This window comes from Pyrus communis, chromosome 7 (genome assembly GCF_041283825.1).
Source record: "Pyrus communis isolate YQ-2024b chromosome 7, ASM4128382v1, whole genome shotgun sequence".
NCBI lineage: Eukaryota > Viridiplantae > Streptophyta > Magnoliopsida > Rosales > Rosaceae > Pyrus > Pyrus communis.
The window spans coordinates 18,303,841-18,364,788 of record NC_142571.1 but is presented as its reverse complement, the minus strand read 5'-3'; the positions used below and the strand labels follow the sequence as shown (position 1 = coordinate 18,364,788).

The window sequence follows — 60,948 nt, the reverse complement described above, 5'->3', positions numbered from 1 at the left end:
GGTATTAATGGGTTTGCTTATCTGGCGTCAATGGCGAAGGTCTGCGATCAAGGAGTTTGGACTAGGTGCACTATGATTAGAGTGACTACTGTGCGTTTCAGAAGCTAATGATTTTTGTAAATTTTTTTTTTTTTTTTTTGGTTTATAATTTTAGATTTGGATCTGATTTTGAAAATGGAAATACTGCATAATTTTTTGTCTTTTTTGTTTTGAATTTCGCAAGATCTGGGTTTGGAAGTGGTAGATGAGAAGGGCGAAGCAGGGCATAGTTTGTATATAGGACTTGGTTTCTGAATCTTGTGAGGAAAAAATAGATGGGAGGGGCGAAGCAAGGAGGGACGAAGCAGGGAGGAGTTGGCTTAGCAATCCGGCCGATTTCGAGTGGTCTCGCTAAAACCCTTTAGCGAAGTGCTTAGTCTCGTTTAGTCGGGGCGAGTCTTATTAAAACTTGTCCCGGTTTGTATCAAACACGGGACTAGACTGCCACTTAGTCCAATATAGTTTAGCGAATGCTAGTGAGTGCAAACAAACGCACCCTGAGTATATTCAATCGGAATTTTAAATGATTCTTTGAAATTCAAAGGGTATTCAATCAGGATTTTAACATAGTTTATTAAAATCCTTATAAATCCAAATGTATTTAATTAGGATTTTAAATAAGTTTATAACATTTCAGGTCTATCCAATTAAAATTTGATTTAAAGAATTTAAACTCTTTATTGTAATTTAAGCATTCACAAATCTCATATCTCCCTTTGAGATTTCAAGACAATTAAATCAAAATTTTATATGAAATCTTTACAAACCAATCAAAAGGTGTAGTTAAATTAGGATTTGATAGTATTTTAATATTTAAAATCAGAGTGTAGTAAATTATGATTTTAAAGAGGATTTCAAACTCCTTTGAAATTAGGGGTGGACACAGTTTGGTTCTGTAAGGTTTTAAGTGAAACCGAAATCCAAACTTTTTGCGATGCGATTCGGTGTGGTTTCGAAGCCAAAATCAAAATGAAATCAAACTGTTTGGTTCAGTTCGGTGTGATTTCAAACAGTTTCGGTTCGGTTTTTAAGAAAAAATGTACGCAATTTAAAATATACACCTATCTACGTATAAGACGGTCTCATTTTTCCACATAATACATTATAATTAACCAACCCACATGAGAATTCTTTTCTTTATTGCTTTCCCCACTCTCTCATGTACATTTGATCACATCAACAAAATGGTACAGGAGAATGAGATATAATCAACTAGCTTAGCCTAGCTAGCTAATTGCACAAATGATAGACTTCGTGAGCAGGAAGAAGCATCCAAATGGAGTGATATGGCTTATTATTTTATCAGAGGTTCATTTGCATTTTGATCACGGCAAGAATTCTCAGATGAGCTTGAGAGAGAGAAAGAGACGGATGAGGATTGAGAGATAATTTGACAGTATGTCAAATAAGGGTGGAAGGGGATAACATTTTAGTGTGGTTGAGGCCATACTAAATGTATGGACTCTAACAGACAACTTAAACATGACATGGTGTGGTTTTTAGTTTCGGTGTGGTTTTCAAAAATCAAAACCGAAACCAAACTGTTTTATATACTGCGGTTCGGTTTCAAAACCACAACCGTTTCAGAATTGCAAAACCGAATCGTTCAGTGCGGTCCAATTTGGCTCATGTTTCAGTTTCGGTTTTCGATTACAAGTGTCCACCCCTATTTGAAATCAGAGAGTAGTCAAATTAGGATTTTAATAAAGGTAATGCTAGGGAGACTAAACTTTTAAACTAAATTTGCAAAAAAAATAATGTGGTATAGAAGGAAAGCATACTAATCAACTTAAGTAATTTTAAATTTAGTCTCCTTAACATTATTTTTTCTTTTTTTTTCTCTTTCGGGTTTCGGTAAGGAATATCATGCAGGATTTTCTCCGTTCACATTGGCTTCATGTTGTACGGGCGTGTCCGAATGGGACAGTCACGGAAGGGGTTATGATGCTTCCGACTACTCGAAGTTGCGATAAGGTTTTGGGGTTACAGATTGCAACGTGGCAGCCATGGAAAATATACCTGCCGGGTGTGACAAGAAATTGTACTTCTTCTTTCTCTCTTTTTTTTTTTACTTTTTATTTCAGGTGGAACTGAAATTTCAAAAAGTAAAATAAAATTTCAAAGTTAGTTGTGGAAATAGATTCATTGAATTCATCAAAATCATTCAAAATAAAATTAGATACATAATCATTGAGTGAATGAGCAAGTGCTAATAAATTTTTAGAGAAATGTTCAAAGAATCTCTCAAAAATGAGTTTTTTCTATGAACGCTATGTTATGTCGTATTTTTAGGATAATATTTTTTAATATTAGTATGAAAATTAACGTTAAGTTACGACGTAGCAGAAAATCTATATAGAGTCCTAGTTTAAGAGAGTCTCCTTAACATTTCTCTAAAAACAAATTTGAACAAACGATATTATCTACACTGAAGGGTGGGAGAGTGGACTAAGTCTCACAATAGGTTAGCAATAATGTGATTCAATTTTTTTTGACGAAAAACGAATCTAAGACATATCACTTATCAATAAAGAAGAATATTACTTCACCGTTGTACTAAGGAATTGCATTTCTCTAAATTTTAATCATCCATCAGAAACTTGACAGTATTGGCTTACGGGTCAAAACAAATTTGATTGGCTTGATCATAGCAGCCGTATCAACTTTGCAAAATTATTTTTGCACGTTCGAAAACTTGGGAAATGATCATGACATGACACCTAACGAAAGTTGGAGACAATTTGTCAATTACATAATACTAGGTTTGATTAAGTACAATAGTTATCAAATTCACTATATTAATTAATCATTTTGCTTAAATCACGTCATTTCACGTGTGAAAAAGGAGAAGTAATTTGGCTTTTTGATGTAGCACAATTTTTCACATCTTTACAATCCCTATTATATGTAAGCTGATTTTTCTAACTTAACATATGGACAATACATATTAGGTGACGTAAAACACGGATGACGTGAAACACAGCTTTACAAGCCCTATTATATTAATTAACATGCTATAATACTATGAAAGAAATTAAAATTTCATCCTAACAACATATATAAGAAGTTGCCAACTCGTTGTAAGCCTCCAATAAAGTTGCCTAAAATTTTCGTATGGGGCAACCTTTTACATCCTCAAATCCAATTCAAAACCAATTGATAATGCATGAATAGGTCAAATATCATTTAAGCTATTAGGAATCACACTCGACATGTTTTCTCTCATGTGTAGGGTTATTTAAGTTCAACACGTAAAACACATTGGTTGTGGAAGTACATGGATAGCATCAACAAATAACATATTATAACGTAAGCATCTAACTTGCTACTAAATCAGAAAGAAAAAGAGAAATAAATTTTAATTATCAATGTGAGAGATTCACACTCTTAACAGAACATGTCCATTTTTTTTACCTCAACCTCCAAAAACAAAACAAACATTTCTCTTTGCTTAGTTTTATTTTTCTTTTTCTTTTTTTTATTTTAACGATGAAATTAATAGTTCATGAAAATGATAAGAACTAATTCAAATGTGAGCAAAAAATATTTGGTAAATACCTAAAAAAATCCTTTTTGAATGTTGATGTAGCTTTATAAGTTATAACATGCTTTGTTCTTCTGCCCAATGCACATATAATTGCTTGTCCAACCAAAGTCACTTTTATATACATTATACAAAGCACTATCACACCACATGCGAAATAGCATCTTAAAAACAATGACTCATCGGCAATTCGGCATTTAAACTCAGTAGCCACAGAAGAGAGAGAAGAAGACAAAGGCAGTTTGCCACATACTGGCTCCATTTGTTGGGAAGAGCCATTTCCTTTTGGCTCCTCAAATCTTCAAGAGTGCTTTTAGGTTTACGTGTTTGAATTGTGGTGCATTGCATTTGTAGTAGGTCGCTTTAAAGTCCAAAGGTTTTTTTTTTCTTTTTTTTTTCTTTTTTTTGTGAGAGAACTGGAAATATCATTACCATGGCTGAAGTTAAAGGGGAACAAAGAGCCACAAGGGTCTAACAACAACGGACCAAATTACAGAGGAAAAGGAAAGCAAACAAGACGCAGAGCACACCTCCGCGTTCCCCTCTACAACCTCCTAAAACTACCTATTAGTTTGGAGGACAACGAAGTCCATCCTTGTTCAAAACACCAACAAACAAAGATGGGGGCGTTGAACCCAAACTAAATCGCACATCTCCGTATCCGTGTGCGACACTATGAAATTCACCGTTCCACTAGTTGACCTTAGACCCGAAAGACCAGTCACAGGCAAGGAAGGAAGTTCGTTTGGTATGTCGATTGCAAATGAAAAGAAAGCTATTTTTAGTTGAAAGAATGAAAAGAAAGGTTAAAGAAAAAGGATAGTCAAACTGTATTTGACCTGTTAGACCATCTTCAAAAGAAATGTTAAATTATAATTGATGGTTGATGTGACAATTTGAAGTCTTATGTCATATTTTGTACTTCTCTAACCGAATAGTCAAATTTATTGTCTTATTAAAATAGAGCTTTAAATGGTTGTAATTATTAAAAGAAATGTTGCAACAAAATTTTTATTGGTTGAAATGTTAGTGAAATAAGAGACCCACCATTAAAATAAATTAAAAGTAAATTTGACATTGATGTCAAATTTGACTCCTAATCACAAAACCTTAAAATCTAGTCAACAAATAACACTTTAGTTGAAATTATTTTTATGTCAAATATACACAATGACATTCCACCTAGGATTTTGATATTTCCTTTAGAGATGTTTTTAAAAAAGTCATTTTACAATGGTAGACAATGTTGTCACTTTGATTTTGAGCACCAAAAACAAAATATAACAAATAAAAAAAATTGAAATGAAATGGTTATCAAAATAATTATAAATAAAAGGGGAAACTTTTCTATAAGTCCATTTTTTTTAAATTAATATGAGGAATAGTCCAGCTCCTTAAAATAAGTCCAATCCCTTAAATTGAGGATTATTTTATTATATAAGATTTATTATAAAAATGAATTTCTTTATAATTATTTCTTTTTTTTTTGTTGTTATTTTTCGTTCTTCTATTCCAAACCATATTTATAAATCTTTTTATAATCAACTTATATCATAGGTTAATTGTATTTACTTACCTATATGAAAGATTCATATTTATAGTTAACATGTATCACTGCTTAATGTATCTTACTTGTAGGTATAATATTTTTGTATTTTGTAGTTAGGTTTCATATCTCGCTTATAGGTAAAATATAAAAATGCTAAGTAGTCACACGAGAACTTCCTGGGCTCGACTCCGCTGTAGCACGATATTGTCCGCTTTGAGCCCCGACCACGCCCTCGTGGTTTTGTTTCTGAGAACTTACACGAGAACTTCCCAGTGGGTCACCTATCCTGGTATTGCTCTTACGCGAACTCGCTTAACTTCAGGGTTCCAATAGAACCCGAAACCAGTGAGTTCCCAAAAAGTCTCATGCTAGATAGAGATGGGAATATACATATAAGGCTTACAGGATCCACTCCCCTGGGCGATGTTGAAGGAATATTTGTGAAAAACAAGTTCATTTGAGCAACATCAACAACATGCAATTAACAATTAAAAGGCGGAATCATGTTTATATGCACTCAAAAACAAAACTTAACCCATGAACTTCAAAGCCTAGTAGATAGGTGAACCAAGACTCATCTCAAAACAAAGTGAGTTGAGAAATCAATACCTTTGTAGATTCCTCTTTGCATAAGCAAAGGCTAATCACCCAAAGAGAGGGCCTTCATTCCTTGCATCTTAGATCCATGGATTTGGATGGATGAAAAGGTTTCTCCAAGTTCCCAAAATTGAAAACCTCTAAGTCTCCACACCAAGGCATATTGTAGAAGAAATGAGTGACCTTGGAGGAGTTTGATTGCTAGATGATCCCTCCAAGGTGGCTGAAATTTTAGAGAGAAATGAGAGCTTGTGTTCTCATCCTTTCCCCAAAAATTACCCTTAATGAATTTTGGCTATAAAGTCATACTTATTCCTTAATTCATTTGAGTGGCAAACTTGTAAATAAGTTCAAAACCACTCCTTCTTTAACATGGGATTTATTGGGCTAGTTGGGCCTTTGTGAATCATTATTCATTAAGTTGTCACACAACTTAAGTCAATGGACTTGACGTTCGAAGCCCATTGGGCCTTAAGGTCCAAAACTATCCCGTGGTCTTTTAACGAACTTATTCGTTTGATTAATAATCATATTAATTAATCCTTGCCATAAATAATTAAACCATTTAATTATTCTTACTCATCTCCGTTGAATCTTCAATCTCTACCTTACACGGTGTACGATCCATTAGGTTCCTTTTAGCGAGGCAGTGGGCGATTCAAACTCTTTCAAATCGATTGTGAATTGAAACTTACTTTCAATTCTCCCGTTAGTGATAATACACTTTTAGGGCTTCCACAAACCATGGTTGACGCCTAGCAGCATGTCATGGTTACCCAAGCTAATCAGAAGAGGTGGAGAACCTATTCAGTTTTAGGATTACAAATGCAATACGGTCTTTCTCTAATACAATACTCTTGACCACATTGTTTGGTTTGATAGTTTATTCATGTCTACTATCCAATGTGAGTCTTGTGCTTATATGATTACCTTGAATGTGATTTGGAACGCATTCCAACATCTCATTCATACTCTGGCCAGAGATTCTAAATCATATCATAGAGTATTTTCCCTCAAACAGTTTGAAGGTTAGAGATCCCTTGTTGCGCATTCACTTGCCTCCATGGCTAAGTGGCTTAACCCCGACGATGCCGTGGACACCCTCCTGATGGAGTGACTTTGACATAATCAAAGATTAAGGACCTAACCACAAGACAGCTGTGATGCCTCAGGTCAAAGGACTACTTTGCATTATCCCAACCATGAGTTCTCATGTGACATGAATATGAGAACCCCTCGTTGATCGTGTTCAGTGAACTCATTCTCTATTGAGCACCTACATGCTTGTCTTGATGTCACACACACCAATGACTCGAGACTAGTCACTCTCCCTGAGAGAAGACATAGCACGTACTGATCTTAATGGACTGTCAATGCCCAATTGACAATCCTATGATCAGGAACGTTTAGGATGTGTCAACGAAAGAATGGTCTCATGAATCTAACTTCTTTAGATCGCATTCTTCCAATCACATATTCCTTGGACTTATCGTTTAAGCATATAACATTTATACGAGACGGCTCAAACAATAATGTTTGCCCTTAATATTAAACTAGATTAGTTTAACATGTGAAATGTCCATAAAGTATCATCATATGATTGGTTTTAGGGCACATTTCCAACAGATGTGGGATGTTATAATCTACCCCGCTTAGGGGCCCAACATCCTCGTCGACACACATCCGATCAGCATATTGGCTCTGATACCAAATTGACACATCCTGGCCCGGGCCTCCACCACATCCTAGGCTCGACTCCACTATAGCACGATATTGTCCGCTTTGGGCCCCGATCATGCCCTCACGGTTTTGTTTCTAGGAACTCACACGAGAACTTCCCAGTGGGTCACTCATCTTGGGATTGCTCTTGCGCGAATTTGCTTAACTTCGGGTTCCGATGGAACCTGAAACCAATGAGTTCCCAAAAGGCCTCGTGCTAGGTAGAGATGAGAATATACATATAAAGCTTACAGGATCCACTCCCCTGAGCGATGTGGGATGTTACAAACCACCCCCCTTAGGAGCCCAATGTCATCGTCGGCACACTTCCAGTCAGCATATTGGCTCTGATACCGAATTAACACATCCCAGCCCTGGCCCCTACCACATCCAGGGCTCGACTCCACCATAGCACGATATTGTCCGCTTTGAGCCCCGATCATGCCCTCACGGTTTTGTTTCTGGGAACTCAAAATAGAACTTCCCAGTGGGTCACCCATCCTGGGATTGCTCTTGTGCGAACTTTCTTAACTTCGAAGTTCCGATGGAACCCGAAGCCAGTGAGTTCCCAAAAGGCCTTGTGCTAAATAGAGATGGGAATATATATATAAGGCTTACAAGATCCACTTCGCGGGACGATGTGGAATGTTACAAGTACCATATGGTATCAATTGATGACAAATAATGTGTATATATCATGCCAATTAATGAATTTATCTCATTAGATATTAGTTGTATGCATCACTTACCGCATTAAATTGAGCATCGTGATATGCTACTTGATTCGACTCCTTATTCTACATTATGTGGTATATTTCAAAATATTAAAAATAAAGAAAATGCTAGCTACCTTTTTTATTTGTCTTCTTTTTTAACCTTTCTCATTCATTGTTTGCAATGTATACTTTTCAACAATTTAAACCAAAGCCCTTAATATCTTGAAAACTTATATTTGCTTTTTCCCCGTTGCCCTTAGTAAATGTGATAACTAAACTAACAGTTAACATATATTTTTCAAAAATAAAATAAAATAATTCTCTCCCACACCGCGTGAATCACTATCCATTTTCTCACCGGTCACCACTGGTGGCAAACTGGCAATCAGCCATGAAACCTATGCTCAACCTATTCGCCTTCTTCACCAAATACATCTCCAATGCTATTTGGGGGTGTTTATCATGCTTGACCAAACCTGCGGAAGCACTCGCAAATGACAAAATGTAGGGGTGGACACTTAGAACCGAAAACATAGATCAAATCGAACTTCACCAAACGGTTCAAATTTTGTGATTTTAAAACAGTTTCGTTTTTGCAACTGAACTGTAGTCTGCATAAACAGTTTGGTTTCGGTTTTGAACATCTGAAACCAAACTGCAATGCAAAAATTAAAATATGTTTAATTTAATACCAGTAATAGGTGTTTCATCAATATTAGGCACATCAAATTCAATTTACTTAACAAATTATACAAATACGATCTTCTACTGAACTATTTTTGAACCTGTGAACTGCACTTCACCTCATTGTTCATGACCAATAATAGAAGCTACATTATTCATGGCCAACGTAGCTTCATATGCTTGTAAGCCATTGTGAACTGCTTCAAAAATGTGCAAATGTGGATAAAGCAGAAATAAAGCTACATTGTTCATGGCCAGTGAACTGTAAAGATAATTGTTAACATTCAAATTTGGGAGGTTAATAAAGACTAGTGCGGTCAGCACTTGGTAGGCTCGGGTTAGAAACAATAAAATCTTTGACAACAAAGTTCAAGTGGTCCACTCCTAAAAACTGGGATACATTCATTGAGATGCTCAAATATATTGAATAAAGGTTACAAGAAGTGCCCAATATAGTCAAAGCTTCCATTTTTCTCTTGTGTTTGACCCGTTATAAAAGGTATTATTCCCTCTTTTATAGGCCATCAATGAGCCTCAAAATTCTTTTGGCTCGAATTGCTCCATAGCTCTCACATTTAACTAATCAAGTACGTTGCATGACTTGCTAATTACTCTTGCATTCTTTTATTCTCTTTACGCCTTCTCCGTCTGCTAGCCCATCGGGGCCATCGAACAAGGCCTTGTCTTTCATTTTTCTGCTTGTCATAATACTTGGAGGAGTGTGTATGACAACTTAGCATAGGATATACTTAGGCTTGCTTGGTAGGAAACACAACAAATTGTATGTGTTTCCCACAGAAGGCACCAAACTACTAATGCTCAAATTTGGGAGGTTAACAAAGAAGTGTGGTCGGCCCTTGGTGGGCTCGGAGTAGAAATAATCACTTTGACAATAAGGTTTAAGTGATTAACCCCTAAAATTGTGCTACATTCACTGAGGTGCTCAAATATATTGAACAGAGGTTAAAAGAAGTGTTTGGTATAGTCTAATCTTCATTTTTTTTGTTGTGCCCCACTCATTATAAGAGGTACTCATCCCTCTTATATAGGCCTTCAATGAGCCCAAAAGTCTTTAGGCTTAAGTAACTTCACCGGTTTCGCATTTAATGAACCAAGTAAATAGACATGACTTGCTAGCTACTCATCCATCCTCTAGTTGACATATGGTAGTGAAGTGACGTTTGTTCAATCTAAATGCATGTTTTTTGGGCCAACGTGTATCGAGCGCCTTGCTCGACCCTGAGGTTTGAGGAACCCCATGCCCGAGTGCCTGATCTAATAGCCTTTAGGCTTCTGCTCACGTTGATGGCAACACGTGGCCTGAGGTTGCTGTTTGAGTAAGTCTGCTTCTGGAACTTGGTGCTATAAATTTGTCAGTATGGCAACTTGTCGCCAACGGTCAGGAAGTGCTCGGCTTTTTTGCTACCAAGCAAACCAGAACGTTGAGCAGTCATCCGTAATGCTCATAGTGGCTCTTTTTAATACTGTTGGGTCTTGGTTTTTCTTTCTCTTTTGTTAGGCCTGAGTCTTCCTTTCTTCCTTTGAGCCTTAGTCTTCATTTCTTCCTTTGTGCCTTTACTGGACCTCTCATGCCTGTACGATTTATAGGAGTCAAAAAGGACTCTGCATTAATAGAATTTTAACTTCATACATTCATATTTTGAAGAAATGAAATAATTTAAAGAATTCAACTAATCTTAAAATCATACACATAAATAATTTAATGCAAAAACAACTTAATTAGAAGCGTTATTAAATCTATATAAAAAAAAGTGATTAAGTTATATTAATTATTCGCGTTGGTGCCATAAATCTAGAAGGAGAAACTATTTCTGTCCCTGAGCCTATGACTTTGAGGGTGTTTGAAGTACGTAAGACAAAAAGGATTTTCACATATTATGGTGAAAGGTGATTATAGGTTGGTCATTCAATCGGTGCAAGGTGATTATGTTTCCTAGAGCTTGAAATGAATCATTGAAGATATCCAGTGGCTTGATACCAAGTTTACTATTAGCTGGAACTATGTTTGTTGGGAAGCGAAATTTTTTGTTGTGCTATAGCACGCTAAGGTCTCTCCTTAATTTGTTTTTCCATTTAGGAGCATTGTATTCCGACTCAATGATTTAATGTTAATTGTATTAGAAACAGTTGTATTAGAGGTTTCTATTTCTTGTTTAATGGAGGTGGATTGTCTACCCTCCCATTTTCATGCTCTCCCTATGCCCTCTTGTTTGTGTTGTCACGGTTAAGTTACGTCAACATTTTATATTCCTATTACTTTTTGTTTTATTATTTCTATAAAAAATTAATATAAAATGTTGACGTTGCTTAGCCGTGATCACACATCACAAGAAGACATGAAGAAAGTATGGAAATGGGAGGAGAGGCAATCCACCTCCCTTGTTTAATACCCTTTTTTGAAGAAAAATGTACTAAACCATAAACAAACACTACAAAGTACAAGTGCCGCATGAAAAAGAGAAATGATATTATTACCACAATTTTATATCATATTTCTTTACCATATTAAGTGGCAGATAAGACTGATAAGTTAGATAAACTACATCATTTAATTTCAATCTTTTTATTAATTAAAACACTTAAATAATCTTAGGTGGCACAATAAGACTCCTTGTATACCACAATCATAATTTAATTAACAATCTTTTTATTAATTATTGATTAACATTTTGAAATTAAATGCTAATTAATTTAGATGATGTGGTTGTCCACATCATATACTATCTAAGGTGGTATACAATTGTGATACAAAAATATGGTAAAAAGAACATTATTGCATGAAAACTGAAAATTGCGATTTTCATGAGGTAACCAAAATGGAGTAGGATTTTCTCCCCTCTTTGTTTCCCTCCCCTTTCATTCATTCCTATTTGAATGATCATGGTTAAGCCACATCAACATCTTATATTAATTTTTTATAGAAAGAGAAATATAAAATAGAAAATGTGAGATAAGGGGATGAAAGGAGATGGAAAGATGAAGGCAGAGAATCATAGTCCAATCAAAACCAAACCAATTAAAGCCAACAATCATGTGGGCGCCACTCTCCACTTCACTCCTAGAGATTCGTGTTATTTTATATCTATATAATGTCATCGTCTTCATTCAATTATTCAAAAGAAAACTAAAGAAAATATTTTGAAAATTTTAAGTTTTAACAATAGAAACAAAATAAATGATAAAATAAATAACACTATATTTGATATTTTAATGTAAAACTATAATTTTTTTTGTTAGAATGACAGAACCGCGACCTTTTTTTTTAAAACTCCTGTTATCCAACCATCGTCCCTTCCTCCCAAAAACTTTATAAAACAGCTCCTCTCTCTCTTCATTACCGCGCCTACCCTCACCAACCCACCTTCCCCCCCCCCCCCCCCAAAACAAAAACAAAAACTTAATTTCCACTTGAGTTTATATCTATACACATATACATATACACATATATACATATATATCCATCGGTACTGGCAGCACAGTAGTACTAGCTACCATCAATGGCGGCTTTAAGGAGCTTTCTGAAGAAAAGGTCCTCTGTGCTTTGCAATGGAGCCATGAGACGGAAACTGTTCTCCACCGAGGTGTCGCAACCCCTCACTGATTCTCCATCTTTTGCTCAGAGAATCAGAAATCTCCCCAAGGATCTTCCTGGCACCCAAATCAAAACCCAAGTTTCCCAAGTACCTCTCTCTCTAGAAATTTCATTAATTTTTTGTTAGACTGGAAATGTTTAATTGCATGATTTGTTAATATTTTCAGATTCCGTTTTTGGTAGTATTTGGTTATAATCAATCCAGTTCATTATTTATATGTTTACGTAGAAATGTTCTTTTGGTCACCAGGTGACTTAAATCATCAAGTGTAATGGTGAGTAACTATGAATATTTCATCATCGGGTGCTCTTTCAAAAAGCTTTGATTTTATCAAAAAATTCGATGTTCTTTTAATAAAAATGTTTCTTGTAAAAGTGCTTTTTTTTAGGCAAAACTTTTTTCTGTATTTTAAATGAAAAGATCGAAACATATACGTAAGTGAGAGATCTTAGGTTTAATTCTTATCAAATGCAAATTTGAACCATATTATTGCTAGTCTTGCAACTTAGCCCACTACCCCACCCCTCGAAGATAATATCCTTTGTTCAAAAAACCAATGTATTGTTTCTTTTTCCAATGAAAGAGACTTGACTGTATAGATCTGTGTAACTGATTTGTGTTTAATTTAAATGATTTGGGGTGTGGAAGTTACTAGCTGAGGTAAAATGATCACGTAGTTTATACATCAGTATGTACTTATGCAGATAGCCATGAATTTAGGCACTGTAATCAGTGGAAAAGAAATCAAAGAAGAGGTGTCCTATCCCAGGACATTCGTCAACTCCCATTAATTTCTTGTACAAAATTGTCACTTGCGTGACACGCTGGACTGTGAAAGGTAAATTTGATGTATTAAGTACAAGAAGTTAACAGAAGTTGATGAATGTTCTTGGATTGGATAAATCTGCAAACTATATGGACCAAATTCCATGCAGCTGAAAATATAGCAACAGAAATGGAACTTTAAAAACTATAGGGACTAAAAACTTGTCTTAGCCTGTGTTCGTTCTTCTTCTTGCCTTTTCATTGATAATCTTTTTGCCATATTTCAGCTCATTGGTAGAACTCCCATTGTTTATCTTAACAAAGTCACTGAGGGATGTGGAGCTTATATTGCCGTCAAGCAAGAGATGTTCCAACCCACCTCTAGCATCAAGGACAGGTAAATTGTTACTTCAGAGAATCACCAGCGCGAGAAATATAAATCCTTACTGCTTAATGCTGTTTTTTGTATATACACATTAATTGCCGAGTACAGATCAATGGAAATTTGTTTGCTTAATTTTGGTGCAGACCAGCACTTTCCATGATCAACGATGCAGAAGAGAAGGGCTTGATAACTCCTGGGGAGGTTAGCTGAAGATTTCTCTTTGCTATCATTTTCCGGTTAACAGCATATGTTTGTCTTGCATTACAGTTTCAGAGTTTCCTAATTACTATTGTGTAAATTTTGCATCAGACAATACTGATTGAGCCAACATCAGGAAACATGGGAATCAGCATGGCGTTTATGGCGGCCATGAGAGGGTATAAAATGGTTTTAACTATGCCATCTTACACAAGCTTGGAGAGAAGGGTGTGTATGAGATGCTTTGGAGCTGATTTGATTCTCACTGATCCAACCAAGGGGATGGGAGGAACTGTTAAGAAGGCGTATGATCTTCTGGAATCCACACCCAATGCCTATATGCTGCAACAATTCTCAAATCCCGCCAATACTAAGGTATCAATCTTTTTTTAGTTCTGGATTTATTTTATTTGTTTTGACTTTCAAGTTTGTCTTGCATTTGCTTATGCTGTGTGCTTTGACTTAACTTGATCAAAAGTTGCACCAGTCTATCATTATGCTATGTATGATCACAAAATTGATGGTGGATATAAGACTAAAATCGGAAAAAAACAGGTACATTTTGAAACTACAGGCCCTGAGATATGGGAGGATACCAACGGACAAGTTGACATCTTCGTAATGGGAATCGGTAGCGGAGGCACTGTCTCTGGGGTCGGGCAGTATCTCAAATCTAAAAATCCTAATGTTCAGGTAATGACATATAAGCTATTATCTTGCCAATATGTTCATGCATTTTGTGACATGCCGTTATATTTTGTGTTTATTCCCATAGTAATGTTGAATCTCTTGCAATCATGGTAGATATATGGAGTGGAGCCTGCTGAAAGTAATGTGCTGAATGGTGGTAAACCAGGTATAGTATCGCTCAACCTTTATGGTTCCGAAGTTAACCTTGATGATTACCAGCCTAGACATCTCGTGAAGAAAATCACGTCCGTCATTGTATTTTTGGAAGTTTATAAAACAGTCCTTGGTAATAGGTCCTCATTCAATCATGGGCAATGGGGTTGGGTTCAAACCAGATATATTGGACTTGGATATGTTGGAAAGAGTTATTGAGGCAAGTACCAAATTTGACGATTTTTTGTTATGAGGAATCGAACTTGTTAAAAAAGACGGAAGTTTTTGTGTTTGTATTTTGAGTCGTCGTTTTTACCAAGTTTCATTTCTTATTTTGTAGGTTACTAGTGAAGATGCAGTAAACATGGCAAGACAATTGGCATTGAAAGAAGGGCTTATGGTAAATATTCAATGACTAAAAATCACGTTGTACAGATTGAAACATATTCACTTATGTCATCCTTCCGATTCATGCAGGTCGGAATATCGTCTGGAGCCAACACTGTGGCAGCAATGGAGCTTGCTAAAAAGCCAGAAAACAAAGGCAAACTCATTGTGGTAAGAGCGACTTATCTTTCGGTTTTTCCTTCATGTAAGATCAAAGTTAATAAAATATCCTGCTAACATTTTAAGAGATGGATTGATCACGAAATAAATAGCAAGGATTAGCCCTTCTATGTTGTCATGGTTCCTCACGTACATTTTGAATTCTTGACATGCTATCTGATATGCGAAACATCTTGGCTCTTTGTGATCATTTGCTTATGTTTGTTTTCCAGACTGTTCACCCGAGCTTTGGGGAGCGATACTTGTCATCCGTTCTATTTCAAGAGCTGAGGCAGGAAGCCGAAAACATGCAACCAGTTGCCGTCGACTATCCTTAAGTACTCCAAGGCTCTCTGTGACATGCAAAACCATCAATGGACGCGTTGACGTCTGTTGCAGTGATATGAGGCCGTGTACCTTAAAATAAGTTTTTGTGCTTAGAACATTGTCTGCAATAAGGAATTTACATTTCTTGTGAAACTTTTGTTTTGAATCTGTGATAGTGTAATGTAATGCAGTTCATTTTTGGTTCTGCAGAGCGTATATGTACACAGATAACCTTTGGAATTTATCTTCTTCTTTTTTATTTTTTTTATTTTTTATTTTTTTAACAAACGATATTATCTACATTAAGAGAGAGCAGGTGGGCTTAACCTCATAATAGGTTAGTAATAATGTGGTTCAACTTTGCCTTTGGCCAAAATCGAACATAAGACCTCTTACTTATAAGTGTAGAGGAATATCACTGGACCGTAATACTAATATCTCTCACTTACCGTTTGGTTCGGGTTTGACCCCTTTTTGGGTCCATCTTTAGGTTTCTCAGTTCATCAGCTATTACATCCGCACCTACTTCTAATTACCATGACTTAAATATGAATTTTGTCAACTTTGCGCAGTCTAAGACACAAAATTAGTCTACAAACTAGTTATTAGTCTAATAGTATTTCTTTTCCCGTAACTAATTATAAGTTTAATAGTATTTATTTTCTTGACGTTGAAAGAGATTTCAAGTTTAAATCTCAATTTACGAATGGAAAAAAAAAAAAAAAAAAAAAAACACAAATTCAAGACAAATCCATGCAATTGTAACGCATCGAGGATGAACAACATTGCAGACAACAAACTTTGCTCAAACGCAATGTGCACAAATATCATTCGAATTAAAACTAGCTAATTTACCACACATTTTACCTTTTGTCATTCTCTTTTAAAATTCATCAAAATGCATTATGTATTGCGCACACGTACACTTTTTCATGTTTATTATCGACATTCCGCCCATAAACGACTTGGGGGTAAAAAAAATGTGTTGCTTACACCTTGTCTTCAACAAAGTGGAACATATGTCTTATGAGCTTTAATCAACTAAATTATGAATCTAAATCGTCTAGGAGGTCTATTAAGTTACAAATTTGCTCTTGAGTATTTGTTTGAGTGGTATTTACGCAAAGAGTAATGTTAGGGAGATTAAATTTTTTAAACCAAATTTAAACAATTTTAGCAAATTTAAATATTAATGTCAGCTCAGCTATTTGGAAAAAGACAGCGACAACCTAGGACTAGGACGTGTGAAAAGCAAAGTGAAATGATTAATTTATTATAGAGAAGAAAAGATTATATAAATTAAATTGGCCACATGCCATCATCCGACCTTAGCTCAGTTGGTAGAGCGGAGGACTGTAGTTGCAAGTAGCAGATAATCCTTAGGTCGCTGGTTCGAATCCGGCAGGTCGGATTCTTTTTTATTTTAATATTTTGGGAATTTTGGATTTTACCACGACACCCTATCCCGATCCGTCCCTCTCTCTACCGTTGCTATACAAATTTTCCTTCAACATTTTTATCCGGGCAAAGGTAGTTCATCTCAAATTTGAAGTAATGTAGGGGAATTAAATGCGTTCAAGATGTTGTTGAATCAAATTTTCTCTTTGCAAGTAAAGGTCACAACACAAATCTCTTCAACTCTATTCGGCCCTCGGGTGTCCCTCTTCCTAGGGGACAGTTCAAAAATTAGTGCTTGCATTCTCGATGCAAGTATTAAAAAAAGAAAGTCACTTAGGCTTAATATTATTCCACCGTTTAGCATCCTTACAATAAATAATAAGATGTTATTCGTTTAGTTGTCAGTATATCGTTTGATTACAACAACAAGGTGTATACAAAAACATCAAAATCCTCAAAATGTGCAACTATACTTTGCACATCATGAAACAACCCACTATTTTTACTTAAAGTGAAATAAAGGAATAGGAAGATATGGCACTGTAAATACTTAATTTTAACCGAAGAAAACTTTGTCATCCACATGCGTGCTAACCGAAGGTGTTACAATGTTGGGGTACGTGGCGGATCGAGAAAGGTTGTCAAGGACTCAGGAACATAGTTTAATTTGTTACAACATTTGTTATGGTTATTTTTTATTTAAAGAAAATAAATCATAAAATAAAATTTTATATAAACTGCCAAATCATATGGACTCATGAAGTTCATTGGCTTAAATTCTTTTACATTTTTTTTCTTTAGTGATTGGAGGTTTGTCTTTTTGCTACGATCGAATTTCGGGTGCACAAAATAGAATACCTTTCTTGCCCTTGAATATAGCAATGCTTTGTTCTAAAATTATTATGAAATTTGCAACATTTCGACTTTTTTTCTTTTTTTTTTCTAAACTTTGTAAATAATAAAATCCACATATGTGTGTGTAAATATATATTAGTTTGACATGAAATTTCACAAAATAAAAATATGTAGTATATATGTAACAATCCGTCCCTAATTTTACAACTTCATTAATTTTAGAAGTGTGAATTGACCAAAATGCCTATTGAAGTCAGATTGTTGACTTTTTACGGAATTTGCTCAAAATCCTTCTTACTGTATTTCAACGCCCTGATTCCAAATTTGTAGTCCCTTTCCCAAATTTAATCATTTTAGTTAAGTTCTACTAATGGGTCCCAATATTATGCTTAGGTGCGATTACCATCGAAGACTCCAACTTTCCTAGTTCGAACGGCTGCGACCTCACAAGAATATATGAGTGGCTCTTTTCTTTTATATAGTATTTATAGTTGTTTAGTTTCCACATATATATATATATATATATATTTAATAATGAATTTTCTACGTGATTGCCATAATTAAATTAGCGTTTATAAGAAAGGTCGAAATGTTGAGAATTATGAAATTGTTCTGAATCATGCGGGATAAACATGTATGTGTACTATTATGGGATGTCTTAATTATATTTGCAGCCATCAATAGTGTTATGTTGACTAGAATTATCAATTTACCGTTACATGATCATAATTATGTTATTCGCTCATCATGTGCTACATTGGTGTTAGTACTCGCCTGGGTCACGGCCAGCCTTCACGTGTATGTTCACATCGCACCGTACACTCACTTTGGATTTATTGTAGGTAACAATCCTGTCCTAGATTGCAATAGGCAATTAGGACTCGTATGTTATGCACATAGCGCTAGTTTTCATGTGATTGTAGTACTAGAGTGTTTCATGTCAGAATACCTCTGCATGAACTCGTGTGTCAGTATATGTTGATGAGCATTCAATATGATATGTTTGTTTATATAATATATTGTGACTACCAGACGTTATGTGTTTATTTACGAATTATTGTAAAATATTGCATTCTTGGGATATTGATGGCTACGGTAAGTAATTTCATACTATACGTAATATGTTATATTTAGAAACTACACTTATTTTATGACGTTGGGTTATTACGTTTTTGAAAAGGTTTTATAAAGCTTTATTTTTAGGCTCACTGACCCTTGTTTTTCGCCCCTCTAGGTTTTGGTGGCTGAGTTTTCGTGTCGACAATGATTCTTGGCAAATGTTGTTATATGAGAGTACCTTTGATGGTATAATTCTTATCCTATTTTTACTGTACTTATGCTCTGACATTATGTGTGAATTGAGTTTAATCCTGCTCACTTGCGTACTCTTGCATTTAGACACTTTTAAGTTTAAATTTACTCACATTTTCCATATAACTACACTTTATGGCTTCGTCACGCTCATGATGTCGGCTAGCACTGCTCGATTCAGATTCCAAATGAACATTCTGGATTAGGGTGTGTCAATATAAAAATTTGAGATTTTTTTTTCTAGATTAATACGAAACTAGTTTTCTTGTTCTTTACTCAAATTATGTAAATGCTCATGTTTTTTTGAGACACTTTGATAGGGGAATTTTGCTATAATAATATTAGGACACTATCTCGTCTTTTGAATGTTATTTTGTCTTGTATAGGCTTTTGTTGTAAAGGGTTTCTCCTAGACCTGGCATTCGTGTCGTGTTTCTCGTATTCGTGTCATTTTCGTGTCATACCCGATAGCTTAACGGGTTATGTCGTGTAATACCTGTTAAAGTAAACAGGTAATATGACCCGACCCGAAATCAACCCGTTAATATTTTCAGGTAATATGACCCGACCCGTTACCCGTTAAGAAAAATATATTTTAAATCAATAAAAATGAAAATGAAAAACATAATTTGACCCCAAAAAAATGTAAAACATAATATTAAATTAGTATATACATACTAAATTTCGGAGCTGACCCCTTAATGAAACTTATAAAGCTTTTCATTACGAGTGATTACATTTTTCACACTTCTACAATAATTATTATTAATTTTATTAATTTTTCACTCAAATAAATAACATTGTTCATGAGATTTGGAGGGTTTTAAAAATCTAAACGATCATGTAACCTTACCAATGGAACTCAAAGCTTACATCGTTTTACAAAATCCTCAATTTTCATAGATCATCATGATATAAGATTTTGTGGTATCCACTTCTGTAAATATTTTAAATTGACGATCAAATTAGTTCATTGTATTCATATAGGATCAAGGAGTGTAGTTGTAAAAAAATCATCAAAATCAGAGTTAAAATAACCGTTAAATCATGATTTTTCGTTTATAACCGTCGAAAAGTTTTGTCTCGTTACTTGATCTCTGAATGTTTGTTTTTTGCAATTTTTGGCGTATGCGATCTCGAAGCATATATAAACAAGTTTGATGGTTGGATCGTTGAAATTAGTTTCGTAGGATGCGTATCCCATCAAAACGATAGATTCACTAACACTTAAGAGTTTATTTATACTTTCATCAAGTATAACATAAGATTTTGTGGTATCCACTAGTGTAAATATTTTAAATTGAAGATCGAATTCATTCATTGTATTCATATAGGGTCAAGGAGTGTAGCTGTAAAAAATCATCAAAATCGGAGTTAAAATAACCGTTAAATCGTGATTTTTCGTTTATAACCGTTGAAAAGTTTTGTCTCATTACTTGATCTTTGAATGTTTGTTTTTTGCAATTTTTAGCGTATGCGATCTCGAAGCATATATAAACAAGTTGACGGTTGGATCGTTGAATTTAGTTTTGTAGGATGCGTATCCCATCAAAACGATAGATTCACTAACACTTAAGAGTTTATTTATACTTTCATCAAGTATAACATAAGATTTTGTGGTATTCACTAGTGTAAATATTTTAAATTGAAGATGAAATTCATTCATTGTATTCATATAAGGTCAAGGAGTGTAGCTGTAAAAAATCATCAAAATCGGAGTTAAAATAACCGTTAAATCGTGATTTTTCGTTTATAACTGTCGAAAAGTTTTGTCTCATTACTTGATCTCTGAATGTTTGTTTTTTGCAATTTTTGGTGTATGTGATCTTGGAGCATATATAAACAAGTTTGATGGTTGGATCGTTGAAATTAGTTTCGTAGGATGCGTATCCCATCAAAACGATAGATTCACTAACACTTCAGAGTTTATTTATACTTTCATCAAGTATAACATAAGATTTTGTGGTATCCACTAGTGTAAATATTTTAAATTGAAGATCGAATTCATTCATTGTATTCATATAGGGTAAAGGAGTGTAGCTGTAAAAAATCATCAAAATTAGAGTTAAAATAACCGTTAAATCGTGATTTTTCGTTTATAACCGTCAAAAAGTTTTGTCTCATTACTTGATCTTTGAATGTTTGTTTTTTGCAATTTTTAGCGTATGCGATCTCGAAGCATATATGAACAAGTTTGACGGTTGGATCGTTGAATTTAGTTTCGTAGGATGCGTATCCCATCAAAACGATAGATTCACTAACACTTAAGAGTTTATTTATACTTTCATCAAGTATAACATAAGATTTTGTGGTATTCACTAGTGTAAATATTTTAAATTGAAGATCGAATTCATTCATTGTATTCATATAAGGTCAAAGAGTGTAGCTGTAAAAAATCATCAAAATTAGAGTTAAAATAACCGTTAAATCGTGATTGTTTGTTTATAACCGTCGAAAAGTTTTGTCTCATTACTTGATCTCTGAATGTTTGTTTTTTGCAATTTTTGGTGTATGTGATCTCGAAGCATATATAAACAAGTTTGATGGTTGGATCGTTGAAATTAGTTTCGTAGGATGCCTATCCCATCAAAACGATAGATTCACTAACACTTAAAGAGTTTATAAACTTTCATCAAGTATAACATAAGATTTTGTGGTATCCACTAGTGTAAATATTTTAAATTGAAGATCGAATTCATTCATTGTATTCATATAGGGTCAAGGAGTGTAGTTGTAAAAAATCATCAAAATCAGAGTTAAAATAACCGTTAAATCGTGATTTTTCGTTTATAACCGTCGAAAAGTTTTGTCTCGTTACTTGATCTTTGCATGTTTGGTTTTTGCAATTTTTACCGTATGCGATCTTGAAGCATATATAAACAAGTGTGACGGTTGGATCGTTGAAATTAGTTTTGTAAGATGCGTATCCCATCAAAATGATAGATTCACTAACACTTAAGAGTTTTTTTATACTTTCATCAAGAATAACATAAGATTTTGTGGTATCCATTAGTGTAAATATTTTAAATTGAAGATCTAATTCATTCATTGTATTCATATAGGGTCAAGGAGTGTAGCTGTAAAAAATCTTCAAAATTAGAGTTAAAATAACTGTTAAATCATGATTTTTCGTTTATAACCGTCGAAAAGTTTTGTCTCGTTACTTGATATCTGAATGTTTGTTTTTTGCAAATTTTGGCGTATGCGATCTTGAAGCATATATAAACAAGTTTGACGGTTGGATCATTGAAATTAGATTTATAGGATGCGTATCCCATCAAAACGATACATTAACTAACACTTAGAGTTTCTTTGGGTTAAATATTAGGCGGGAAATGGGTGGATATAGGCTGCAAAATTTCCCAAACATTAGGCGGGAAATGGATGAAAATCTTGAAATATTAGGTGGGAAATTAATTATTATAATTTTTTTATGTGTTTGGTATTTTAAAATTACTTGATATTTTTATTTTAATGTGTTTTATGATTTTTATTCTCAATCTTTGCCTATAATATACTATAAAAATAAATAAATAAATAAAACTTAAATTTTAAAATTTATATAGGATAATAATAGAATAATAATTAATAAACAATATATATATATATATATATATTCATTATATCTATTGCATCTTATAGTAAGTTTTTTTTAGTAGTTTAAAAAATTAAAACCATCAAAATAGCATTTTTCTTATCGTGTTGAAACAGGTTACCCGCGTGTCACTCTCGTGTAAACCTGTTAAGGACCCGTTATTAACGTGTTATTATCATGTGACCCAATAATGACCCGAAACCCATTATTTTCGTGTCGTTTACGTGTCGTGTATAAGAAATTGCCAGGTCTTTCTCCTTGTAGTTGTTGTAATACTTTATTTTCGTAAAAAGTAAATTGAATTTTGCATTTATTTGAATAAAAATAACATTGAACCACTTTATTTTCTTAAAAGTAATTTGTATTTATTTGGGTTAAAATTACATTGAACTACTTTATTTTTATAAAAAGAATTGAATTCGCATTTATTTGGGTAAAAAATACATTTGCTTTCTGTGGTCATAGTTTGCTTTACTTTTCACTTTGATCCTTGTCTGTTTAATTTTAGCAGTTTAGTCTTGTAATTTTGTTTAATTAGAAATCAAGTCCTACAAGCTTAACATTGTTAAGAAAGATAGACGGAGTTATGTTTTGGGTTGATTGAAAACAATTTACGGAGACAAAAAAGCCCTCACACGTGACTCTGACGGAGTTTACAATGTGAACTCAACTGAAATCAGACTGTAATGCTGAAATTGTCAAAACTATCCTTCATGGTTGTCATACTACAATAAAGAACAAACTGTACATCTCATAATTATTATTGTGACCAATGAGAATTTATTAAGTTATATAAAAAACTCTTAAACAATGAAAACGCTCAACGCTCATGTTTTCTATACACTGGTGCATGCCTCGGAACTATAAATTTGTCATTTTCCATAGTTGATGAATTTGTACGTATTATCTTTTAATGAATTTTGAAAATGCACATAAAATTTTTATTCATATTTTTTTGGGAAAACAATAAGATAAATAAAACTAAGAACATTGTGGGACCATGATTTTAGAGGGCTGAAGTAAGGCTGATTCAAATATGAATACCTTAGAAGTCTGGTCATGGATTCGACAGTTTCGAGTGGAGTTGGATCAGACAATGACCTTGTTTTGGGGCAATAGGCGAAGTTCGAGTGACTCTGCTAAGATGACCATACTGGTTTTGCATGATACACGATCTGATCCAGATATGGATTCAATCAGATCTTTATAAAGTCTTGAAGTTCTTACAATCTAGGAATTGCCATGCGTCGCAAGTAATTACAACTACTAAAATTATGCAATTTCTACTTCTAGATATCCTCTAGGATTCTCTCAGCGTAGAATAATAATTATATTTTAAAAAGGTCTCTCTCCCCACTGTATAAATACACTCATATAGGGTTCGTCTCTGGTAACGCAATCTCGATTCTCTAATTCTTTTGCCCATTGCTTGAGTCTAAAACAATTCACTAACTTGACTGTTAAATAGCCTATGGCCGACAGAACCCCAGTTCTTGGGCTTGCTCATAATTGTTTATTATTTAGCAAATAGTTGAGTTTGTGCATCTTTTTCCTGTACTGAAATGTGTATACCGAAATATATTATATTGAACTAATGTATTTAAATGTTAGAACCGAAATGTATGTATCGAAATATATGCATTGAAATGTATTATATTAAATTAATGTACCTAAATGTGTATACCGAAATGTATGCACCGAAATGTTAGTACCGAAATGTATTATATTGAATTAATGTACCTAAATGTTTGTATCGAAATGTATGTACCGAAATATGTGTACTTAAATGTATACACGAGAATCTATTATAATGAATTTAATGTATCTAAATGAAGAAAATAAAGTACATCGAAATATATTGTATAACAAAAATTAGCTTATCTAAATGTTTACAACAAAATATATTACGATAAATGAAATGAAAATTATAATTAAATAAAATTAATATATTAAAAATTAGGAAGAAAAAGAGAAATAATTAAAAAAATCAAAATATAATTAATAAATAAGGTTATTAATGTATCAAGAGACTAAAATTAAATTTTGATTTACTTATAATTTTAATCTAAACGTCATATTTACTAAGAATTAAAATGAAGTTTTCTATTATTTTATCACCATGATAGAAATAAAATCAGAGAGTAATAAATTCATGCGCCAATTGTGGCACTTCCGTAATAACAACCCAAACAGGGGTCAATTGCGAGTTCTACCCCTCTACGGAAATACCTAACGGCAGTCAACCGGACCAAACCCCACACAGTTAGAAAAGACCCATATAAAGCAGAGAAGTGCTTCCACCACCAAAAGCTCTGAGCACAAAATAAGAGAGAGGAGTGAAATAGTAAAGAATTAAATCCAAAAAACAAAGAAAAATGAGTTTTAAATAAAATTTTCAAAAAAAAGGAAAATAAAATCGCTAGGGTTTGACGCCAAAAATTGGAAGAGGAGTGAGGTGAGTCGCCGATTCCACCCGTCAACTTCGATTCTCTAGGATCCGTCGGTCTGTAGCCCCCACTGAGAAAATTTCGCGTTAATTTTTTGGGTTTTTGTAGGGAGAGAGTTTTCTAGAGAGAGAGCTTTGAGCTCGGGGGGTTTTTTTGAACGTTGGGATCCGAGGGCCCTGATAGGGTTTCAGTTGGAATTTTATTTTGGAGGGATTTGATTTTCTTGGGTTTTGAGCCTTTTTGGGTTTTTCATTTTTTTCCAATTTCTTATTTTTGGTGATTTGGGTTTTTGTTGGATGCGTGTGAATTTGGGTTGAGCTGCATGCAATCTGGTGGCGGAGCAGGAGGCGGGCCCGGCCGGGGAGTGGGCCCGGCTGGCCGTGCCGGATCGACGTCATCGGCTGCTTCGCCGTCTTCATCGTCCTCGGCCGTGTCGACGCCGCAACTGGGTTTTGATTCGGTGCAGCATCAACATCATCAGCAGCAGCAACAACAGCAGCAGCAGCAATTGGGGTCTAGACAGGTAATGATTGATATGTGTGGCTGGAAATGTTGTTTTTTTTTTGGTGAGAATTTAGTTGAATTGGAATGTGGGTTTTGGAGTTTGGAGTATTTCTGCAGATGGGTCATTATTAATTTTGTCATTTTTGGCCTGGTTAATGATTGTTGCATTATTTGGGTTTCTAATTGGGAGTGTTGTTCCAAATGGGAGGCAGTGAAATGTTGTTTTTGATGCATCTGTGTGTTGTGGGTATGGTAAGTTAGCTGGTTTGCTTACATGATTTCTTAAATTAGAGCTGTTTAGGGTTTCGAGGAGTCAAACTAGGCAGGTTGTAATGGGAACTGATTGCGGCTTTGCACTTTTAGCTGCTTAACTGTAACTTGAAATGGACTTTTGCTTCCATTAAATTCAGAAGAGTTTAATGACGACGAGGTGGCGTCTGCTTCTGGTTTTGTTTTACTGTCATCCATTCCTTATATACGGTGTTCAATTATGGATGACCCTGTCCAGCTCGTATTTGTTTCATCTGCTTTACTGCTCTTAAAGTTTATGATAAGTTTGATTTTTATGTTTAAAAGAGGAACCATGTGGTTTAATTTGCTTAGTCCACCTTTTAAACTAAGCTAAGAGAAGCCTTTTTTCCTATATCTTTCTTTTAGGATGAGCCTTGGGTTCTTTTGGTCATGTTATGTTGTTATGGTGGACATTTTCCTTTATTTTAACTTTTTGGTTATTAGTTTTACATGACTAGCTCTATGGCGGGTACAGCTAGCACTAAGTACAAATGGCATGGCTTCCAGAACTTTGAATCTGATATGTACAGTCATTGTTCTGGTGCATTGGTATGATCACATTTGTAATGGAAATCTTTTCAGGTTCCGGGAATTTGTTCAAGTCTTTGTTTTAACTTAAAAGATATCAATCATCTGCTAGACTTGCCTAGTTCTTTATCATTGAATTGAAGTTATGTGAACGGTATTGGGGGATATTTGTTATTTGGATTTTTGGCCCTGTCACTACTGTAAGCAGGTTCTTGTATGAACTGATAATGTGACTAAGGTTTTCATAATTTATTGTTCATGCAGCCATTACACCAACAACAATTTTTAAGAAAACCTGAAGGGAATGAAGCTCTTTTAGCATATCAAGCTGCTGGTCTGCAAGGAGTTTTGGGAGGGGGCGGCTCCAGTCAAATGCCTCAACAATCTAGGAAGTTCATTGATTTGGCTCAACAACATGGCTCCCAGGATGGACAGAGTCGTAGTCAAGGTGTTGACCAGCAAGCGGTAAATCCAGTTCATCAAGCATATCTTCAGTATGCTTTTCAGGCTGCCCAGCAGAAGTCAGGTTTGACAATGCAACCTCAGCAGCAAGCTAAAATGGGATTGTTGGGGCCGCCATCTGGAAAGGATCAGGACATGCGATTGGGAAATATGAAAATGCAGGAAGTCATGTCTAATCAGGCACCTAGTCAGGCACTAGCATCGTCTTCTAAGAATTTGACGGAACACTTTATTCGTGGAGAAAAGCAGGTGGGCCAAGGACAGCCATCAGTCTCTGACCAAAGGAGTGACTCGAAGCCTTCAGCCCAACCATCAGGCATGGGTCAATTCATGCCCGGAAACATGTTAAAGCCAATGTTGGCACCACAGTCTCAGCCAAGTGGCCAAACCATGCCAAATAACCAGATTGCGTTGTTTAATCAGTTGCAAGCATTTGCTCTTGAGCACAACATTGATCTTTCACAGCCTGGAAATGCCAACTTAATGTCACAGCTCATTCCACTGTTGCAGTCGAGGATTTCTGCTCAACAAAAAGCTAATGAAAGCAACATGGGGGCACAATCCTCACCTGTTCCAGTGTCAAAGCAACAGGTTACTTCTCCTCCAGTAGCAATTGAGAGTTCTCCTCGTGCTAATACATCAAGTGATGTATCTGGACAGTCTAGCTCTGCAAAAGCAAAGCAGACAGTTGCGGCTAACCCGTTTGGTTCAGGTTCAAATAGTAGCATATTTAACAATAGTAACGGCCCTATGCAGCAGTTTTCTGTTCATGGCAGAGAAAACCAGATGCCACCTAGGCAGTCAAATCCTATTGGAAATGGAATGACTTCTACCCATCCCACAGGGTCATCTGCAAACACAAGCCAGGGGGTGGATCACTCTTTTCATGTAAAAAATTCACAAAACAATCCAGAAACTTTGCAGATGCAATACCATCGACAGTTGAGTGGATCTTCTCCACAAGCTGTAGTTCCTAATGATGGGGTTTCTGGCAACAAGAGCCAGTCACAAGGTGGACTGGCTACTCAGATGGGACAGCAACGCCATGGGTTCACTAAACAGCAGCTGCATGTTCTTAAAGCACAAATACTAGCATTTAGGCGACTCAAGGTGCATTATTCTCTGTTTTTCTCCCTTCCTTTTTGCATTTTTAATTGTATGTTTAGTTTGTCTCCAGATGCTTTAGAGTTGATTAATGAACGTGTTGCTTACTTCCATTTCCCATTGATTGATAGAAAGGTGAAGGCACACTCCCTCAAGAACTTCTACGGGCTATTGCTCCACCACCTCTTGAGATTCAGCCACAGCAGCAATTGCTTCCTGGAGGAGGAAATATTCATGATACATCTTCTGGGAAAACTTTAGAAGATCATGTGCGTCATATGGAGTCCAATGAGAAAGATTCACAGGCTGTGGCATCAATGAATGCACAGAATGGTGCAAAAGAGGAAGCTTTTGCAGGAGAAGAGAAAGCAATTGTATCAACAGTCCATGTGCAAGGAGTGCTTGCTGTGGTGAAGGAACCTACTCCTTTGGTGTCTTCTGGAAAAGAAGAGCAGCATTCGACTTTATCTTCTGTAAAGTCAGACCATGAAGTTGAACGTGGTATTCAAAAAGCTTCTGCTAGAAGTGAGATTAAAGTTGATAGGGGGAAGTCTGTTGCATCACAGGTCACACAGGTCGCTGTATCTGATGTCATGCAAGTTAAAAAGCCTGCACAAGCAAGCACTGTACCACTGCCAAAAGATGTTAGCTCTGCTAGAAAGTATCATGGACCTCTTTTTGATTTCCCCTTTTTCACTAGGAAACATGACTCTTTAGGTTCAGGGGTGATGGTAAACAATAACAACAACAACAACAACAATCTAACATTGGCATATGACGTCAAAGATCTTGTTTTTGAGGAAGGTGTGGAAGTTCTTAACAAGAAGAGGACAGAAAATATCAAGAAGATTGGTGGTCTTTTGGCAGTAAATTTGGAAAGGAAACGGATTAGGCCCGATCTTGTCTTGCGGTTGCAAATTGAAGAAAAAAAGCTTCGACTTTCAGATTTACAGGCACGCTTAAGAGATGAAATTGATCAACATCAGCAGGAAATAATGGCAATGCCTGACAGGCCTTATCGGAAGTTTGTTCGGCTTTGCGAACGTCAGCGGATGGAGCTGTCTAGGCAAGTGCAGGCCTCTCAGAAAGCAATGAGAGAGAAGCAACTGAAATCTATTTTCCAATGGCGTAAGAAGCTTCTAGAAGCTCACTGGGCCATTCGCGATGCACGGACTGCACGTAACAGGGGAGTTGCCAAATATCATGAGAGAATGTTGAGGGAATTTTCGAAGAGAAAGGATGATCATAGGAATAAAAGGATGGAAGCACTGAAGAATAATGATGTTGAAAGGTACAGGGAAATGTTGCTGGAACAGCAGACTAGTATCCCAGGGGATGCAGCAGAGAGATATGCTGTTTTATCATCTTTCCTGAGTCAGACTGAGGAATATCTTCATAAACTTGGAAGTAAAATAACAGCAGCTAAGAATCAGCAAGAAGTGGAAGAGGCAGCAAATGCTGCTGCAGCTGCTGCACGTTTACAGGTTTGGTCTCCCTCATTCTCCCCACTGGACTTTTTATTTTTATCATTCTTGAATTTTTATTTTCACATGATCTTTTAATAGAACCCTGTTCCTTTATGGGTACAAAGTTTGAGAAATGATAGCAACCTTCGCACTAACCTTTGCATCTGGATCTTCTCACATTAACAAATGCCAGGTGTCATTCTTACACAAGTAATGAAGACATGTAATGTCTTTGAAATTATATTTCCTGTTTTCCATCTTTAATTCCCAGCCAAAAGCAAAAGCATTAAAAATCTTGATTTTTGTGAAAAAAAAATGACGTGGCATTTGTCAAAGTGAAAAGGTTTAAATGCAAAGGTTAGTGCAAAGGTTGCTAGTGTTCTCCACAAAGTTTTTCTTCTTGTGGTAAACCATGCTGATCCTGTTCTCTGTTACTTATCCATGTTGGAATCTGTGTCTACAAATAGGGTCTCTCAGAGGAAGAAGTCAGGACGGCAGCGGCTTGTGCAGGAGAGGAAGTAATGATTAGAAATCGATTTATTGAGATGAATGCACCTAGAGACAGTTCATCTGTTAACAAGTAAGTTTATCGTTGGCTTTGCTTGATAACAGAGAATTTGAATTGCAGGTGGCTCTTGAGATGTATTTTTTTGCTTGTGCTTGCTTTTAAAGTGGCCTAGTAACTTACCATATCTATCTCTCATATTTCTTAATTTTGTACTTCTCATATTGCACTATCCATTTGTTTCAAAAAATTTTATTTTAAAGAAGAGCTCTCTTATGTGTTGTGAATGTACTTTCATATGTATAATAATCAATATCTACTATTTGTTTCTCATTCTTCATGAATATTTTCAGGTATTATAGTCTTGCACATGCTGTGAATGAAAGGGTCATAAGGCAACCCTCGATGTTACGGACTGGAAACTTAAGAGACTATCAACTTGTAGGTTTCTGCAATTAAGAATTGTTACTATTTACGTTTTGCCTTGAGTCGCCATTGCTTTTGTAGCATACTAGACCTTTTTTTGACTGTCTGTTTGATTCCGCAGGTTGGGTTGCAATGGATGCTTTCTCTGTATAACAACAAATTAAATGGAATATTAGCAGATGAAATGGGTCTTGGGAAAACAGTACAGGTAAGTTTCTCTTCTGTTCAGTGCCTTGCTTCAGACATGAAAAGCCAAATCTTATTATGGTGCACAGCTTTTGCGGTTGATATATCATATATTCGTATTGGCCATATGTGGGGGAGTGAGTCTCATGTTTCCATTTGCAGTCTCTGAGTTTACCTAAATGATCTATAATCCTCATGCAGGTAATGGCATTGATTGCATATTTAATGGAGTTCAAAGGGAACTATGGGCCGCATCTCATAATTGTTCCAAATGCTGTCTTGGTAAATTGGAAGGTTAGTTTATTTGCTGTTCTACTTCTACAAAGATATCTACATTGCTTACCATTTGCCATGATGCCTAACTGAGTTCCCTGTACAGAGTGAGTTGCATACTTGGCTTCCATCCGTATCATGCATTTATTATGTTGGTGGGAAGGATCAACGGGCAAAATTGTTTTCTCAAGTACGATTCACCAATTTTTTTTTATCTACTTAAATGTTTGAATTCTAGAACAATGTTAACCTTCCTTTTGCTATTTGGTATGTAGGAGGTTTGTGCCTTGAAGTTTAATGTCCTCGTGACAACTTATGAGTTCATTATGTATGATCGGTCTAAACTCTCAAAAATTGATTGGAAGTATATAATAATTGATGAAGCACAAAGGATGAAAGACAGGGAATCGGTTCTAGCACGTGATCTTGATAGGTATCGTTGCCAAAGGCGCTTGCTTTTGACAGGAACACCATTGCAGGTTCGTTAAGAGAGGTCGCAACACTCGTATACGTACATTATTTAACTTCTTTTTTAAGAAGTCAAGAAATGCTTGATGATGATGCAATTTTCTGTAGATGCAAACATAATATGTGTTTTATTTTGATAGATAGACCTAACTAAGTTATGGCTGAAAATATTTAGCTGCTGATTTGATTTGATAGCCTTTTTGATTAATGAGTATTCATAAATGGAAGCATGCGATTTATTCTTATTTTATTTGAAAATACAAGGCATGAAAAACCAATATACTATGAAGTTAAAATAGAGAACCTAATTCATTGAACTTAGAAATGTTATTCTGTTCAAAATAAATTAGAAGTGTCAGTCATGAATGAGATTAATGATCTGTTTGATCATTTGGTTGCTTATGTGTATGTTTTTATCCTTGTTTTATTGTTTTATTATTTTGAATTGAGCTGATGTGGGAATAACTTTTCAATTACAGAATGATTTAAAGGAACTCTGGTCACTTTTAAATCTGCTTCTTCCAGAAGTATTTGATAATCGGAAAGCATTTCATGACTGGTTTTCAAAACCCTTTCAAAAGGAAGCCCCTACACCAAATGCAGAAGATGACTGGCTTGAAACTGAAAAGAAAGTTATCATCATTCACCGACTTCATCAAATTTTAGAGCCTTTTATGCTTAGGCGGCGTGTTGAAGATGTGGAAGGTGCACTCCCGTCTAAGGTATGCTTTAGTGATTATCCTTAGTAATCATTTCTTACTGTGGTTGATTTCTAACAATGATGCTTGTTTGCAGATCTCCATCGTTTTGAGGTGTAGAATGTCAGCCATTCAAAGTGCTGTATATGACTGGATCAAATCAACAGGCACTATTCGAGTGGATCCTGAAGAAGAGAAGCTAAGGATTCAAAAAAATCCACAATACCAGCCCAAAGTGTACAAAACATTAAATAATAGATGTATGGAACTGCGAAAAACTTGCAATCATCCGCTGCTCAATTACCCGTTCTTCAATGATTTTTCCAAGGATTTCCTTGTAAGATCCTGTGGGAAATTATGGATCCTGGACAGGATCCTTGTTAAACTTCAAAAAACAGGGCATCGAGTACTTCTTTTCAGTACCATGACAAAACTCCTTGATATTTTGGAAGAATACTTGCAGTGGCGTCATCTTGTCTTCAGAAGGATTGATGGAACAACCAGTTTAGAAGACCGTGAGTCAGCTATAGTGGATTTCAACAGACCTGGTTCAGACTGCTTTATCTTCTTACTTAGTATTCGTGCTGCGGGTCGGGGTCTTAATCTCCAGTCTGCTGATACAGTTGTCATATATGATCCTGATCCAAACCCTAAAAATGAAGAGCAGGCAGTTGCTAGAGCCCATCGCATTGGACAGAAGAGAGAGGTCAAGGTCATATATTTGGAAGCAGTTGTTGAAAAAATGGCTAGCCATCAGAAAGAGGATGAACTACGAAGTGGAGGTACAGTTGATTCAGAGGATGACCTTGCTGGTAAGGACCGGTATATCGGATCGATTGAGAGCCTCATAAGAAACAATATTCAACAGTACAAGATTGACATGGCTGATGAGGTTATCAATGCTGGGCGTTTTGACCAGAGAACAACTCATGAAGAGAGACGTATGACTCTGGAAACCTTACTGCATGATGAAGAAAGGTACCAAGAAACTCTTCATGATGTTCCCTCATTACAGGAGGTAAATCGCAGGATAGCTAGAAGTGAAGAAGAAGTTAAATTGTTTGATCAGATGGACGAAGAACTTGACTGGATTGAAGAAATGACAAGGTACAACCAGCTCCCCAAATGGCTTCGAACCAGTACAAAAGAAGTAAATGCTGTGATTGCCAGTTTATCAAAAAGACCATCTAAGACCACTTTGTTGGGTGGCAATGCTGGTTTGGAGTCCACTGAAATGGGCTCTGGTTCATCTCCGAAAACTGAAAGAAAGAGGGGGCGGCCCAAGAAAAATCATCCTAGCTACAAGGAGTTAGATGATGACAATGGCGAATACTTTGAAGCAAGTTCTGATGAGAATGAAGAAGAGGGAGAAGTTGAAGAGTTAGAGGATGATGAATATAGTGGTGCTGTTGAGGCAACACCAATTATTAAGGAACAAGTGGAAGAGGATGTCCTTGAATGTGATGGTGGATACGAATATCCCAAGGATTCAGAAAGAGTTAGAAACAACCACATACTAGAAGAAGCTGGTTCCTCAGGATCATCCTCAGACAGTCGGAGATTGATGCAGACAGTGTCTCCCGTTTCTTCTCAGAAATTTGGGTCCCTGTCTGCCTTAGATGGTAGGCCGGGATCTGCTTCAAAGAGGATGGTATGTCTTATCTCTCTGTATTGATTCTTTATAGTTGGGTTGTTTGTGTGTGCTATTTCACTAAAGTCTCTTGGTGTTTTCCAGCAAGATGATGTAGAGGAAGGTGAGATTGTCGTATCGGGTGATTCTCACGTGGACCATTTGGACCACCAACAATCTGGAAGTTCAAATCATGACCGTGATGAAGGTGAAGATGAACAGGTTTTGCAACCCAAGATCAAGAGGAAGCGTAGCCTTCGGGTTCGCCCTCGTCATACCATAGAGAGGCCAGAGGAGAAGTCTGGTAGTGAGACGCCATCTCTTCAACGGGGAGATTCATCTCTGTTGCCATTTCATGTGGACCATAAATCTCAAGCACAGTCAAGGGCTGATTCTGAAATCAAAACATATGGAGAGCCCCATGCTGTAAAGCACGACCAAAGTGATTCATCTTCAAAAACTAAGCGAATTTTGCCTAGGAGAGGCTCTAATATGTCCAAAGTGCATGTTTCACCTAAATCTGGCAGATCAAATGTCATGTCTGATCCTGCGGAAGATGCTGCTGAACCCCACAGAGAAAATTGGGATGGAAAAGTTGGGAATACAAGTGGAACTTCTGTTTATGGCACAAAAATGTCTGAGATCGTCCAGAGAAAGGTATGCACTTGTCTCCTATATTCTGTTTGAAATTACTGTTGTGTTCTGATTTTTGAGGTGATAAATGCTGCCCTTATCTGCTGCTTGCACTTGTACTTGCACACGCGCGCACACACAGATATATAATATGTCATAAGGTGCCTGCTTCCTGTTTATGCAGTACGTCTGAAACATCAGTATATAATTATACTGGTAGATGTGGTGTGGCGTGTAAATGTAAACACGTGTTGGCCTTTATTCTTTGTTTATTTTGTTTTGGGTATGGTTTTTCTCTTGCAATTCTTTGTTGAAGTCTAAATAATATTGCTACATTTGCAGTGCAAGAATGTAATTAGCAAGTTCCAAAGGAGAATAGACAAGGAAGGTCCTCAGATAGTACCTTTACTAACAGATTTGTGGAAGCGCATTGAAAATTCTAGTTACGCAAGTGGATCTGGAAATAATCTCTTGGATTTACGAAAGATTGATCAGCGGATAGAGAGGTTGGAGTATACTGGAGTAATGGAGCTTGTGTCCGATGTGCAGTCTATGTTGAAAAATGGAATGCAGTTTTATGGGTTTAACTATGAGGTAAGTTGCTCAAGTTTTGATGTTCTGCCTTTGTTCATTGGTATACTGATTCACTGCATTTCCATTCTGTCTTAATTACCTTATTTTTTTTTTTTAACTATTGTCACTCGTCTCTGTATGCTAAAACATACATCTTGTACAACATCCAGAAAACTGGATTTGGTTAAAACATGGCTACAGAAAAGTAACCTGTTGATAGTGTCGTAGCCAAAGTGTGTTAAAGTGTGTAAAGGTTGAGGGCCACAAAAACCCTAAACTTTTGATAGTTTATGAATGCCTGTATTTTTCAATTGTATGTGCAAGTGACAGATTTCCTTACTTTGCTGTTAGTAGATGCATTTATGTACTTATGGTCTGCAGTCTTCCAATAAATTGAACTGACAGCCTCGGGTTTAACAATGATGCACAGGTAAGAACTGAAGCCAGGAAAGTACATGATCTTTTCTTTGATATCTTGAAAATAGCTTTTGCGGAGACTGATTTTCGAGAAGCCAGAAGTGCACTCTCATTTACTAGCCCAGTTTTAACCAGCAATGCTCCGTCCCCTAGGGCGGCGACTGTTGGCCTAAGCAAGAGACACAAACTGATAAATGAGGTGGAGCCTGACTCAACCCCCCAACAGAAGCCACAACAACGTGCACCAATTTTCAATGGCGAAGACACAAGGGTGCGAAGCCATATGCTCCAGAAGGAGTCAAGACTTGGGAGTGGAAGTGGTAACAGTCGGGACCACTATCACCAGGATGATTCTCCACCGCTTGCTCATCCAGGTGATCTGGTTATCTGCAAGAAGAAGAGAAAAGACAGGGAGAAGTCCGTGGTGAAGACCAGGACTGGATCTGCTGGCCCTGTTTCACCCCCAAGCGTGGGTCGCAGTATTAGAAGTCCAGGTCCAAATTCAGTTCCAAAACAGAACCCCCATTCGCAAGGGTGGGCTAACCAGCCTGGTCAGCCGACGAACAAGGGTGGAGGGTCGGTCGGTTGGGCCAATCCCGTGAAGAGGTTAAGGACAGATTCTGGAAAGAGACGCCCGAGCCATTTATGACTCCGCATAAGGATTGACAGATGATGTGCTGGAAGACGACGTCGCTCCTTTTCTTCGTCTCCATCTTGTTCATAGATTTAGTGGCATAAGCGCAGTTAGCCAGACTGTTCATACAGTGTAGGTCTTGGTTTACCATCACCTTTTTTTCATAAAATTCTCAGTAGTTGTTTCTTAAAACTTGCGTGGCTCGCAGGTCCTACCCTCCCTCTGATAGAGGAGAGGAGAGCAGACCTTTGTAAAGTAAGACATTCCCTTGGTACCAAATCTTGAAGATTTCATGTTTCAGTCATTGTGGCGATTCGTGCCAATGAATTGATATATTATGACATCATATCATTAGCATGGGACACTAGAGTGAGCGTACCCATGCCATGGAGTCTGGAAGTCGTCCGGATTTCGCCGGCTGAAGTTAGAGAATGCGCGTGCAGATTCTGGACTAACATGTTTAAGAACATTGATTCGAGACACCAGATAAATAAAGCAAACGAACGATTGATGCATGAACACAAATGGTACATACATTCACAAGGGCAAAGGAAACTGATACAAGCTGGGAAATTTTCTTTCCCTTCCCAATATCCAGTCTTGTTTGGAGTTGGGATGAATTAAGAAAAGGCTACAACATCATGTACAGGGATGCAAACGGTTATAAAACAAGGGACCTGAAATCCCTATGGATCGGCTTGTCCTGCAACTTGATCGTCGCAAGAATCAGATTCAGCATCGCTCATTTCCTCGTCACTTGATTCTTCTTCCGGGGCAGCTCCTATATCCTCAGCCTTGGCATACTTCAGACAGAATTCTGTATGATTGAGCAATAGCAGTCACGTCCAAAGTTACAGGATTTCAATGCAACAGCTGTGTATATATCAACAGGATCTAATCTACGTATGAAGTATCGATACTTGCACATTGACATAGCCGAATCCAATAGTTAAAAGAAGAATGTGATTTGAATTGGACTTAAACTCGGAGCCGATTGAGATTTAGCTTGCCCAAATCCAATCCACTTCAGGATTCAAGTAAATTTCTGTTCAAATTCCACAAGATCCATATTTCACCAGTCAAATAAAACGCAAAGAATAATCGATCAAGAAAATGCAACAGTCTTGTTTAGCGAGGAATTGGAAAAATCCATAAATGCAGAAATCCAGGGACTGTTTGATAACTATTCTGTTTTTGTCTTAAGTTTACTTCTCAAACATAACATTTCAGTTGACACTGTATGAATAAGAGAAGCATTATTATGTCAACACTCTGAGGTTTATACCCCGCAAACAAAAGGTTTAACACTAATTAGCACTAACCTAGTAATCTTGACAAGGATACAGTGAAGTCAAAACGTTAGGGAGACAAGAACCTAAAAAATACCTTTAACTCTTTGTTCATAAGCAGGTCGGTCACGCATCATCAAAGCTGCAGCCTCTCCGTTTAAAGGGTCAGACGGATTGGGATACAGGAGAAGCTGTGGCAAGAACACTTCAAATACGTTTACCAGATCTGGAAACACAGGCAGATGTAAGACCAATAATTTCAACAATAAAACTTGGATAAAAAGTAAGGCTGGTTAAATGTGTTTACCAAACATGGGGCTCCACGTCTGATTGATAACATCTAAACAAACCGAGCCAGACCTGAAATTAGATTCCTCTTGTCGTTTAATCGACGGCGCAACACAATTCAGAATAGTAGGAATTTATGATGGTTAGTTTAGTACTCACATCTCATCAACATTTGGGTGGTACATCTTATTGACAAAGCCTATTGAGGGAGATTTATAGGGATAAGCATCTGGTAGCTCAACTCTTATCCTCCACACACCTCCCTGATAAATACCTGCCACAATCCATGATATCCACGAAATTATCAAATCCAATTGGAGCAATGACCAAACAACCAATTCCATTAAAACTTGTTATCAAATCAAACACATTTATAACATAGAGCAAGTTTATTTCTTTTTGATCATTAAGTGCTAGATTTCTTCCAGAAATCTATAAATTCAACAATTAGCTCAATCAAGAAATAATCAAAATTAGCACAAAAATACAAGAAAAAAAATCATGGAGAAGCTCTAAAAATTAGAAGAAAAAAAGAACTCAAGGGTTTTGAAGGTATACTGTCAGTGGGTCCATGGAAATCCACATAGAACTCATGCATTCCATCATTGATCATTTCTACCTTGTAATCACTCATCATCCTGATAGAACACAAGAAAAAGAAGACAAAAAGGAAAATTAAGACAAAACAATATTAATCTGAGAAAAACACAGAATATTAAAAAAAAATTATGGATTAAGAACTATAAAATCAGAAAATTCACAGTTTCATCAAGTCCATCTCTCTGCGTTTGCTTGGGGAAGACATGGTGTTGGGGGCAAGTCAATTTCTGTGTTCTTCTGTGCTATGAGTTATGAGAGAGAGAGAGAGAGAGAGAGAGAGAGAGAGGAGTTTCTTGCAAACTGAGAGAACTAGAAAACGGTTTAGACAAACAATAAGTGAAAAGTAGAAGCTAATCAAATAAAAATGATGGCTGAAATTTTCTTGCAGGACCCACTTTTAAAATTTTTATACTGATCGTTTTGCATTGGTTGCACTTTCTCGAAAGATTCCTTCTTTGTCAAACAATTCTATTCATTCTAATAAAATTCGAGAATTTTAACGAAAAACTTATGATACTGTTCATTTTAACGAAAAATTACATTTTTACATCAAAAAGTTAATCCTGATACTATTCACTTTATTATTTATTTTATCTTTATTGTTAAAACTAAAAAATTTCAAACCAATTTTCAATAGTTTTCATATAAAATTACTCTTCCCAACCACACGTAACTGCCAATTCAAACAGATTAATTAAACATTACTCAACACCTCCTTCCAAATTCCTCATGACATCATTAATTCTTGTCCTTTTCAAGGTTATAAATTAAAACAATGACAAATCATAAATATGTCTATTCATGACTTATCATTATGTCATCAATTGTCTTTCTTTTAAAAAAAAGAAGAAAAATGAATGATCATTGTGTCACGATTAATCTTTAATATCGTTCATTGATTAATCTGCTTTGATATCATAAATAAAGATGATGTTTTGATATGAGGCACTTCTTACATTCTACGTGAACAAAGAAACTTAATGGTTGGGACGAGTGATTTGTTTTTCCTTAACATTATGATGAGTTTTTAACTTAAATCTCTAACTTAGGGTTTAATTTTCTGCTGTCATGTATTTTATATTACCAAAATTGTTACTTTTAAACATTTTAATTCTAATTTTGGCTTGGTCACATGAACACTTTAACTATATAACATATATATATATATTACATGACGGACTTTAATGATCTGAATCGTCTGTTTTGTAAAGTCTTGATTCATAGATTATTCTTGTAAAAATTTAATTTAATCCGAAACCATTGCCTATTTTATTATAATGATGAAATTTCATTATTTCATAGAACAAAATGTTTGCCTATTTGATTCATATATATATATATATATATATATATATATATATATATATATACCAAATGGGGCGGAACTAACAACAGGCGGCAAAGCCGGCCATAGAATGTAAAGTGCGGAAGTAAAACATAAAATAGCAGCAGGAGGCATAGCCGTCCATATAATTTAAAGTGCAGAAATAAAACATATTAAGACAGAGTAGCATATCAAAATAATGAATTAAACGTAATGATGCAAGTATATTTGGAAAATAAGTTTTATTGAAAACTTACTGCAATGCAGATAACAAACAGGTATTGCCTAATGGCAGATGAAACAAGTAAACAAATAGATGGAGCTCGCAGGCATCCTGAATAATATATTTGTATTACAAGTGTTTGAATAATCTCAGAGAGATAATATTGAACTGAGCTTTTGAAGTTAAAAACTTATATGCTTCTTCTGAAGATGAGTTCCTCTTTTATAGAGGGAGGAGAAAGGTTGAAGAATGCCAATTTGATCCGGGAATCTCGCTGGTCGAGAGGAGAAGGCTGGCAAAGCTGTCTGACTGATGGATCTCTACTGTGGAGTCACGATGTTACTTTTACAAAAGCTGAATGAATAGTGAAGATGCTTTGATTCTTTTACAAAAGTTAAAAGAATAGTGACCTTTTTGTTTTTCACTATTGTGAATAGTGACATTTTTGTTTTCACTATTGTGAATAGTGACCTTTTTGTTTTTCACTATTTGAAGAATAATGCTTCGTTTTTTGCGGAAGATATGAAAGCAGCTACTGCTGATGATGTTGCTGGACTGACACAATCACATGGGCAAATATTGCAATTCAATAATCAAACGGATCTTGAGCATCTTGAAGGTCCACTTGATCAGCCCAATTGGCGGGAGGCTGAGACCCTGCATCAGAAGCGTCAGAGTCCGAGTCGGAACCTTTCTTTTTCTGTAGTCTTGCTGCTTCAGCCATGAGCTGTTGAGCCAAGTCCAGAAGCTGGGAGGACTTATCAGAATCCTCCTTTTTCTTTGAACTGGAGGACTTAGAAGGTTTTCCTTTGAGGGAAGATGACGGACTAATGTCTGAAAGGGACTGAACTGGTTCCTGAGCTTTTGGTAATTCAGGAAATTGCTGATGAACTGGCAAAGCTTGTGAGGACGAAGATGAAACTTTGATTGGCAGTGCCTGAAAAGATGCCTGGGGAAATTCCACTTTTACAAGATCAATAATTTTTTGGTGGTTGAATTTATCCCACCATTTTACCCATCTGGTTCTGTAAATACCACCGGTGTCCACTTCAAAGTTCCATTTGAGAATCCATGGGATCTTGTACTTGGCCATGAGCAGTGAAAAAATAGTAACTCTGTTGTCGAAACGACTTCTGTCAAAACTGGGCTGGAAGTTGTTTGTGAGTACATGACGAAGGTCATCTGGAATGATGGAAGAGCTTGGGCCATGGGAAGCCCACCAATCTGGAAACCATGCAGGAAACCGCAATCTGAAATTTTTATCAAAAGTTATGAACCATGAATGACTAAAGTCTTCTGTCTGGTGGAGAAAAATGTTGGTCCATGCTTGGATATAATCATAGTAATTGTAATGATTGTTTGGGATGAGAACATGTTGGGTATGAAGGGGTTTTGTGTGAAAAAGGGGAATTCCCCATTCGAGTTCGGTAAGGAATTTTCCAATATGGAGTGAATGATACAATATTTTGTTTTGGTGAGTGGTACTGTAAATTGGCTTAATAGCAATGCTTTCTGTTTCTGAAAGGATAGCCTGGTAATATTTTAGGCTTTTATAGGATTCAGTTGGTAAGAAATGAAAATTTGGTGGAAGGAGTAATTTGGCAATGCGCTCTGGGGGTTGGTTTTTGTCAATATGAAGAGGAATGCTAAAAAGCTTTTCAGAATGAGGGTTCTGGACATATGGTGATGTTTTAGCATAGCTAGGTGTTTTTGGTTGTGAGGGAGCTGGAGAACGAACTGATGAGTAAGGATCATAAGGGGTGGCTAAGGCCGTTTGGTAATTTGGTCGGATATTTCCTACTGTTGATCCTAAGGGAGTAAATCTGTTTGTAATGGCGAGGGCCGATGAAGAGTCGGGAATAGACTCTTGTTTTACTGGTGCTGGGGTTTGGGTAAGGGTGGCTGGGAGCCTTCGTTGCTGAGTAGGATTAGTATCCATTCTTCCCCTGCAAAAATTCTCTGGTTAGAAAATCTGGGATGCAATTCTGGCTGCCTTTAATGTATTCAATATCAAAATAAAAAATACTTAATATGGCTTGCCAGCGTGCAAAAATCTGTTTTGATGCAATATTTTGAACATCTTTTTGTAAAACATGTTTTGCAGATTTGCAATCAACACGAACTAAAAATTTTTGATTTAATAAATCATCTTGGAATTTGCTAATACATAATACAATAGATAAAATCTCTTTTTTAATAGTACTATAGTTGCTTTGAGCTGGATTCCAAACTCCTGAATGGAAACGAACAATTTGTTCAGGAGCTTCGGAAGAAATTTTCTGTTTAAGGATACCTCCATAACCGATTTCAGATGCGTCGGTTTCGACTATTTTGAGAGAGCCGGGAGTTGGAATGCCAAGGCAAGGCAAAGTCTTGACATGATTTTTGATCTGTTTGAGAATGGAAGTATGATTTTGTGACCATGATGGAGGATTTTCTTTGAGACGATCAAACAAGGGCTTACATTGTTGACGCAAATGAGGATAAAATTCTGAAACATAATTGAGAGATCCAAGGAATCTTTGAAGCTGGGTTTTATCAATAATTTGATCTGGAAATTTATCAGCAAACTGGATGACTCGATCTATTGGTTGAATGGTAGACCTGTAAATATGGTAACCTAAAAATCTAACTTTGGTTTGAAATAACTTAATCTTAGATGCCGAAACAACTAACCCATTGGACCTAATGATCCTAACAAATGCATGCAAATGCTTCCAATGCTCTTCTATTGATTTTGAGAAAATTAATACATCATCAATATAAACAATCGAAAAATGGCTGTATTGATTAAAAATTTCATTCATGATATTTTGAAATTCACTTGGTGCATTTTTCAAGCCGAAAGGCATTACATTCCACTCGTAATGTCCGAAAGGAGTTACAAAAGCAGTTTTGTATTTATCAGATTCATGAATTTGAATTTGCCAAAAACCTGATTTCATATCAAATTTAGAAAAAACAGTTGCCTGAGAAAGTCTCTTTATCAAGTCTCTTTTGTTAGGAATTGGATATCGGATCCATTCTAAAACATCATTCAAAGGTTTGTAGTTAATAACCAGTCGTGGAGCACCGCGTTCTAATTCTGCGTTTTTCTGGACATAAAAAGCAGGGCATGACCATGGAGATTTGCTTTTACGGATAATTCCTTTTTCTAAAAGTTGATTAATTTCAGTTTTACAAAACTCTAAAACTTCTTGATTCATTTGAATTGGTCGTGCTTTTGTGGGGATTTTTGACTCAATAAAATCTTTAACATAAGGTAGTTTAACAATATGTTGTTTTTTGTGCCAAAAAGCATTTGGAAGATCGGAACAAATTTCTTTAGTAAGCTTATCGGAAAACTGGCGAATAGAATCTAATAAAGATTTGTTTGTTAATTGTTCTTCAATTCTTTTGTGAAGAATTTCTTCCTGTAAAAAAGCAATTTGTTGGGATTTTGCAGTAATCTGGTTGAGAGTTTTCGAAACATTATCTTTTTGAAGTTGTTTTAACTTTTTAAGATCTGTTTCCATGCAAAATTCAAAAGTAATTTTTTGGCCAAAAACCTTGGTAGAAATACAGTTATGATGAACTTTGAAAGGATAAATTAATGCAATGAAAGGGAGTCCCAAAATAACTGGATCAGAAATATTTTTGATTAAAACAAATGGAGTTTTAAAACAAATATTTTGTTGACAAACATGGGCTTTGGGAATTTCATATTTTAATTTCATCGGGGATTGATTTGCAGCGCTAAGTGTTTCCGTAGACTTGTGAAAATATTTAGTAGGTATTAATCCTTCTTGAATGCAATTTAAATCTGCACCTGAATCAATTAAAGCGATGGTTTCTAAATGAAAATCTTCGATTACTATCGTAACTTTAGAATACCATTTTCGAATTCTTATTTTATCTAAAAGACTTAAAACAAGTTCTTTTGAAGAAGAAGATTTAGCCGAGTGAGCGTCGGAATCGGAATTTGAGGAAGAACCATTTTGTTCTTGGACGAGTTCTTGCGTACGTACTCTACTGAGTTGTGAACGAATTTCGGTATTTTCGGATTTTAAAAACTTAATTTCCGATTTGATTTGATTAACTTCTTTTTGCAAATCTTTGAGGGTGATCTCCTTTTTGTTTTTATTAAAACGTTCCAAAGTGGTACTGAGAGAAATCTTTTGAGAAGAAATTTGACTAGTGCCAGGTTCATGAGAAGAAATCAAATTTTTGAGTTTTTTCAAATAAAAAGATTTTAAATCAGGGTCATCAACTTTACTAATTAATTCCATTAAAAACTCTTCTTGTTCTTCTTGCTTATTAAGCACTGAAATTTTGTTACAACAAGTGTCCGTGCATCCAAACTTAATGTTTGGCGAGGAGACGTCGCTAGAACTGCTAGAGTCGGAGACGGAAAAATCGGGATTTTTATCAGATTGACTAGAGTCGGTATTTCTAATTTCTAAAGCCTGAATAAGTTGAACTTTCTCTTCTTCAGAGATTTTCAGTTGGTTAATAACCTTTTTAACCTTGCATTCATTTGCATAATGACCAAATTTGTCACACTTGTAACATTTTCCCTTTTTATTTTGAAAATCCTTTTTAGACTTTCGAAAAGGTTTTTTGTTTGAAGATGGTTTTTCATAAAATTTATTTGTCTGAAAAGGTTTGTTGGAAGATCTTTTGTTTTTATAAAATCTGGATTGATGTTTAGAAAACTTCCTGGTTTGTTGAGTTTTTTTCTTTTTACTCGAAGGAGCGATTGGAGGTAAACCATATTGTTCACAAAATGTTCCAAGTTCGTATTTAGCAATAGATTTATCTTTATGAACTTGTTTTGAAATCTTCATGTCGATACACATTTTCAATCCTTCCTTTTGAATAACATTAACTATGTTACCATAAGTAAGGGTATGATAAGGTATGACACCTTCTTCATTTACTAAAACATTTCGAATTTTGTGAGCAAAAAGATTTGGTAAACCATTGATAAATTTTTCTTTCCAAAAGGGTTGATTGCTATCTTCCCGAAGCATAACTCTGGATATGAAAACATCTTTATACCATCTGAAATCACTTAAGGTTGGACACCTTAAATTACTCAGTTGGTCGTGAATACGCGTAGTAACGTTGCTGGGTGTTCCTATAAAGTGTTCTATAATCGTATAAAGTAAAGTATTTACTCCGTCGGGTATTCCCTGTCCTATCGTTTCGTCAAAAATGGGAAATCCTTCCTCATCTTTTTTGACCGCAAAACGTATTTCATCTCTGGACTGAGAAGTTAAGTGCTTCTCCCACCAAGAATGAAGCATCCCGGTGAAACCAGTGACGAGAAGATCAACTATTTGTGTTTGTGTAAAATTGTGATTTGAAATGTAGCTATTAGCAACCATGGACATGTGTTGAAGTTTGTTCAAAAGTTCTTGTTCGGACAAGCCATCTATGTTCCACTCATAAAGTTTGTCGGCAGAAACTGAAAATTGATTTTGAATATTTCGTTCTTCAAATTGAAGGTCAGGAGGAGTTGGCCTGGGATACCAGTTTTTTGTGAGAGAAGTGGGGTTGACCGGATGAGTACGAATACGTTTTAAATCAAAAGTTGGTTGAAGATCAATGTTTTGAAAAATATTTTCAATATTTTGGATAGCAGAACTAGTTTCCGTGTCCTGAGAAGAATCAGAAGTATTTTCTTCTTCGACAGAAACATCATTGTTTTGCAAAACATTAACAACTTTCTCTTTTTTGAGCTCAGTGAGCATATGATCAATTTTTTGTAAAGTAGTCATGGATTTTAAAGCAGTGGAACTTGAAGCAGTATCAGTAAAATTTACTAAAGGTTTTTCTTTTGGAGAAGATTTTGGTTGAGACAATTTGTCGATTTTGGTTTCTATTTTGTCTAACTGTTTTCCAATGGTATGAAGACTTTGGTTTGTAAAATTATTCTGTTCAATGACAGGTTTAAAACCAGAATCTTCTTTTGGAATTTTGAAAGGGGTTGCGGGAATGTTGGTATTACCAGTGGAAATTAAAATAGTTTCTTTGGGAGGATGACTAGAGGAAATCAAAGTTTTGTCTTCCTTAACCCAATTTTCTTTGGTAACAACCGTAACTTTATTTTTTGTTTCAAAATGTTTTTCAATAAAATCAAAGAAAGATATTTCAAATTGGTATTGTTCTACAAAAGCTTTCCATTCGGCATATATGGCTAGCTTTTCTTCATCACAATACTTTTTTCTAAAAATATTTCTTCTGGGGATGTTTTCCTCAGAAGCGATGTCAGCTTTAAGCTTCCTCCATCGGATTTTATGTGGTTTATTTAAAACAAGTAATTGGTGATTCACCGATGTTGTTTCAAAATCAGAAGGAGTTGGAGAAGTGGGTTCTTCTTGGTTTGGAGGATGATAAACAGGATGTGCAACTTGTGAAGAGGTGTCGACAGACTTTAATTTGAGTAAATCATTGACTAGATCTTGTTGTGCAGCTTCCTGCTCTTTTAACTTTTTGTTTACTAAAGATTTGATCAAATCTTGATCTCGACCCAGTCTATCGGTTGACGTGGATCCAGAAAAAGACTGTCTGCTAGGAGTAAAAGATTTGTGTGACAAAACTGATTCACAAGATTTTCTTGCTGGACGATCAAAATTGATTTTAACTGTGCCGTCAAAATATTGTTCAATGTTGTCGAGATTAACGAGGCTGTTTTGGACGGAAACCGGCTTACTTTCATTAATTAAACACCAATCCGAGGGGAGACTGATGTCTGACCACCTAATGGTTCTTGGTACTCTAATGTTTGCGCTTTCTTGGGTTGTTTGGATTAAAAGAGTGTGGTCGCGAGGACTTTTGTTCAAAGCTTGAAAATTCATGTTTGTGCCAGTGACTTTGTAATAAATTCTAAAAATAAGTGCCAAAGGTTGTGTTCCTTCCAGGACTTGGTACCCGGAGGTTTTGATATTAAGAGTAAGAGCTTTTAAAACATGTGGGTCTGAAAGACTTATTGTGAGATCTGGAAAACAATCAAAATGGATAGGTCCGTTATAAAGACTTGATTCAATCATTCCAAGAATACTATCGTTAAAATCAGTAAATCGGGCGTCACGAAGACATAAAAGAATAGACGTATTAAGACCTTTTCGTGTTAAAGGTTTAACCGCGATTTGAACTAAACCGATGTGAAGATAGTTATGACCATTTTTGCGATGCGCTTTGATTTGTTCTGGAGAAAATAATTGACAAGTCTCATGTTCTTTGCTAAGAGCATAAGCCTTTTCAACTGTTTTGACGTGATGTTCGGATTTAAAAGAGGTCAAAGACCATTTTTTCTTGTAAATATTTTGGGTTGAAACTTTTGGAATGTTCCAGTCGGAAAAATCAATACTTTCGTCTGTTTGAAAATCCAGTTTTTGTTCTTCATTGACAATGTCAGGTATAGTTCCTAAGGTGGATCTAGAGCTAGTGCTGGCCATTGAACTAGATCTAAATAATCTACTCATGAAATGCACAAAACAAGTATACTATATGCAAAACTTAAAAGATTCACCTTCCTCGTATGTCTAGACTCTTCCCCCGCTCATGCGCTCCGCTCATGCCTCTCCTAGGACTTATTGTTTGGACCACGTCTTACTGTTTGGCTGGAAGAAAGAAGAACTGAGGACCGACGATTAAGAAATGCAGATAAGATACAAGTACGTGAATAGCAATGAACAGATTAGATAGAAATGCAGATAAGATACAAGTACGTGAATAGAAATGCAGATAAGAACTGAGGACTTATATATATATATATATATATATATATATATATATATCAAACTGCCAAAAATGAAACCACCACGAGGTGGCTTAGTGGTTGGGGACTAATTCTAGGCTTGTATTCCACACGGAACATCTTAGGTTCGATTTTTGGCACTGGTGAATCACACGATGGTGGTCAGGAAAAGGCTAAAATGCCTTTGTGAGTCTTTTCGGCCCCTAAAATGATTGACTGTCATGACAAAGTCACAAACTGGTCTCCTTTTTATTGAAAAAAAAAAACTACTAAAAATGAAATTTACAATTTTATTTAGACACAGAATATAACACCCATTTTCTTAGATATGATCTGTAAGGCAAGGGAAGAGGATGATGTGGGGTCAGATAAGTTTAAAGGGCACCTAAAGCTCTTGGCAAGTGGGTGAAGCACAATCTTGGAGTTCACGGGGCTTCCCTTACATTAAACGATGGATTTTGACATAGAAAACCGGACTCACCCTTTCCTCTTTGCCCAACCAAACCCTGCCTGGGGCAAGTTTTGGCAACGTTTTACGCGTCAGCGATTTCTGACCACTGATTTTTCAAAAATCTTACTAATTGAGCGTCAGAATCCGCACTCACACGAACACGCACAACTCAATATAATTGCTTGAACAATTGATCATGGCATAGCAAAACTTTTATGTTCATTTCTTAATCACAGAACATGGCACGCCAATGTCCTAAAACTTAAAATCTAAGCATGAAAGATAAAGTGGAACAAGTTATTGTCACATGGTCCAATCTCCTGGTCCCAATCAAGCCAATGCTCAACAAGTGAAATGTGACGTATCATAAATGGTAAAACAAGCTTATAGAATGAATAAATAATTAAATTTAAATCAGGATAATACTAAAGAGATCAATTTTTTAAACTACATTTACAATTAAATGACGTAATTGTTGATAATTAAATTATTACTTAAGCATTAATTACCATACTTATTTTACAAATTAAATTTAAAATTTTAGTTTCCACTTTACCCAATAAACCCACCTACATAATAAGGACAGCTTTCAAGTTGCTTGCTTCCACATTTCAAAGTGCTCTTTAAAGGATTTGGATCATCTCCTGCGCAGAGGGTCTGAATCCTGCTAACTAAGGAATACGAATCGTTGGATCAAAATCTAACGACTACAATTATTATAACTTTTAGAAAATCTTTCTGTTTGTAACCGTTAGATTTTGATCTAATGGTCCGTATTCCTTGGTTAGCAGGATTCGGACCCTCTGAGGAGAGGATCCAAATCCCTCCTTAAAGCGTATAGTGACCAATCATTACGATGGAAGAAAATAGTATTGAGCAATTAGGTTCATTATTTTATTTAAGGGCTTCAGATTTTTATGTAAGCCTAAATCAAACTTCGGATCAGTATCAATTAACTATTAGTATAGCGACATCGCAAAAAATAGTCTTCCGCCTTGGGGAAATAACCGAGAGTGCAAACATCTTCATGCTTGCTCGACTTCTCTGTTCGATGTCAAAAGGAAATATCTATTCTATATCAAGGAGTACACAAACAATGCCTAACCATTTTTATTTTTTTACAACGATATATTTTACGCTAAGTGAGGAGAAGTTTGATTAAGCCACACAATAGACAACTTAGTTTGGTATTGATTTCGTCATCTATGAGATTCGAACCTAAAACATCTCACTTACAAATGAATAAGAATACTACCAAACCATAATATTGAATAATTAACAGTGCCTAACCTTTGATTCATTGGATCTATAAGCTAATAATTATCCATATTAATACATAAAATCAAGGTGGCTGGCTGCCCTCTACAAGTTGCGTGTGTTGTTTTCTTCTTTTTCTTCTATTCCTCTAATGTGGACTATGTGATGTTTGGTTGTGGTGTTCGTTGAATAAACAAGTTGAAAAGGTGCTAAAAACACACAGATGGGATGCAACAGAAGAATCCGGATCCTGTTTGTAAGGAACCCGGAGATCCGTGAATCGTGTCCGTTCATTGTACGGTCATAAATCATTTTAAATCTTTTTATTTAAAATTGAACACAAATAGTACCCAACAAAAGTTGACTGCGCAATGTACAATAAACAAACACGATTCATGGATTCCTAGAATCCTTTTAAAAAGGATCCGGAGAGAAATCAACAGAGCAAGTGCAACTCACAAATCACGATGCATCAGAGGTCAAAAATCGCAACATCTTTAACAAGACATTCCTGCATGCACCAAGTTGCATACCAAGGTACCAACAAGGTTACCAAGTAAAAGCATTGATCCGCCTATCCAACAAGAAGACAATGACAACCACATACATAATCAAAAGATCAATCAACAGACAAATGCATAAACCAAAACAAAAATGCCTGAGCAAAATCCATTCAATTAACCAATTTCATAGACCACCGCAATTGCAATTACAAGTTCTGTGACTGAGACCACTGTTTAGGATCTACAAGACTACATCTAACCACTTTCGCTGTTCGCTGTATTCATTCCCAAAGGCTTCTTTTTCAATCAGCTTTTGCTGTCAAAAACCTAAAAGAAACGTCCATAAAAAAAAATGAAAAACCTGCATCTCAGAAGGTGGAGTAAACGAACAAGACTTAGAGAGCATCATTGCTGCTCTGAATCGCCACAGCTGCGCTTCCAAGCCCGTGTTCATCATTAAAAAGCTTCAAAATCACTTCTGGAAATGGATATCTTTATACCTCATAATTTTATATTTCAAAGGCCCTGATGCCTCTTTCCTGGCACATTAAGGAAACATTCCCCAAACATACCAGGCTTCACAATCTCCCCAAAAAGTGCCCTTCCAATAGCTATCTGTGTTTTGCATGTGGCTTATGTGGGGATTTTAATATTGATTTTGATGACATGTGTTCTTCATTCCCAAAATCGTTAGTCATTGATTCCGACTCTAAATCTTCATCATCACTATCAATGTTGTTTGGAGTAAACCTGTTCTGGTATCCTCTACGCTGCAAGAGAAAGACATTGAAATAGTAGCTAACCAATTGTCTCCTACTCTTCTTAGTAAAAGACTTATATATCTCATCCCAAAAACGCAATCCAAGAGATGAAGGATTTGACTTTACTATGGCCTCGAACTTCTTTCCTTCTGCTTCTGTCCAAGGGAGTCCAACTTCCTCGCCCATCTGATTGAATTGCCAGTGGTAGAAAGCTGCCCCCAATTCTCGCTTAACTCTTAGCCGTTTCTCAGAAATGTGAAATCTGACGCATTCTATAGAACCTGGCACTTGGCATCCACAAGACTCTTGTCTTCCCTTTCCAATAGGATCTCTCTCAATGAGATATCTGTGCTCTGGTTTTTCCAATGGCCAAATCCTGGACCCCAACCACTTTGATTCACTTTCAGAAGCATTACCAGTCCATTCTGGCAACTGAGCTTGATAATTTGACCCCAGAAGAATATGGCTTGGAGAATAATCACTGGTTCCTCGCAACTGATCCTCCATCCCTGCCATGCCAGGACTATTTTTGTCCAAGTCACTGGCCGAGGATGACTCTGAACAGGCTCCTGATTGTGACGTTCTCCCTCCTGAAAGAAGCTTCTTCTCCAACCTTAGCCTCTCTCTAAGATTGTAAGCGGAGCCAAAACTATCATCGTACATGCTTGGATGCATCCTCTGATTCTTCTACAAGTGGGAACATGGTTTAATGTCAAAAGGAAAAAAATATGAAGATAATTATGTTGTTTATCGCTTTAACCAATATCTGAATATAGCAACCACGGCACCAGATAGAAAGACTATCAAACATAAATGGAGATTATATCAATGTATCTATTTTTATCTGAAGGTAAACATTGTCTTACAATTTGTCAATACAAAAGAAGCCACTTACCCTATAAGTGTTGCATATCTATTATGTTACAAACAATTCACAATTAACTAGTTGGGTATAACTAGTCAGACCAGTTTAAATATTATACTAAGAAGCATTTTCCAGTATAAGCAAAAATAAGGACATCCTTTTCTAGGTTGTAATCCAATGATGGGAACCATTCAGTTTTTAGCTTATCGTGCAAGGATTATCAACAACAGCTTAGCTGTTTAATTATCTGCACTGTCGTTTCTATTTTACCTAATTGTGACTGTTTTTTTGTTTTTTTTGTTTTTGCACATTTTTAGATGACCACAGAGTTTAGGGTCTTGAAGAAGGAGCTAAAATATAGACGGTTTGATTGTTGAACTGCATTGCAGGGAAGGACATATGCATATTTCCTAAAAATAAAAAATATACATCCTGAAAATAGAATACACTAGCACACTCGAGTATTCACCAGCATACCATATATAAAATTAATGTGAATCTATTTTATCGAGAAAGGCATAATATTAGCAAAACAATAACATTTCCATATCCCAAAGGGACAAAAAATGCGAATAGATGATTCAGTCTCAGCAATAAAGGCAATCAAATTAAAAACATGACTAAATTAAAACGAAGCATGCGTGCTTGCACACACATACGTGTATACAACTTTAACCTGAAGATATTATCAAATGTACACATGCAAGTAAATATTTCCAATTATCTAAAAAGTTATAGCACATAGCATATGTTGATATACCTGCCAGTTAGACTGTTCAGGACCTGAATCAGTATGCCTCTTCAGAAATATAGCTTCTCGAGCCTGCAAAACCTGCACCCAGTTCTCCTCCTTCCCGAAAGACTTCCATCTTGACCTCTCTGGTAATGAACCAACTGAAGGATCACAAGGATCCTTTGCAATCATTCTAACCCAATTCAACATTCTACACAATGACTCTTGCTCTTTTTCACAAAAAGGACTCGCTTCTTCAACTGTTGAGGCATCCAAAAACGTTACATGTTCATCGCTGCTGTCATTTTTCTTCCCTCTAAGCAATTCCCCCGCCTCACTTCCACCCAACTCTCGCTTCCTTTTACGGAAAGAGTTCACTTCTTCAACAGCAGAGGGATCCAAAATCATGACATCTTCATCAACGTCATCATTTTTCATCCCTCCACCCGATTCCCCCATCTCACTTTTTACCTCATCATTGTCACGCAACTTGTCAACATCCTCCATGCTATTCGTTAAATCCACAACCAAACATGACATGCCACCACCTGACAAAAGCACATTACCATTGCCAAATTTTCCAGCATTCAAAACATTCGCCACATTCCTTGTATCCAAATCCAGAAACTCGTCACTGACACCACTTTTCTTGAGCCTATCTGAATTTGCAACCGCACTTCCCACCTCATTACTGTCCTTAAAACTCTTAGATGACAATTCGACATTCGGGTAACCCCCGTCTTTCAACTTTCGATCAGGCATATCTGAGAAGAACTCTGTAAACTCGTCCTGCAAGGCCATCAAATGCTCACCCAAATCAATGTCACTACTTGCCAAACTCCATTCAAAATCCTTCTTTTCTATAACCCTCTCTAGCAAATACAAGTACTTAACATAAACCAATTTCACAGCACAGCCAAGACTCAAACCCAAGTCACACTCTTCAGCCACCGAGTCCCAAACCCCAGTTTCCGAAAGACCACGAAACCCACCTCGCCTTCTCACAATCCAAAACAGCTTGAGCAAATCCACCCGTTGCCCATTACCGATCATCGGAGGCAAAGGCCGGAGCAAGTCTTGGGCAGAGATCTCTTTCAGAAAAACCCCAAGGAACTGATCGAACCAGCATCGTAGCTTATCGGGCACGTCTAAAACGAACCGTTTTGGAGCTTTCGGAGGCAGTTCGAGATCGGCCGAGGAGTCGTCCGTCCGGTCCTCTTTCGGGGTTTCGGCGCAATCTAAAGCGGACTCACCAGCTACCCACGACCACCCTGCCATGGATTCTGAATTCAAACCCTAAAAAGCAATCCGCTGGTTGTTTTTCTTTCCAATAAAAAACAAAACCCAAAACCACAGAGGGCAATAGAAAATCACTTCAAAATTCAAACACAAGAAACGATTTTGACGAGAAATACATGAAATTGGTACGGATTAAGATGGAATACAGAATTTTGGCGGGAAAATAGATCTATATCTAGGGCTGGAAAGAAACAGAGCCATATCCATAAGAAAACGTTACCGGGTTTGGACCCCATGAAAATCAGAAATTTGTTCAGCCCCGGCCCTTCTTTTATTGCAGGGATTGATGATTGGGCGTGCGATTGTGTGCGTGTGGGAGAGAAAGAGACGGCATAAAAATTTCCATGTTTTTGAACAGAAAAAAACAGACCCACAATCCACAATTTAGGTCAATCTAATAATACATACAGGAGGGAGAGAGAGAGAGAGAGACAGAGGGGGAGAGAGAATGAGAGAGTGAAAAGAGAAACCATACCAGCACTGGTGTTGTATTTTTTAGAGGGTTTTTTTGCATTTGATTTTTGGTGACTGAGCCTTTGCTTTCCCTTTGGGGTTGTCTTCTCTGAGTCTTTGATGCTTGACACCTTGGGCTTTTGGCCTCTCTCTCTCTCTCTCTCTCTCTCTCTCTCTCTCTCTACTCTCTAGAAAGTAGAGTCTCTCTCATTTCTTTTCTCTTTGATATGTTACCACCACTTCCCACCCCAAACCCAACTCTTCTATTTTTTTGTTTTTTTGTTGAGGTGTAAGAGAGAGTTTTTGATGAAAAATAATGCGATTTTGAAAAGCTCGTAGGTTTTGAGGGAGGGCCACTATTCCCCTATATTTATAGTTCACATCATCCCACTAACCTTGGTTAATTATTTACTAGGTGCTTGAGATAAGATGGGCTTGGCCCCTTTAGGTTTAAGTGATTGTATTGGAGAAAATCGTTTTTTAAATTATAATTAAAATTATCTATATGATTTGTAACGAATGAATCCCAAAAAAGTCTTTACAAACTAGATTTAAAAATATTACAATAATCACAATTAACTGCAAAGCAATAAGTAGATTTCAAGCACTTCTTTGAAAGCCGAGCTCACCTAGAATCACAAGATTACAAGAATCAATAGAATCGCTAAATCTCATGTTACACAAAGATTGTGGGAGAACAAAAAACTTTCAAATTGTATTAGGATAGAGATTATGACGCTCATAGGTCTAATTGCATCACCTAATCACTGCCATAACACCAAGTCAATTATATCCAAAAAATAAAACAATTTCACCCCTTTTCACACAAAGATCTGAACGCCAGGACGAAACTAAAAGAAAACACTTTTTTAAAGAAAGCAATCAAAACAAACATACTCCTAATGAGTTTCTAGTAATTATTTAATATAATCTCAATTAAAAAGTCAAAATAGCGTATTTGCTCATGTGGAGACATAAATTAACCACATCCAATTGGAGAATAACATATGGACTTTATGCTCTTTATAACGGATTTACCCTTGATGTTGTTAGCAGACCAGAGGCTACCTTAGGGAACGTGGTACTTGTTTGATCTCTTAGAAGGAATGTGGCACCTGTTGCCCTATGGGTACTAGGCCTTTGGGCCACTAACGTACCAAAGGTGCTTCATACCTATGATATGTCCTACCACTGGGCCATACTCAGCCTAATGGGGAGTCTCCCCTTAGGTGTGTGGTGCATCTGGGCATTACCAACATGGACCATTGTGACTACTAGTAGTCAGGACTGCGGCGACTACACCATTATTAGCAGAACGTTAAGGTTTGCCTAATATGGCTTGCAACCTCCCCTCCCGGTTTCTTGCTAGGGTTTCAAGTTTATAAATAGCCAAGTCAAACAGGGAAAACAATAATCGCCACTTACTACTCAGAACCCTCTCAAGTTCATAGTTTCTCTCAAAGTATCTCTTTGACTCAAGCATCAAAGTCCATGTGGCGAACACCCTTCCCCTTTCTATCGGGTGTTTGTCAATTAGGCTTACAATGTTTGTTATCTTGCATGTGTGATTTCGTCGATCTAGTCTTGTACGAAATTTGCCACCACATCTCCACATCCTCCTGGTATACTATAGCGTTGTACTGGAGAAATACTTAGTGTCGTACTGGCTAAACCCTTACTCGACACAAATTCGATAGATTTCACACCTTGTAGCATAGTGTTGGTAGAGCAATAACGTTAGTGGGTTAGATAGTTATTTGTTCATGGAAGGGGAATTGGTGGGATTGAACTTGCACCAAGGTACATAAGCATGATTACTTTTTACTAGTGCGGTAAAGCATCACCTGTCATCTTATTCCTATTTTGATTTGTAACAAATGTAACTTTTTTTTTCAACAAGGCAAGTGTTGTAAGGGTTGGTTTAGCGGAAAGTGAGCAAAGGTTGGGAATCTCTAACCCGAGTTTGAACTCCCGCTTGATATATTCATTGGGGGCGCTAACTCTTTTTTAGAATACCGTTTGACTCCGAGGCTAAAAGTACGTTATTGCCTCATTTGATATTAGAGTATGAAGAAAGAAATTAGTCTGTCATCAATATGTGGTACCGGGACAGCAAGTGTTATTCCACTCGAGGTGTAAGATCTTATAAATCTAATTTAATGTCTCACAAATTTGTTACCCACACGACTTCTGATTTGAATTCAAGTTTCTTATACCATAACAATAAAGTTTGGCGCTACCATCCACACGAGTAGATAATTTATCTCCACGAGAGCCAAAGACTATTTAACTAAGGTATGGAAAACGACTAAATTTTACCAACTTGATTTATTATTATATCTCAGAAGGAAGATAAGAGGTAAAAAACGACATCTTTGATCTTATCAAGGTATGTGCCGTAACTGCTTCAGATTAATTAATACACGTAAAATACAAAGGGTTATAGTTCGGATAGTCAAAAGATTTTACCGTGGTACTTGATGTCTCGAGTTTGATTCTCAAACTCCCTTATATCCCCTTGTATACTATCCTTTTAACATGATTGAAATGAGTACGTAAAATCGCTTGTATCCAAGACAACTCAATAATAATACCAGTCCTTATCTAATATGAAAATTTATCCTTTTAAATAAACATATACCACCATATGTAGCAAGTAATCATCGTATATAGAAGACTAACAGTATAAGGATGCTCATCCTATTTCAAAATTTTACCTAAATAGAAGATTTCGACAACTCTATAATCCATCATGATGAACAAATACAATGTACGGAGCATGGACCCAATTTTTGCACCTTCGACATTAGTGATTTTGTGTTTGCTGGCCGAAGAATAAAATCTCATGATATCTTATGATTTCCTCCAACAAACTAGAGAGGTGCTTGATTAGTTGTTGGTCATCAAATTCTCACACATTCCTTGTTACATTTTGTCCTTAGATTTTCTTCAATTCATCTGATTTGACGGTTAAAAATTAAAAAAGTGTGTGAATAGCACATAAAAAAAAGTCTAAATCGATAATGATGGTGTAGTCGGATCGGATACTAGGCGGGCCTTAGCGTTCCTCTGGTAAGCAGACCTTAGCATTCTGCTAATGATGGTGTAATCGTAGGCCATGCCTTTTATTTTTTTATTTTTGTACTTTTCTTTTTATAAAAAATTCAAATAAAATATTAACGTGATTTTATTTTTTTTAAATAGAAAAAAAGGAAAGGAAAAAAAATTAAGAGGAAAGAAAATTCTATACCCGGTTACCAGAGCCTTTTTAACTTTATATGAGGCTATTTAGGCCTGATTTGGTATTGAGGTGATTCTGAAAAAAGCTGGGAGCTGTTTTTGTGTTTGGTAAACATTCAGCTTCAGCTTTTTTTTCACAGTTTTGGGTGAAAAAAAGCCAAAAACAAGAAGCTGCAAAACCCAGCTTTGAAAAACTGGCTTTTTTTCACATCTGTTTTACATAAAAGTTTACCAAACACTATAATACTGTTTTTTTTTTTTCAAAAGCACTTTTACAAAAAAGTTTACCAAACACTTTGCTGCTTTATTTCACAGCTGCTTATTTTCACAGCACAACAGAAGCAGTTTTTTTTCAAAGCACAGCAATACCAAACCAGCCCTTAGCTATTTTAACTAAAGTTAGATAAAAAAGCGGTTCTCCATGAGACTCATTTGTCTTACTCTGTTTTGTTTTTGTGTACAACTCTGTAAACATAAAAAAATACTAATTTGGGAGTGAGAGATGCCAAAGGATGAAAATGATGAGTTGTTTAGATAAGTTAAACGGGCTATTAAAAATATTTTCGGACAATATTTACTAGCTAAACTAACAAAATTTTATCGGTTGCGGTTGGAGATGCTCCTAGAACTGTGTTTCAGTGATATTGTTAAGATTTCTAGAAGGATAATACTTGGATACTCACCATTCATTATCCTATATATTAATTTTCAAAACTAAATAAAAAATTAAATACATATTTTTTTTAAAACAATAAAAACATGTGTTAAAATATCATTGGATCAAAATATAATCCTTCGTAAAATATCATTTGTATGTACGTAACTATCATCCTTCGTAAAATATCTATAAATCTTTAAATAATATCTTTGAATTATCATAGAAATACTAGGAATATATATTCAAAGGGAGGGTTAATTACACTAACACTCCTTAAGATTTATTGAGTTTTCATAAAATCCCTTCACATTTGAGATATTACACAAATATCCCCTCATGTTTTAATTTCCTTTCATATAACCCTTGAGTCAAAATTTAGCTTATAAATTTACTAATTTACCCTGATTAATTACTGAAAACTAATAAAGAAAAGCTTTTTAATTATATGAAAAGGATTATAAAACATTAAACACTTAAAAAAAAAGGAGACCATGTGGACAAAACAAATTAAGAAAAAAAATTCATTATTACTTTGAAAATAATATTTTATTGGAAAAAGAAGTTCATCTTCTTCTTTCCCTCCCACCCGATTGAACGACCACCTCTATCTCCATCTCCTCATTCTTTCTGCATTACCACCACCTTTAATTGATGCCTCTTCAAAATCAAGCCAGGGACACCACTAATTTGTTCATTGAATTAATCCAAGTTTGATTGTAACTTTTTTCACAAGGAAAGTTATCGATCCATATACAACTTTCTGGAAAGTTGCATTCCTTTCCAATTGAGATTTTGTACCGTAGGATTATTAAGCCCCATCACATCCAAATTAATCATGATCTTATAGTCATAAACAAACCCAATGGGCAATTTTCTTATTTCCATTCAATTTAAGAAATTTAATATTTAAAATTTCCTTATTAATTAAATTTCCAACATGGAGGTGGTTGCAATGGGAAGAAGATGAGATTGTTGGCTAGGGTCGGGTGGAGATCGTTGCTCAAAGTTTGAATGGGTGGTGGTGATGGAGACAGAAGGAGGAGATGGAGACAGAGGTGGTTGCTCTTTCGGATGGAAGGGAAAGAAGAACTTTTTTTTAAATAAAGTATTATTTTCAAAGTAATATTTAAATTTTGTTCTTAATTTGTTTTTCTCCACATGGCCTTCTTTTTGCTTTATAAGTATTTAATGTTTTATAATTTTTTTAATTATCAAGCTTTTTTTAGTTTCAAACAATTAATGAGGGTAAATTAGTAACTTTATATACAAAATTTTCACTCAATGAGTTATATGAAAGGAAATTAAAACCTAAGGGGATGTTTGTGACAGCCCGTTCCGAAAGTTTTAAAACGTGCGCGTGAAAAGACGATTTTGCCCCTAGTGTGATTTTTACGTTGTGTGGTTGTTTTGTGATTGGTGTGGTTGGTTGTGGACCACACACACACTCCCATAATTTCCCTCACCCTTTCTCCCTATCCCTGCACCTCCCCCGTGCCTTTTCCCTTCCCATTTCTCATATCATTTGTACGGACACACCCCCAAAACCCATGTAATCTTCACAGATCGAAGAAACAAAGTACATATCCATGCTCGTGAGGTTCATTGGAGTCCAACCATACCCATTTCAGATAAGGATACCTTCGTTTTCACGTCGAACTCGGGATACCCGATTTTTGGTACTGCTCATGCACACGTAAATTCTTATGTTTTTGGGAATTTCAAGCTTGTAGGAAGCTTGGTGAGGTCCTTAGGAGGCTCAGGGTGGTTCGTTTGAAGGTTTTGGACGTCAGGATCACAAGTTTCGAGGTTGGCCGGAGTTGGGGGTATTTTCCCGGTGAGATTTCATGGATTTTAGCACTTGAAAGTGGTATGATTTTGTTCCTCTCGTTGTAAGCTTCAATTTGGTACCAATTTTGTGAAATTTGGTTGAAAAACGAAGAAGATAGGACGATTTGAAGTTTTCCCGATTTTCCGGCGCCGGAGAAGATGATGGAATATTCTGTCAGTTTGGACGGAATATTCCTAACGCCGTTGACGGATTCCGTTAAAGTTAACGGAATATTCCTGACGGCGTTAACTGACGCCGTCAGCGTGTCAGGCACGTGCCTGCGCGTGGTCGGCGCGTGGGGGCGCGTGTGGCGATGAAAATTTTTTCTAAAAATATAGGGATGTTCCTGAGGTTGAGTAGATCACGTTGGTGTATTCATACACCCCATTTGAGCATTGTATGAGAAGTTATTTTTTAAGTTTGGTTATGTGCTTTAAAAATTAACGTTTTTGTAGTTGTTTCGCATATAGGTGATACCTATCCCGAGGACGAGCATGGTCACTCGAGGCAGGGGGATTACGACCCTTCCACATACCAGTGAGTGGGCTCTTGGTTTTCCGTATATACCTATATACTCATATTTTTTTCCCAGAAAGTGATTTAAAACGTTTATTCGTTATATGCCATATATTATATTGCCGTTTGTTATGCATGGTTAGTTGCATTTATATATGTGTGTGTATTGGTGCTGCGGACACACAGGTAAGTGCTAAGTAAGTGTAATTCATGTTTACATTCAGTAGTGATTTGAGATATATAAAGAGCTCATAACCTGCACCCCTGGTGTTAGTGATTCCGCCCAGAGTTGGGCACAGTCCTTCACATGATGTTCACCTCTCGCACCACACGCTCAGCTTGGATCCAGGTTAGGTGCACAGTCCTGTCGTACAGACCACTTTAGGTGGTTCCGACTCTTAGGTGACCCGCGATTATTCGCCCAGCCTTCACGTGATCGTAGCACTTGAGCGTATATGTATGTTACACCTAGGCTTGTCGTACAGACCACTTTAGGTGGTTCCGACTCGTGTGCAGGTCTAGTTAGTGAGAGTGAGATTTGAGCTCTAGATTCAGCCGTACAGGTAATGTTAGGTGACTCCGGCTGACAGATTATATGACATTGATGTGATAGTACCTGAGCACTTGCATTATACTTCGAGATTTTGGCATAGCATATTTCTGAGCATGATTTATATACATATATCTATATTCTATTTTCTGGGAAGTATACAGGTTTTACGGCGAGGGGTTAGAACTTATTTATTAAATGGTTTTCGAAAAGCTTTGTTTTTACCTACTCACACTTTTGTTTTGCGCCCCTCCAGGTTCTAGTTGGCTAGCACGTTTGGTGGCTTCCCTGAGGATTTCCCTGGCATATCTGACAGACCACCACCAGTGTAGGACCACCTTCGGGTGTGCTTTTGTTGCGTCGTTTTCTTCTGGACTGCATTAGGCTTTTATGCTCTGAACCTAGCGTTCACACTTACGCTTGCACTTGTTCATTA

At 36.3% G+C, this 60,948-nt stretch overlaps 4 protein-coding genes and 1 non-coding gene across 7 annotated transcripts; 3 read left to right on the top strand and 2 right to left on the bottom strand.

The window, feature by feature from the left end:
- Nucleotides 1–11,987: 11,987 nt before the first annotated feature.
- LOC137734919 (L-3-cyanoalanine synthase 1, mitochondrial) lies at nucleotides 11,988–15,785 on the top strand. The gene is made up of 10 exons (XM_068474246.2): nucleotides 11,988–12,549; nucleotides 13,515–13,624; nucleotides 13,756–13,813; nucleotides 13,922–14,185; nucleotides 14,366–14,503; nucleotides 14,615–14,666; nucleotides 14,794–14,873; nucleotides 14,994–15,053; nucleotides 15,131–15,211; nucleotides 15,433–15,785. The coding sequence occupies exons 1-10, from the start codon at nucleotides 12,367–12,369 to the stop codon at nucleotides 15,535–15,537; spliced, it is 1,131 nt and encodes a 376-aa protein (XP_068330347.2). The 5' UTR covers nucleotides 11,988–12,366; the 3' UTR covers nucleotides 15,538–15,785.
- A 1,063-nt stretch (nucleotides 15,786–16,848) lies between these two features.
- Nucleotides 16,849–16,937, top strand: TRNAY-GUA (transfer RNA tyrosine (anticodon GUA)). Its single transcript is given in 2 exon segments — nucleotides 16,849–16,885; nucleotides 16,902–16,937. It is a non-coding gene; the product is annotated as a tRNA-Tyr (tRNA).
- An 8,047-nt stretch (nucleotides 16,938–24,984) lies between these two features.
- On the top strand, nucleotides 24,985–36,234 carry LOC137733865 (chromatin remodeling ATPase BRAHMA). Its single transcript, XM_068473062.2, has 14 exons — nucleotides 24,985–25,655; nucleotides 26,720–28,027; nucleotides 28,153–29,505; nucleotides 29,955–30,067; nucleotides 30,346–30,433; nucleotides 30,540–30,626; nucleotides 30,806–30,898; nucleotides 30,984–31,067; nucleotides 31,153–31,356; nucleotides 31,825–32,067; nucleotides 32,141–33,694; nucleotides 33,779–34,330; nucleotides 34,649–34,900; nucleotides 35,310–36,234. Exons 1-14 carry the CDS (start codon nucleotides 25,455–25,457, stop codon nucleotides 35,943–35,945), a joined length of 6,768 nt encoding a protein of 2,255 aa, XP_068329163.2. The 5' UTR covers nucleotides 24,985–25,454; the 3' UTR covers nucleotides 35,946–36,234.
- Nucleotides 36,235–36,421: 187 nt separating this feature from the next.
- LOC137733866 (ubiquitin-conjugating enzyme E2-23 kDa) lies at nucleotides 36,422–38,447 on the bottom strand. Its single transcript, XM_068473063.2, has 6 exons — nucleotides 38,269–38,447; nucleotides 38,066–38,145; nucleotides 37,667–37,781; nucleotides 37,527–37,579; nucleotides 37,317–37,445; nucleotides 36,422–36,747 (listed from the first exon to the last, which is right to left on the bottom strand). Exons 1-6 carry the CDS (start codon nucleotides 38,310–38,312, stop codon nucleotides 36,617–36,619), a joined length of 552 nt encoding a protein of 183 aa, XP_068329164.1. The 5' UTR covers nucleotides 38,313–38,447; the 3' UTR covers nucleotides 36,422–36,616.
- Nucleotides 38,448–49,745: 11,298 nt separating this feature from the next.
- On the bottom strand, nucleotides 49,746–54,057 carry LOC137734151 (AT-rich interactive domain-containing protein 1). 3 transcript variants are annotated; one of them, XM_068473447.2, is made up of 3 exons: nucleotides 53,743–54,057; nucleotides 51,996–53,239; nucleotides 49,746–51,057 (listed from the first exon to the last, which is right to left on the bottom strand). In XM_068473447.2, exons 2-3 carry the CDS (start codon nucleotides 53,019–53,021, stop codon nucleotides 50,221–50,223), a joined length of 1,863 nt encoding a protein of 620 aa, XP_068329548.2. In that variant the 5' UTR covers nucleotides 53,022–53,239; nucleotides 53,743–54,057; the 3' UTR covers nucleotides 49,746–50,220. The 3 variants fall into 3 exon arrangements, with proteins under 3 accessions (XP_068329548.2, XP_068329546.2, XP_068329547.2); XM_068473445.2 differs by having other exon boundaries at nucleotides 51,996–53,264; nucleotides 53,743–53,958; XM_068473446.2 differs by lacking the exon at nucleotides 53,743–54,057 and having other exon boundaries at nucleotides 51,996–53,381.
- Nucleotides 54,058–60,948: the final 6,891 nt, after the last annotated feature.

Excerpts from the sequence above, each read along its gene's own strand:
- LOC137734919 (XM_068474246.2), top strand. The coding sequence starts at position 12,367 with ATGGCGGCTTTAAGGAGCTTTCTGAAGAAAAGGTCCTCTGTGCTTTGC. Across the intron at positions 14,667-14,793 it reads GCTGAATGGTGGTAAACCAG|GTCCTCATTCAATCATGGGC; the intron begins GTATAGTATCGC and ends CCTTGGTAATAG. Across the intron at positions 15,054-15,130 it reads CATTGAAAGAAGGGCTTATG|GTCGGAATATCGTCTGGAGC; the intron begins GTAAATATTCAA and ends CGATTCATGCAG.
- LOC137733866 (XM_068473063.2), bottom strand. The coding sequence starts at position 38,312 with ATGTCTTCCCCAAGCAAACGCAGAGAGATGGACTTGATGAAACT. Across the intron at positions 38,146-38,268 it reads GAGATGGACTTGATGAAACT|GATGATGAGTGATTACAAGG; the intron begins GTGAATTTTCTG and ends GTGTTCTATCAG. Across the intron at positions 36,748-37,316 it reads TTATGAACAAAGAGTTAAAG|AATTCTGTCTGAAGTATGCC; the intron begins GTATTTTTTAGG and ends TCAATCATACAG.
- LOC137734151 (XM_068473445.2), bottom strand. The coding sequence starts at position 53,781 with ATGCAAAAAAACCCTCTAAAAAATACAACACCAGTGCTG. Across the intron at positions 53,265-53,742 it reads AAAATACAACACCAGTGCTG|GGTTTGAATTCAGAATCCAT; the intron begins GTATGGTTTCTC and ends ATTGCTTTTTAG. Across the intron at positions 51,058-51,995 it reads CTGAACAGTCTAACTGGCAG|AAGAATCAGAGGATGCATCC; the intron begins GTATATCAACAT and ends TCCCACTTGTAG.
- LOC137733865 (XM_068473062.2), top strand. The coding sequence starts at position 25,455 with ATGCAATCTGGTGGCGGAGCAGGAGGCGGGCCCGGCCGGGGAGTGGGC. Across the intron at positions 28,028-28,152 it reads TAGCATTTAGGCGACTCAAG|AAAGGTGAAGGCACACTCCC; the intron begins GTGCATTATTCT and ends ATTGATTGATAG. Across the intron at positions 32,068-32,140 it reads AAGGTGCACTCCCGTCTAAG|ATCTCCATCGTTTTGAGGTG; the intron begins GTATGCTTTAGT and ends GCTTGTTTGCAG.